General features: G+C 33.4%; 6 protein-coding genes and 1 pseudogene across 6 annotated transcripts; 4 read left to right on the top strand and 3 right to left on the bottom strand.

The window, feature by feature from the left end:
* Positions 1 to 1,046: 1,046 nt before the first annotated feature.
* LOC150037166 (uncharacterized) lies at positions 1,047 to 4,684 on the top strand (annotated as a pseudogene).
* Positions 4,685 to 8,155: 3,471 nt separating this feature from the next.
* On the bottom strand, positions 8,156 to 10,488 carry LOC120072722 (Cupredoxin superfamily protein). The gene is made up of 4 exons (XM_039025192.2): positions 10,084 to 10,488; positions 9,898 to 9,990; positions 9,407 to 9,808; positions 8,156 to 9,323 (listed from the first exon to the last, which is right to left on the bottom strand). The coding sequence occupies exons 1-4, from the start codon at positions 10,414 to 10,416 to the stop codon at positions 8,367 to 8,369; spliced, it is 1,785 nt and encodes a 594-aa protein (XP_038881120.1). The 5' UTR covers positions 10,417 to 10,488; the 3' UTR covers positions 8,156 to 8,366.
* Positions 10,489 to 12,185: 1,697 nt separating this feature from the next.
* On the bottom strand, positions 12,186 to 13,057 carry LOC120072723 (uncharacterized protein At1g05835-like). Its single transcript, XM_039025193.2, has 2 exons — positions 12,926 to 13,057; positions 12,186 to 12,560 (listed from the first exon to the last, which is right to left on the bottom strand). Exons 1-2 carry the CDS (start codon positions 12,981 to 12,983, stop codon positions 12,250 to 12,252), a joined length of 369 nt encoding a protein of 122 aa, XP_038881121.1. The 5' UTR covers positions 12,984 to 13,057; the 3' UTR covers positions 12,186 to 12,249.
* Positions 13,058 to 20,558: 7,501 nt separating this feature from the next.
* LOC120074062 (Tetratricopeptide repeat (TPR)-like superfamily protein) lies at positions 20,559 to 22,165 on the top strand. Its single transcript, XM_039027049.2, has one exon. It carries the CDS (start codon positions 20,663 to 20,665, stop codon positions 21,818 to 21,820), a length of 1,158 nt encoding a protein of 385 aa, XP_038882977.1. The 5' UTR covers positions 20,559 to 20,662; the 3' UTR covers positions 21,821 to 22,165.
* Positions 22,166 to 22,744: 579 nt separating this feature from the next.
* Positions 22,745 to 25,049, top strand: LOC120074063 (Polynucleotidyl transferase, ribonuclease H-like superfamily protein). Its single transcript, XM_039027050.2, has 5 exons — positions 22,745 to 24,028; positions 24,123 to 24,169; positions 24,249 to 24,312; positions 24,391 to 24,573; positions 24,654 to 25,049. The coding sequence occupies exons 1-5, from the start codon at positions 23,564 to 23,566 to the stop codon at positions 24,744 to 24,746; spliced, it is 852 nt and encodes a 283-aa protein (XP_038882978.1). The 5' UTR covers positions 22,745 to 23,563; the 3' UTR covers positions 24,747 to 25,049.
* Positions 25,050 to 33,280: 8,231 nt separating this feature from the next.
* On the top strand, positions 33,281 to 36,093 carry LOC120074561 (inositol-3-phosphate synthase). Its single transcript, XM_039027719.2, has 10 exons — positions 33,281 to 33,583; positions 33,676 to 33,744; positions 33,910 to 34,045; positions 34,136 to 34,383; positions 34,479 to 34,705; positions 34,807 to 34,922; positions 35,004 to 35,180; positions 35,268 to 35,456; positions 35,542 to 35,604; positions 35,697 to 36,093. Exons 1-10 carry the CDS (start codon positions 33,396 to 33,398, stop codon positions 35,814 to 35,816), a joined length of 1,533 nt encoding a protein of 510 aa, XP_038883647.1. The 5' UTR covers positions 33,281 to 33,395; the 3' UTR covers positions 35,817 to 36,093.
* A 23,011-nt stretch (positions 36,094 to 59,104) lies between these two features.
* On the bottom strand, positions 59,105 to 60,213 carry LOC120072555 (FCS-Like Zinc finger 5). The gene is made up of 2 exons (XM_039024943.2): positions 59,804 to 60,213; positions 59,105 to 59,677 (listed from the first exon to the last, which is right to left on the bottom strand). Exons 1-2 carry the CDS (start codon positions 60,103 to 60,105, stop codon positions 59,506 to 59,508), a joined length of 474 nt encoding a protein of 157 aa, XP_038880871.1. The 5' UTR covers positions 60,106 to 60,213; the 3' UTR covers positions 59,105 to 59,505.
* Between the last annotated feature and the right edge of the window lie 11,876 nt (positions 60,214 to 72,089).

Genomic DNA, 72,089 nt, shown 5'->3' with positions numbered 1-72,089 from the left:
GTTTTATTTTTTAGCCTAAGTTTAGTTACTCTAGTCTTAGTTTGTGAGAGTTAATCATTTTGAATTGGTTTTCTTAATCAAAATTTTAGTGAGATTGCACCAAAAATATAAGCCAACCCTTACATCTTTGACCTAGTACCAAAAGCCTACCCTTGAGTGATAAACACGAGTGTCCTTGAGTGAAATTGGTGAGAAGTGTGGTGAGGTCCTTTTATTACTAACTTTAAAAGGTCACAGGGTGAATGAGTACCACAAGTACAAGATACTAATTATGGCTATTCTTCATGCCATTCAAGGCATGATAGAAATGATGAGGGAAGATAGGCAAGAAAGAAGGGCACAACAACAAAGTCTTACAAGAAGATGAGGGAGTAATTGACTTAGTTGGACAAGAAAGACAAATTGGAGGAAGGGGAAACATGAGAGGAAGAGGAAGAAATAATATGCACCCTAGACAAGGAGAAAGAATCCATGAAGATAGAGATAGTGGAGTCAAGCTCAAAATTCCACCATTTTGTGGAACGTCGGATGCGGAGGCATACTTGGAATGGGAAAGGAAGATAGAACATGTGTTTGATTGCAACACATTTAGTGAGAATAAGAAGATGAGACTTGTCATTGCTGAATTCACTAACCATGCGGGAAATTGGTATCAACATCTCAAATCCGAGAGAAGGAGGAAAGAGGCAGATCTCATTGAAACTTGGGAAGAACTTAAAGAAGCCATGAGAAAGAGGTATGTTCCAAAACATTATGAAAGAGATTTGAGAACTAAATTGCAAGTTTTGAGGCAGGAAACAAAAAGTGTAACTGAATATTATCAAGAGATGGAAACTTTGATGGAAAGAGCAATATTCGAGAAGAAGACACCATGCCTAGATTCGTTGGAGGTTTAAATCGAGAAATTGCTCATCTTGTTGATAGAAATCCACAACTATACTTGGAAAATATTTATCATTATGCAATCAAAATTGAAGAACAATTGAGAGAAGAAAAGGAACATTCCAAGAGGTATAATTCTAAAGCTAATACCTTTTCAAATTCTAATGTGGAACAATGATGGTTTTGTGAATGGGGGTGAAGCAAAAGGGAAGTTTGTGGCTCCTAAAAGAGTGGAAGACGGGAGCACCTATACTAAAAAGAATGAAGCTTCAAAGGAAGAAAGAGAGAAATCTAGTTCCATTCAATGTTGGAAGTGCAAAGGATTTGGGCACATGAGCAAAGATTGTGTCAATAAAAAAGTCATGGTCATAAGAAATGGAATTATTGATTCAGAAGATGAATGTGATGAACAAGGGGGCAGCTTTGAGGAAGAATCTGAAACCTTTGATGATGAGTACATTGAAGAAGGTAACTCCATATCCTTAGTTGCAAGAAGAGTACTTAATGTGCAAATCAAGGAGGAGAAAGTTGAAGATCAAAGGGAGAACTTATTTCACACAAGGTGCTTGATTGAAGGAACCCCATGTAGCTTGATGATTAATAGTGAAAGTTACACAAATGTAGTAAGTAGTTTTCTTGTAAAAAGACTCCAGCTCACTACTCGTCCACATCCAAAACCATATAAACTTCAATGGTTAACAAAAAAAGGAGAATTAAAAGTAAATTCCCAAGTTCTTATTTCTTTTACTTTGGGAAGATATAAGGATAAGGTTTTCTGCGATGTAATACCTATGCATGCGGGTGATATGTTATTAGGCCGACCTTGGCAATATGATAGAGAAGTCACATATCATGGTTTGTTTAATAAGTACACATTTACTTTGAATGGGAAGAAGTTTACTTTGCTTCCATTATCTCCATATGAAGTACAATGCGATCAAGTGAAATTAGAAAAGAAAAGAAAAGAATTTGAGGATCAAGAGAGGAGAGAAGAAAGTAAGTTAAAGGAGAAAAGTGGGGGGCAAAAGGTGAGTGAAAACCAAGAGAGAAAAAATAGTGATTTTGAGGAAAAAAGAAAGAGTGTGAGTTTGATTATGAGAAAAGGGGAAGAAAAGAATATGTTTTCATTCGAAACACCAAACTTTATACTTATGTGCAAAGAAATGTGTTTAGTAACTGAACCTAAATCTAATGATGGTTTTCCTAGTGCTTTTAAATCTCTTTTGTAGGAATTTAATGACATGTTTCCACATGAAGATGCACTTACGGGTCTACATCCTTTAAGAGGAATTGAGCATAAAATTGACTTCATACCCGGGGCAACGCTTCCAAATATGGCGGCCTATAGGACTAATCCAATCGAGGCCAAGAAAATTCAAAGGCAAGTGGAAGAACTCATGGATAATGGTTATGTTCGAGAAAGCACGAGTCCTTGTTCGGTTCCAGTCATTTTAGTGCCCAAGAAAGATGGAGGATGTGTATTGATTGTCGAGCCACCAACAAAATAACGGTAAAGTATCGACATCCTATTCCTAGATTGGATGACATGCTAGATGAATTACATAGTACAAACTTGTTTTCAAAAATTGATCTTAAAAGTGATTACCATCAAATTCGAATGCATGTGGGAGATGAGTGGAAAACGACTTTCAAAACAAAATTTGGTCTTTATGAGTGGCTTGTTATGCCATTTGGCCTTACCAATGCACCAAGTACTTTTATAAGGCTAATGAATCATGTTTTGAGAGAATACATTGGAAAATTTGTTGTGGTATACTTTGATGATATTCTTATTTACTCTAAAAATTTGAATGAACATATGTTGCATGTCAAGACAATTTTGCTTAAACTTATAGAAGAAAAGCTTTATACCAATTTCAAAAAGTGTAGTTTTTGTCTAGTCCAAGACAATTTCTTAGGATTCATTGTTGGAAATGATGAGGTGAAAGTTGATGAAGAAAAGGTCAAGGCTATTCGAGAGTGGCCAACACCCACCAATGCAACCGAGGTGAGATCTTTTCATGGTTTGGCTAGTTTTTATAGAAGGTTTATTAAGAATTTCAGTAGCATGGTCTCACCATTGAATGAACTTATTAAAAAGAATGTGAAATTTGAATGGAAAGAAAAGCAAGAAAATGCATTCAATGAATTGAAAGATAAATTGACTAATGCACCTTGTCTTGCATTACATAACTTTGACCAATCTTTTGAAGTTGAATATGATGCAAGTGGGATAGGGATTGAAGTTGTTTTGATGCAAGAAAAAAGGCCAATCATGTTCTTTAGTGAGAAGCTAAATGGAGCATAACTTAGCTACTCCACATATGATAAGGAATTACATGCACTTGTAAGGGCTTTGCATGTTTGGTAACATTACTTATGGCCAAAAGATTTTATCATCCACACGGATCATGAAAGCTTGAAGCACCTCAAAAGCTAAACAAAGTTGAACAAGAGGCATGCTAAATAGATAGAGTTCGTTGAGACATTTTCATATGTCATTCATTACGAGAAAGGTAAGGATAATGTGGTGGCTGATGCATTATCAAGAAGGTATGCATTGTTTTCTTCCCTTAGTGCAAAAATCTTTAGTTTTAAGCACATGATTGATTTGTACAAAGTAGAGACATCTGAATTTCATGATGTGTATATTCAATGTTTAGAAAGGAAAAATGTGCATGATTATATTGTGTTTGATGAAATGCATTTTAGGAAAGAAAAACTTTGTATTCCTAAGTGTTCCATTCGAGAGTTGCTTGTGAAGGAAGCTCGTGGGGGAGGATTAATGGGGCATTTTGGGGAATTTAAAACATATAACATGTTGGCTGAATATTTTTATTGGTTGAAAATGAGAAAGGTTGTGAATAAAGTGTGCAAACAATGTTTCAAATATAAGGTGGCTAAGTCTAAGACACAACCACATGGTCTTTACACACCTTTAGATGTTTCTAGTGAACCTTGGGTTGACATTAGCATGGATTTTGTTTTAGGACTACCAAAGACTAGGAGACATTATGATAGCATTTTTGTGGTAGTTGATAGGTTTAGTAAAATGGCACATTTCATACCATGTAATAAAACAGATGATGCTACTAACATAGCTAATTTTTTCTTTAGGGAAGTGGTTAGATTGCATGGAATTCCTAAGACCATTGTTAGTGATAGAGATACAAAATTTTTAAGTCATTTTTGGAAACTTTTGTGGGGTAAATTAGGAACTAAGCTTTTGTTTTCAACAACTTGTCACCCATAAACCGATGGACAAACTGAGGTGGTTAATAGAACATTGGGAACTTTGCTTAGGTCATTAATGTCTAAAAATCTTAAGTCTTGAGAGGATCCTCTACCTTTTGTAGAGTTTGCTTACAATAGAGCAATACATAGCACCACTCATTATTCACCTTTTGAGGTTGTGTACGGCTTTAATCCATTAACTTGCTACCTAATATGTTTACTAGTGATGCAGCTATTTCAAGAGCAGAATACATCAAAAATTTTCATAAAGAAGTCAAAGAAATGATTGAAAAGAAGAATCAAAAGCTTGTCAATAGAAAGAGCCAAGGGAGAAAGAAAATAATTTTTAAACCCGATGATTAGGTTTGGGTTCATCTACAAAAGGAAAGGTTTCCATATCAAATGATGTCTAAACGTCAACCAAGAGGAGATGGTTCATTTCAAGTGATAGGGCAGATCAATAATAATGCCTACAAATTAGATCTTCGAGGTGAGTACAACGTAGGTTCTACTTTCAATGTGGCTGATTTGACTCCTTTTGATGTAGGGAATGAAGACCCTGATTTGAGGACAAATCCTTTTAAAGAAAGGGGGGATGATGTGAATTCAACCATAGAACCATTGCATGTACCTAAAGGACCAATTACAAAAAGCAAGGCAAAGAAGATTCAAGAGGCATTCACACTATATCTTCAAAAACTAGCAAATTCACAAGAACCTACAAATAATTTTGAGACCAAAGTTTTATATAATGTTAGTTCAATGAGTCAAGAAGAGAATGACATGTAGATGGCATGGGAAAAGTTCTATAATTTGGAAGATGGCACGTGGTCAAAAAAAGTGTGCAAATTTTGTGAAGAAAATGATGTCAAGTGTGCAATGCATGAGGAAATGTGTTGTCAAACCTTGTCAAACGTGCATAACTACTTTGCCGCCTTCTAGAGAAGATATTTAAGCCAATTTGAAGACTTTCTACATTCCTAGTTTTGCATTTTGACTTATAATTTAGTATGTAATTAAGTTTCAAGTTTCTAGGTGTTATTTTCTATAATTTGTAATTAATTGTATTTGAATGACTTTTGAATTTCTTGGTCTATCCACAACCATTTGCCCTATAAAATGACTTGTAATGTTCTTCAAAACGCAGATTATCGATAGTAAAAAGCTTGTGCTTATTCAACCCTTTGTTGTTGTCTTTTTCTTTCAAATCTTGCTTTAGATTTGATATTTAAATCAATTCATTGGATTAGTCTTGATCAAGCTAATTCTAGAGTGAGTTGTCTTAGAATCTAAGAGTGACTATCATAGATTCTAAGTTCTATCTAAGTAGCTTTCTTTGTGAGTGTTTGCAAGGATCCTAGAAGGACCTTTAGCTTTGCATCCAACAAGCATCGAGGCGCTTATCAGGTTGGTTCATAAGTTTCCCAAATATAACACAAACCAACTCGGACTTATTATTAACTTTAATATATATTTTTTTTATTACTTATAATACAATTATAGATACATATATTGTTTTAGTTTTATTTAATTTCATTATCTTCCTAATAATCTATTATCCACCAACTCTTAAAAATAATTTATTAACACTTTAAAAAGAAAATTTGCATTATATAAATTGAAATTGAGTTGTTAATCTTAATTCAATATGTAAAAATAATTAAACCATATTTTTACGTTTTTACATTTTACTTCTTTTACAAAATTATAAATAAATGACCCGAGTAACCCAAACCAACCCAATCCAAATATTTCATGGTTGGGTTGGGTTGGGTTCATTTTTTAATAAAGGGTATTTAGGTTGAAGAAATTTACAATTGAACAATTGGGTTAGGCTTAAAAAGTCTTTCAGCCTAACTCAACCCAACCCACGAACACCCCTTATTAACGTATTTTATACGTGATGTGGATGATTTTTCTCTCTGAAACACTCTCAAATCTCTAATCAAGAAGGAAAAAGAAAATTTCTCTCTCAATTTTTAATACTAACAAAAGAGAAAAGTGTTTTCTCCGTTTTTGCTCTTCCCTTACTTGTTCCAAAAAAGGGTTATCACACAACCCAATCCTTGCCGGCGAATGATGGGGAAGTCCCTATGTTAGTGTTCAGTTTGAGATTAAAGAGGAAATTGTTGAGACCGTGATCACATCATAGATTAGGAAAAGTTTGAAGAATTATCTTCAAAGGTAACTATCTTCTCCTTGAAATTTCTATGTAAAATGCATGATGTAAATTGTTGTTTATTCTTGTTTTCTTTGTATTTCTGTATTTTCCAAACTAAATTACAATAACATCGGCGTTCACACGCTTCTGCATTGAGATTCGATTCGTTCAGATAGATGGTATTGCACCGCAATAAACCTATATATTTGAAACTGAAAACAAAATGTACAAATACACCCAAATCTGTCGTTCATCCATTTGCAACCTCAGATCAAGATTCGACGATGAAGATAGTGAGGAAGAAGATGAATAGTGAGGGTTTGCTATGTGTCACAATCGCACTTTCAAAAGCTTCACTTAGCGATTGTGCGGCAGTTGTTCTCGCTCGTGAACAAGTCAACCAATTCGAATACGGAATGTCGATGGCACACCGGGTGCCTTTCTTAACCTCCACCCTCGTTTTAGAGAAAATGGTTTTAGAAAACAGGTTTGAAGAAAAAGATTTTCGCAAACGTTTTGGATATATGAATAGAGAATAGTAGGCTAGCAAGCAATAAGCAACACCAACGGCTTTATAGCATACCACTCGGGTATGGGAAAGTGATATTTAGTCTTTTCCCTATATAGTATGTTATGAACAAAAACCCATCCGTCACCTTTGCATATGGAAATGGGCGAGCGGTCACTCACTAAGAAAAGTACATATAAAAGCAAAAGGAAATACATAGAAGCATACTAAAAAGAGGTGGAGACGGACATGCAGTCATGGACAACACGCCCAGGACAAACACGCTTGTGACACTATGCACGCAAAATGAGACTACTTTTTAATAATATTTCTTTTGTTTTTATCCTCTTTCCAAACCCCTAAATATATAAATATATTTAAATACATTTGCCTTTTCTTATATATATAGATTTTACCTTTTCCTCCGTCACATCAACTCAAATCTCTCACATCACTTAAATTAATTTAATTATCTCCCAACAACTAATTCCACCAACTTAAAATTCAATTCCACGGTAACTTATCAAGATTCAAAATTTTAAATCTCATTTGGAATTTAAAATTTTAATATCTTTTTAAAATAAATCAATTAATTTCTTAAAATTCAAAACATAACCAAATAACTCAAGATAATTAAAAAAAATAATAATAATTTGAGATGTTACAAGTAAGAGACCACTATTTATAGAGGTTCTCGTGTCTTACATGGGTTTGGGCCATTTGCTTTTGGGCCCAAATATTGGACTTGAGTCTAGTCCTTAAGTTGACCCAAAATTTTACCATGGGCTTGAATTGGATTCGGCTGATTGATTTTAATTGCTCGACTCGATTCAATTTATAATTTTCAAATTCGGATTTTCATTGTTATGACATAACAACTTGTGTTTAGCCAAAATTTCTCATTCAACCATTAAATTCTAGGCTAAGTTTTTCACCCCCAAAGGAAAAGTAAAGAAAAAATGGCTGATGATTAAATTGATACTTGAAAAATAGTGAAATGATCTCAAGTTTATAAATATTTCTACAAAGGTTAGATATCCTGTAATTGTCACCATGGTCAAAATCCACCAATTTCCAACTTTTGAAAGCAAAAAAGTTTCTAAACTACATTTTGCAAATTGAACTTTAAGATGAAAGTGGACATAAATTAAAAAAAAAAAAAAAAAAATCCAATTATTGCCTTTCAGTGAGTTTTTTTCCCCTTTTGGATTAGAGTGATTTTTAATTTTCGTTTTTTGTTGAATTGAATTGGATGAAAGATTTGAAGTTCTAATGTCATGATGGAAGACATTTTTATTCATGTAGAGCTACCGTTTGATGAGTGGTTGACAACTTGACATTTACAGAACATATATATATACCAATCGTAGTTTAAATAAACAACATACCAATTGTATTCTTATTTCAATTATTTCAAATTCCTGGGTAGGGAATAAGGGATTAAGGATTACAATTACTATAACAAAGAAAAGAATATTGACATACATTCACATTTGAGGATGACTCTATGATTATAACGAATATGGCTAAACATAAAGAATAGACTTAATGCTTGTAAAGAATAATGGGGATGGAAATGAATTAAGGCCTTAAGAACCTCTTGCTCTCGCCGCATCCCATAATGGAAGTAGGCAATTTCTGAACCCTGTCAATCCCTTCTGCAAAAACAACTCCCATTCCCATAAAGAAATGGGCGTCGATGTGGCAGTGGAAGGCCCAAACCCCAGGGTTATCCGCCACAAATCTCAAAGCCGTCCATCCATATGGGTGCAACGGCACCGTGTTCTTCATGATCGGATTCTCTAAATTGAACTTGCTTGGATCTTTGTAGATATCGAATTTCCCTTCCCCGTACCCCAGCACCCAGAAATCATGGCCGTGCAAATGCCAAGGATGCGTTTCACTGTTGTTTGGGCTCATCATATTCGCGTTCTGCAAAATGATGTCCACCGTCGAATTGAAATCCAGCCGGAATATAGCGTCGCTCACCGTCGCTTCAGGGTTGGGCGCCGGATTGAAAATGTCGTAGTTCTTGAAATCGTATCCGGTGGGTGGTTTATCCTGGCTGAACGCATGGAGAAGATTGTGCTTCAGGGCAATAAGGTAAGGGGTGTGAGGCATGTTGAAGGAAACGTTATTTAACGACCATCGGCGGCGTCCATTCACGGTGTTTTGGGTGTTGAGAAGCACGATCACTTTGTCGGCGGCTTTGGGCGGCGCGTGGATAAAACCTTGTCGGGCTTTGATGGCGTGGCTTTGAGCCAATCGAGGTGCAACATCGTTCCAAGCAGGTGGTGCCGGAGGAGTTGTCGGAGGAAGTTTACGCTGGTGATTTGGGTAATAATTGAAAATGGCCAAACCAGGGGGGGTGGTCCTTGATCGGCTCACCACATTGGTTGTGATCCAGTAGTTTCTAGAAGGGTCTTGATCGGCTTTTATCAACACAGAATATGTTTCTCCCGAGTATATGAACAAGTTGTTTACTTGAAATGGCTCGACGTAATGCCCATCTGCTTCAACCACAGTCATGGTGTGACCCTGTTTCCAAAACAGAGAGTTTAAGCCATTTCAGAAGAATTTCAAGGAGGGAAATGAAATTAAGTAGATGATTTTGTAATTACCTCAATTTGGAAACTGAGAGCTGAAAGAGAAGTAAGACTAGAGACTCTCAATCGGTAAGTTTTTCCTGGTACGACTGTTATTGGATAAAGAATACATTCTGGGTTGGATGAATTGCAGGTAGCAGAGGTTGAAGATCCCAAAACAGAGCAATTGAATCTCCCTCTTCCTTGTATCAAAAGTGAATCAGGCTCCCCCACCCAAGTGAAGCCAGAGCCGGGGGTAGCCAATCCGGCGGCGTGTTCATGGCTGGTTTTATGATACCAATCTGTGAGGATGAGATTACGATCGTAATCGTAGGAAAAAGGCTCTGTTTGTCCTTCTGGAAGCCAAACCACAATGGATCCATAGAGACCATCTTCTCTTTGCATACCGTAATGGGCATGGTATAGGTAAGTTCCTGGCTGCATATTTCAAAATTCACAAAGGTCAAAACCCAAAATAATGGAGTTTTTGAGAGGCACAAGATAAAACCAGTGGGTCCAGCTCTTACTCTGTCTACAACGAACTGATATTTGAAGGTTTCACCAGGCAAAATAGGACATTGGGTGACACCTTCTGTTCCATCGCTCCAAGGTGTTCCAATCTTCAATTATATTACACAAAATACAAACACGTTAGGAAAGAAAATAGAAAAATCATCAAATAAGTATATGGAGAGAGATGAAATCTGGGGTACCTGTCGGATTCCATGCCAGTGGATTGCGACATTTTCGGTACTGAAGCTGTTCTTGAGCTCAACGATGACGGTGTCACCTTGGTGGGCGTAGATAGTGGGACCTGGAGATCTGCCATTAATGGTCATGGTAAGTTTTTTAAAGCAGTCGGGGGACTTCAATTCGGACTTCACTTCCCATTTATAGTTCAGAGTTCTTGATTCTGCAATTGGAGATTGTATTAAGAACAACAAGAAGCAGAGGAGAATCAAGAGATATTGTCTACTCTGTAACAACGAAGCCATTTGTTGAATCGTTTTGGTGCTTCTTCCGAAACCCAAAAGGCTAAAACTCATTGAGATTGATGTTTTGCAGAAGAACTTGGGTCTATATAAATATCCTACATGAGTTTGACCCAATCAAATCCTGGTCCAAGTAAACGGCTGCAACATTTTCTTCCTACTTACCTTTTTTTTTTTTGTTAGGCTTAGGATGGAAGAATCAATAAAGAATATATTTTATAGTACAAGTTGAATAATTAATATATTGTAATATTATATAAATTATAAAATGATGGTGTATTCCGATAGAAACTTATAGTGATTAAAAAATCTTTGCTTATTCTATTATACTAAAATAAAATTAACATAGGTATCTGATTTTTCAAAAGAAAGAAAAGGTATTACTGAATCTAACAAATAAGATGGCTTAATAAAATATGTTAGGTAGAGCTCTTTAAACAATAAATTAACATTTTAATCACATGTTCGAACATATAAAATTGATAAAATATGTATGAATTTTCTAACCTTAGTCATGTCATGAGGTGGTTTTAATTTGACTATTGTCATTTCAAATTACGAGGTTTTAATTGCAAATATAGTTTAAAATTCTCATGTAATCTTGTTTTTCCAATAACGACATGATTTTCCTCGACGATATCTATAATAACTTACAATACGTTTGGAGTAAAAATTTGGTTATTATAGTCCTATGCTATTTTAGTTTGGATTATAATAGTATGTGTTTGAGGTGTAAATTATTTTAGTTTGAAAAGGAAATAGTAAACACTATGGTAAAGAATAAAAAGTGATGAATCTAAAATAGTAAAAATGGTAGTTAATTGGGGATTACAAAATAGTATTTACTATACTAAAACGTGGTTATTATAGGATAATTAAATACTCCTTAATCTTCACTTTGACGAGGCCACGGAGCTCTTAATAAATTCTTTTTTCATAATAATAAGAAAAAGAAAATTTTTATTCTTAAAAATATGAAACTATTATGAATAATTGTTTTAAATGATAAAATTATTAAAAATATTTTTAAATATAATAAAATATCATTATTTATCGATAATCGACTATGACATATTGTGATAGACATTACCACTAATAGTGAAAAATATTTATCACGGTCTATCGCTCAAGATATTCATTTATTAAAACATCCCAACTATTATTAAAGAAAATTGTAATTAGTCAAATCATTTTTTTATACCATAAATATATGTGTTGTCATGAGAAGTAGTACACGAAAGCTGATTCTTTTTTGTTTTTTTATTTTCCCGAAGAACACAAAAGCTGATCTATTTTCACTTTAGGTATAATTAACCAAATTAATTAAAGGTTAACAAACTTAATAATTAAATAGTAATGAAAAGCGAATACCGTTTTTTATCAATATATATTTCGTATTTTATTTTAAAAAAGATTTTGTCTGTTTCTTGTAGGTAACCCCTTTTTTCTCGCATCCGTGTAAATGAATTAGATAATATCAAAGTTTAATATAACAGTCAATTAACTTACAAAATTAATGAAATTTTCAAGTCTTCTATACTTTTTTGTTTAATTCATGGAGTTATTCAACCGCTATTTCTAGGAAAATGTCCAATCATTGAAATTATCATATTTTACTTTATTTTGACAAAAACAAGTTGGAAAATTTTATGCATTTAGATCATTCTTTTCCTTGTGTGTTCATATGTGTTTTGCAAGTCATAGTCTAATATAACGTAATTCAAGCTATGTCATATGCGCAAATTGCGATATGAAATAATTGTAATGAATCACTTGAAGACAAAAAAAATCAAATATAAATATATATTTTATTTAGTGTTTATAATAAAAGCCTAGACATCAAAATTTAATCTAGGTCAAATGAGAAGGTTTGAAAATATAAGGAATTTAAGAACAGGAAATTTGGGAGGAGATTGGCTTGAAATTGAATTGAGGGTCTTGTGCATAAGAGAAAGTAATGGGGTTGGAATTGAAAATAGGAAGGCCATTGTTGACCAAACACTCAGTATCAAAAACGGCTAAGATGGAAGGATCGATGCTTTCAGTAGTTTGAAATCCTTTGCAATCAATTTTCACTTCTGATTGAGAACAAGGGCAGTTGTTGCTTATTGTCACTTTCCATTCTGTCATTCCATGGATCTGAAATCCAGTCATCCTTTGGCTGATTGTTATGTTGTTCAATATACACTGACAATTTCCTGAAACAATAAGGTTTCAATATCAATTTGGCCCAACAAAAATCAATTATTTTTAAAGTTTAATCCATCAGAATTTATTAAATTATTGATATAACTAAATTTACCGATAGTAGACATCAGCTTAGGTTAATCGGTGAATTAAGATGATAATAAGATTAAGCAAAGTGCAGGGAGGGGAAGTGTTATATTTAAGATATGAAAACCAAAAGGAATGAAGATAAAAAGAGAGAAGACTATTCAAATAAGGGCATTCACACCTACCAATAAAAACACTTTTATAGAAACAAAACAACGACTTGGAAAAGAAAAATGTTAGGATAAGGAAGAAAGGGACAAAATGGGCTTAAAATTTTATATATTTATACCTGTGGAAACGAGAGAGAGGACGAGAAGAGCAGTGACGAGCTTGACAAAGATGGCCATATTAGGGGCTTGTGTTGTGGAGATTACTACCTTTTTTTTTTGTTCAAAGGCTTTGTGTTGGTGAGAAAAATGAATTTGGGGACTGTCCAATTTAAAGGGGTTCTTGTAAATTGCAAAAATGGAAAATTGTAATAAATGCATTATTTCATTAAATGAAAATCTGATTTATTTCCGTTTCAATGTTAGCGGATTTTTTTCATTTTGATTCTTACGAAATAATTAAGATTTTAATAAAGTAACGGCAGATATCATAAACATTTTACAATCGGACGTTCAGCATTTATTAAAGGCCATTTTATGAAATTTTGATTTACGTCAACCCAAGCCATTTCTTTCTCACTAATATAAATGCCTTTTCTTTCTTTCTTGACCTGTGGACAGTTTCACCCCTTACCCTTTTGTTTAATTCCTATAGTTGACCTTGAATTGTCAGATTATAACCTTTTTTTTTTTTTCCTTATTAATTTAAATTACTTAAAATTATCTACAACATATGACTAATAATTAAAATCTATACAATTCCAAGGTTAAAAATCAAATATCTATGATATTTATTACAAATTTTAAACAAATACAAACATCATAACAATTTTAAAAGAAAAATATTAAAAATTCATAAATTCACAAGGTAGTCCGACTTATATATATATATATTTATGAATATATATGTAATTCGAGTTGAGTTGGGTCGATCTAAATTTTTACTTAGCCGACTTGAGATCCAACCTAACCCAACAATAATAGAAAATGTTCAACTAATCTAACCCAAGAATAAAACTAACTCAACTCAATCCCTCCTATAGTTTGGGTTGGATAATCCAGGTTGAGTTTTTTTAATATCCATAATTTTTAACTTAAACTTTCAATTTTATCAAACTAGATTTTTAAATTTAGTTAGATGTTGCAATTTATACTATCTATTCAATTTTCACTAATTCCCCAACTAGTTTTAGGACATGTTTGGATTGATTAGAGAAAAAAATGTTTTTCAAAAAAATATTTTTATTTAAATTTTTTTAAAAAAATTGCTTAAAATAAACTTTGAAAGTGTATACAAAAATTATTTTAAACAGATCAACTTTTTCTAAAATAATTTGTTTTCCAAATTAAATACCTGAAAAGTTAAACTAAACATCCCTTAATAGTCTACAACATTAAAACCTACTTAAATTCACTAATTTCAATAATATAAAGTTGTTGACATATCGATCCTTCCATAATCTCGGGGGAAAAAAAAAAAAACATTGCCTAAAAGTCACCAAAACAAGCCTAAAAAAGGAAGAAAAAAGAAATCCATGGTTGATTGATCATTGATGCTCTAACCAATTCACATTTTTCATAAATAAAAGACACTCACGTTTTTTTGTAAAAAAAAAAAAAAAGAAGAAAAAAAAAACTACTCGAACTTAAAATATTTCAAAATGTAGAGATGAAAACGTTATTTTCATCTATAATTTATTAAATTCTATTTCTATTTTTTCTATAACACCTATCATATTAATATTATAAATATTATAATATAAAATAGATGTCCATTGCTTAGTGTCCTAAAGGTCATGTTTGGTGTCTATGTATTGGTTATTCATGTTTAGTGTCTATGTATTGGTTATTCATATTTGGTGTCTATGTAAATCCACATCCTACTTGTCATTTTGCTATAAATAGTGGCATTTGGTGGATCTTAAAAACACATATACATTGGTGAGAATTCCACTTGCACTAATTTTCATATTATCCAATTTCATGATTTTGGTTATTTTATAATTTTAGTTTTTATTTATTTATTATTATTATATAAAAATATTATTATATTATATTTTCATCCGTATTCCTATTGTGCTCCTCAATTTCATAACAGCACGAGCTCCTGTCGTCTTCCCCGCTAAAGGTAGGTCCTAAATGTATGTTGATTTTTCCTTCTTCGTTATAATTAATAAATTTAATGTTATTTTGCATATTCAATATCTATTAAATTTCTAACGTAAGTACAATATTTTATGATAGTGTTGTCATGACAAATCTCACAAAATTAGAATTTGTCGCCCTTGATATTAACAACAATAATTATTTGTCACGGGTACTTAATGCTGAAATCCGCCTGAATGTTATGAATCTTTTGGAGACCATTAAAGAATGAAATATGACATCCAGTCGGAACAAAGTAAAAGATATGATTTTTTTTCGTCGTCGTATCCACAAGGGATTGAAAATTGAGTATCTTACAATAAAAGATCCCTGTATCTTGTGATAAAAAAATTGAAAGAGAGGTATGATCATAAAAAACAGTTATTCTACTTAAAGCTCGTTATAAGTGGATGTATTTGAGATTACAAGATTTCAAATCAGTAAGTGATTACAACTCCACATTATTTAAAAATCAGTTCAAAATTATTGTTATGCAGAGAGAAAATTATTGATGTTGCTATGTTACAGAATACATTTTCTATATTTCATGTCTCAAATATGCTCCTGTAGCAACAATATCGAGAGAAGGGCTTTAAACAGTATTCTGAATTAATTTCATGTCTTTTCGTGACTGAACAAAATAACGAGTTATTGATGAAAAATCATAAATCTCAACCAACTGGAACAACACCATTTCCTGAAGTGAATGCTGTGAATTGTAATAATAATCGTGGTCGAGGTTGTGACCGTGACAGAAGAAGAAATAATTATTGTTTTCATGGTGGTCGTTCTAATCATTTAAATTTCAAAAAAACCACACAAAATGATGATCACAACGGAAAAGCTTCACAAGATAAAAGTTCAAAAAGTGTCGAAAATAAATGTTTCTGATGCGGAATGACTGGCCATTGGTCACATACCTATCGTACGGTCAAAATACTCAGTTGACCTCTATCAAGCCTCCCCGGAGGAAAATGAGAAAAATGTGGAAACAAGTTTTGCGTAACAAGATAATAACATATTTGACCCATCCCATATGACAAATTTGGATGTGGTGGACTTCTTTGAATCTCCTGAAGAGAAGATTGGCACAGTTGGTGGCACATCAAGTGTTTCTTTTAACTTTAAGAATATATAGACTAAATGTTGTTGTTTTCTTTTATCTATCTTCATGTTTTTTTTAGTAACTTTTATATATTTGAAGTGTTGTTTTTCTTATTATAATTATTTTATTTTAATGAAGAAACATGAATCATTTTCATATGTTGGGTGATTAAAAAATGAGCAAGGAATATATATGTCCGGTAGACAGTGCAACTACACATACAATACTTACAAATAAAAAATATTTTTCCAAATTGACAATGCTGAAAGCAAAAGTAAATATAATATCAGGTTCTGCAAACTTGATCAAAGGTCTTGGAAAAGCATAAAAAATATTTTTCCAAATTGACAATGTTGAAAGCAAAAGTAAATACAATATCGAGTTCTACAAACTTGATTAAAGATCTTGGAAAAGCATAAAAAATATTTTTCCAAATTGACAATGCTGAAAGCAAAAGTAAATACAATATCAAATTCTGCAAACTTGATCAAAGGTTTTGGAAAAGCAAATATTATTTTGCCTAGAGGAACAAAGTTTGTGCATTCTTCTCTAGTCAATCAAAGAGATCTCTTCTAAGTTTTAAAGATATACGTTATAATGATTATCATATTGAGACTGATAGTAAGAATAATATGGAATATCTATATATCATATCCACTATCTCAAATGAAAAACGTATATTGGAAAAGTTGTCTGCTTTATCTTCTAGATTGTATTATACTCATATACGAGTAATTGAAACATATGCAACAATGAACCTGAAGTTCATGAATCCAAACATATTTACAAATTGGCATGACTGATTGGGTCATCCAAGATCTACAATGGTAAGGATAATTATTGAAAATTCAAATGGACACCCATTGAGGAACCAGAAGATTCTTCAATCTAATGAATTATCATGTGATGTTTGCTCTCAAGAAAAATTGATAATTAGACCATCACTAACTAAAGTGTGGACTAAATCACTTGCATATGTATAACGAATTCATGATGATATATGTGGACCATTAACGCACCAAGTGGACTATTTAGATATTTTATGGTATTAATAGATGCATCAAGCAGATGGTCACATGTGTGCTTATTATCAAGTCAAAATCTTGTATTTGCAAGATTACTTGCTCAAATAATTAAGTTAAGAGCACGATTTCCTGATTATACAATTAAGAGCATTCGTCTTGATAATGCTAGTGAATTTATATCCCAAGCTTTTGATAATATTGTATGTCAATTGGGATAAGTGTTGAACATCCTATAGCTCATGTTCATACACAACATGGTTTAGCATAATCATTTATAAAACATTTGCAATTAATTGCAAGATCATTACTTATGAGAGCTAAGCTTCCTTCATTTGTATAGGGACAATGTTATTTTGCATGCAACGTTACTTGTACGCATTAGGCCAGTAGCTTATCATAAGTACTCGATATTACAATTAGCTTATGGTCATGAGCTAAATATTTCCCATCTGAGGATTTTTGGATGTGCAGTATATGTTCCTATTGCTCCACCACAACGCACTAAGATGGGTCCTCAAATGAGTTTAGGAATATATGTTGGATATGATTTCCCATCAATTATTAAATATCTTGAGCCCTTAACCGGTGATGTATCTATTGCACGATTTGCTGATTGTCATTTTAATGAGACAAAATTTTGAACATTAGGGGAGGAATTAAGAAGTTTGAAAAAGAAATTACATGGAATGCATCGTTATTGTCTCAATTGGATTCTCGTACAGATCAATGTGAACTTGAAGTTCATAAAATAATTCATTTGCTTAATATAGCAAATTAATTACTAGATGCATTTATGGATGCAAATAAAGTAACTAAGTCACATATACCAGCTGCAAATGTTCCATTAAAATTTGATATCCCAACACAACAAGTTGTCACTAATGAGTCTGGAATACGTCAGAAGCGTGGTAGATCAGTGAGTTCCAAAGATAAAAATCCTCGAAAACAAAAAAAAGAATTTTGTGAAAAAAACTTGGTTAAGGATGTAAATACTCATAAAGATATCATCGACATGACTAGTGAGAAAGGTAAAATACCTAAATATAATAATGAGATTTCAATAAACTATGTCATGATAGGAAAAAAATGGAATCAAACTAATGTAATTATTGAAATTTTTTTTGCATATAATGTTGTTCTTGATATTATATCTGAAAATGAGAATCCTGAAATAAAATCTATTGAAGAATATTGACATATAAAAGATTGGTTTAAGTAGAAAGAAGTAATTGATGCATAATTAAACTAACTTTCAAAACTTAAGATTTTTGGACCTGTAGTCCGAACAGTTAAACCTATGGGATACAAATGAGTATTTGTGAGGAAAAGAAATGAAAATAATGAGATCATAAGATATAAAACAAGACTAGTTGCACAAGGTTTTTCACAAATATCTGGTATTGATTTTGAGGAGACGTATTCTCTGGTGGTAGATGTAATTACATTAAGATATTTAATTGGTTTGCCTGTGTATAAAAGTCTGAATATGCATCTTATGGATGCAGTCACAGTATATTTATATGGATCTCTTGATAATGATATTTATATGAGAATCCTAGAAGGATTTAAGTTACCTGAAACATATACATCAAATTCCCGGGAATGGTATTCAATAAAGTTACAGAGATCACTATATGGATTGAAACAAGATGTGGTACAATCGCCTGAGTGGATATTTATTGAAAGAAGGATATCAAAATAATCCAATATGTTTGTGTATTTCTAAAAGGAAATCACGATCAAGATTTGCTATTATAATTGTATATGTTGATGACTTGAATATAATTGAAACTCCTGAAGAGCTTTCAAAGGTAATAGAATATCTTAAGAAAAAATTTGAGATGAAAGATCTCGAAATAAAATTTTGCCTTAGTTTACAAAATGAGCATTTAGCAGATGGAATATTTATTTATCAGTCAACTTATATAGGAAAAAATTTGAAAAGATTTTATATGGACAAAGCACATCCATTAAATATTCCAATGAAATTCTCCATATAAAATTTGAAAAGATTTTATATGGACAAAGCACATCCATTAAAGATTTTATATGGACAAAGCACATCCACTAAAAAATTTGAAAACATTCATTGCACTATATCTTGACCTCGAGAAGATAATGGAGAATTTCTTAGTCCTGAAGTACCATATCTTAGTGCAATTGGTGCATTTATATATCTTGCTAATAATACAAGACCTGATATTGCATTTTTCAGTAAATTTATTAGCTAGATATAGTTCTTCTCCTACAAAAAGACATTGAAACGAAATTAAGCATATACTTCGTTATCTCCAAGGAACATTCGATATGAGTTTGTTTTATTCAAATAAATCAAATTTTGATCTAGTTAGTTATGTAGATTCTGAATATTTATCTAATCCACACAAAGCTAGACCATAAACAATCTACACATATACAGAGGAATTGCTATATCATGGCGATCGGTGAAACCGACTATAACAATCACTTCCTCAAATCATGCTGAAATTCTTGCAATTCATGAGGCTAGTCGAGAATATGTATAGGTAAGATCAATGACTCAACACATTCGCGAAATGCATGGCTTGTCTTCTAATAAAAACCTTCCAACAATATTATTCGAAGACAATGCAGCTTACATAACCAAAATCAAAAGAGGATATTTTAAAGGAGATAAAACAAAACATATTTCACTGAAGCTTTTCTATACTCATGATCTTGAAGAAAATCGCGGCATCACTGTACTACAAATTAGTTCGAATGTTAACCTGACATACTTATTTACAAAGGCATTACCGCTCTCAACTTTTAAAAAATTGATGCACAACATTGGAATGCGACGACTCAAAGATCTTTAGTGATGTTTTCATGAGGGAGAGTAAATATATTGTATTTTTTTTAGGAGTATGTATTATATAAAATATGTACTATATAAAATATGTACTATTTTTCCTTCAATAGGGTTTTTCCCATTGATTTTTTCCTAGTAAGGTTTTAACGAGACATATTTCATATATATATATATATGTCTGGGCATCTAAGGGGAGTATTATGAATATTATAATAGAAAATAGATGGTTATTGCTTAGTGTCCTAAAGGTCATGTGTCACTATTCATGTTGTTCATGTGTCTTGTAGTTATTCATGCTTGGTGTCCATATAAGTCCACATCCTACTTGCCACTTTGCCTATAAATAGTGAAATTTGGTGGATCTTAAAAACACACACGCATTGGTGAGAATTTCACTTGCACTAATTTTCATATTATCCAATTTCATGATTTTGGTTATTTTATGTTTTTAGTTATCTTATTTTGTAATTTTAGTTTTTATTTATTTATTATTATTATATTATATTTTTCATATTCATATTTCCATTGTGTTCCTCAATTTCATAACTTATTTGAATATTATTTTCTTGTTTTTTTCTCTTTTACCACAATGGCCCTTTAATTTGGGCTGATTTCCCTAAAAAATTCCTGAAGCGGGCCGTGGCGTATAGACGAGGCCCAATAGATGGTTTTGGGCTAGGTGAGCCTGGATCCTTTTGGTCCAACGTAAACCACAGTTGATCGAGGGGATATCGAAAAGAAAGAAGAAAAAAGAAGAAGAAGAAGAAGATAGGAAATTGGATCCTTTCGGTTCAACGACTCACCATCTCTCGAGATGGAAACTGAGCCACCGTCACCAGAATCTCATTCTCACAGAACTTCCGATTCCGAAACCCTAACATCAGGAATCGAGGAATTGACAATTTCCTCGGACCCATTAACCAGTCAGTTCGGATCCCTCAACGATCTTGCCCACGAGCTTTCCTCTCTTCAAGATCTCGCCGCTCGCGGCTCATGGCGTTCAATTTTAGATAAGGTTGCAAGGGCACGATCTCTTTCCCTCCTCCAGAAACCCCATGACCACCTCATTTACCTCTCCTACAATGTTCTTGCCCTCGTCAAACTCCGCCGTTTCGCCGAAGCTTTGGCGGAACTCGATTCTCTCGAAGATCTCGATAGCTCTCAATACAGGTACGAATCTTATCCAAGCGTCTACCCTAATCGGACCGGTTCGATGGTCCCCTTTTCACTTCGGTGGCTGCACGCCCTAATCCCTATCAAAATGGGTGAGCGTCAAGATGGGTTGGACCGGTTCTACGAACTTCTTGATTTTGTACAGTCAAAAGTCAAGGATAAAGAGGAGAAAAATCTCGATGTCTCTGTGAACTTGTGGAAGAAAAGGGTAGTGTTTGTGATTAATTGTATTATTGGTCATCATTTAAGTAACAAGGAGTTTGGGGTTTGTTTAACTCTGATGAATAATTTGCTTAGTGAGGATTTCTCAGACCCTGCTTTGATTTCGAAACTTGGGTATATACAAATGCATGTTGGTGATATTGAAGGTGCAAAGCGTTCGTTTAATCAGATTGAGGAGATGGTTAAGGAGGGGAAGAGTAGTGGGTCATTGAGCGAGGTAGAGATTAAGAACCTTGTGAATAGGAACAAGGCGTTGGTGTTTTTGGTGGGTAAGGACTATCTTTCAGCAGTGAGGGAATATGAGGAGTGTATCGAGAGGGACGATTCGGACGTGGTTGCCATTAACAATAAGGCGCTTTGCTTGATGTACTTGCGGGATTTAGCAGATTCGATTAAGGTGCTTGAAAATGCACTGGAAAGAGTTCCTACTGTGGCTCTCAATGAAACAGTGATCGTGAATCTCTGTAGTATGTATGAATTGGCTTACGTTAATCACTCTGAGATTAAGAGAACGCTCAATAACTGGATTGCCCGTGTTGCTCCTGATGATTTTGATTCTTCGAGTACTCGGATTTAAGGTAGTGTGTATGATTTTGGTGTTACAATACCTTATGCTTCTGTTCCCCCACATTTTTAACCCGTGTGGGTTTTAAGTTTTATCCCTTGTATGAAAATCTATTCCTCTCTTTTTTGGGTGTCACCTAAAATTCATCATTATACAGGTGGTTTGTTCACTTGCCTCGTTATTGTACTGTGTTATATAAGTTGTAGCTTATGAGTTGCCTTTTAGAATGACCTGTTAATTTTAGTGCCATGAAAATGGTATATTGATTTGTTGGAATAACGCAGAACTTTGCATCATTCTCTTTAGTAAATTGTGGGGTGCATCAAAAACAAAAACTGGTTCAACCCCTTTGATGTTTCTCATTTCCTTCCAGAATTTGCTTCTATGGGCCATTCTTGAACTCTTATTTCGCAACTAGGGCGGGCGAGTCTTAAACTTTATCCGTTGGGGCGTAGAAGGTTATTTATTTACTCCGCTGATGTATTGTTACATTTTTTGTCAGATTAAAAATCACTCTAAAATACGCATTCAATCACAAAAATTCAATGCAATGTATAATTTACCATTCCATATAGATTTTTCATACTATTAATCAAAACTGACAAAAGTTATCAGTAATATCTCTCCCATAAAGTCAAATAAAAAGTGAGTTTGTTCCCTTTAGATATATTTTTTTAAAAATAAATTTGTTATGTAATCCTTTTTTGATACTTTTTTTTGAGCAAATATCCATTGGTTTGATTAATAGAAAATTTCAAATTGAGATTATGGAAATATGATTTGTCGTTCTTTTTACTATTTATTTATTTGTTGTTCTTTACTATTTATTTACTATAGTACTTGTATCCGCAATATTTCTCACCCACAAAAAGTCAAAAACTATCTTTCATCCCATATTAATTATGCGTATTTTCTTAATAAAAGTGAGTTTGTTCCCTTTCTCAAAAAAAAAAAAAAAAAATGTTCCTTTCATAGTTTTTTTGAAAAAATAAAATTTTCGTGTAGCCCTTTTTTATGGGTTTTTTTGTTTTGTTTTGTTTTTTTGGAGAAATAGCGGATTGGTTTGATTAATAGAAATTTTCAAACGGGGATGGTAGAAATATGATTTGTTTTTCATTACAATTTACGTATGTTATTATCTCTTTATTTATTTATTTTTTAAAGTATTATGATAGTGGGTCGATTGGATCAAAGATTATAGTAATGAGTTTCTGTTAATTCAATTTTCAAAATTGATAGTGTATGCGTTTTTGCTCAAAGGGCAGGGGAACTATTCACGTTATTCTGTTTCCCTATTAAACAGAAATTGAGGAAATGATTCTCATCAGTTGGATAGAAAACTTCGATTTTATCTTAGATTGAATAATTAAGAGGAGAGTAATAAAATATGAAAGGAAATTCAAGAGGGAACAGAATAATTTTTGATTAGGAAGACCTGGCTTCAAAGGTTCCATCAATATTCCAAAACGATGCTGCATGAACGGTATTTGATGGCAAAAAGCAAAGTCATTCTTAACGTTTCTTTATGACCAATTTTCCGTTCAATTGGAGCTGGTTTTGCAAAGGACAGCCCCCGGAAGCTAAGCACTTCTTCATCCAAGGACCAATCTCTTAACTTTAACTTCAAGACAATCAAACCCTCAACACCAAGAATCCTCTCTTTCCTTCACCCATTTATAACCAACCACTCCATTATCCCATCTCATTGAAGATTAAGAAAACAAACAAAACTTGAGCTTGCAACTATTTGCCACAATGCCAATGGACATGGAGGCTTCAACTTCATTCGAGGAAGAAGGTGCAGCTGAGATTGTCTTCTTCGACTTGGAAACTACGGTGCCGAAAAGAGTCGGGCAACGGTTTCGAGTATTGGAATTTGGTGCTATTGTCGTCTGTCCTCTGAAACTTGTGGAGCTCGAGAGCTTTACTACCCTCATCAGGCCAACGGATCTATCAGCTGTTGCATTGAGGTCTAGCCGACCCGACGGAATAACAAGAGAAACCGTTGCAACTGCGCCATTGTTCGAGGAAGTCGCAGACAAGATATTCAGCATCTTGAATGGAAGGATATGGGCAGGCCATAACATTCGAAGGTTCGACTGTGTTCGTATTAAGGAGGCATTTGCGGAGATTGATAGGCCTGCTCCTACCCCAGTTGGGATGGTTGATTCTTTAGGAGTATTAACTAACAAGTTTGGAAAGAGAGCTAGAAACATGAAGGTGAGAGATAACAAACTTCAGAAACTTGAAAACCATAACATAACATACAACATTTGGCAAAATAGTTCTCATAGTTTGAACTGTTTCTGTTTAGATGGCATCATTGGCTTCTTACTTTCAGCTGGGACAGCAAAAGCACAGGTATCAATACAATTGATCAACTCCCTTCCTCCTCTATGTGTTTTACATCACTTTGGTTCACAAAAGTGCTTTTGTGCAGGAGCCTTGATGATGTTCGTATGAACTTGGAGGTCCTCAAACATTGTGCTACTGTTCTATTTCTGGTACGCATACAATTTTCAACCATTTTTGCATCTGATATTCTTGCACAAATGAGTTATCTAAAACAATTTCTCTACCAGGAATCGACCCTCCCAAGCATATTGCAAGAGAAGTGGAAGACTTCATCCACCATAACAACCCGAAACAGAGCCAACGCAAAGCTGCATTGCAGAGAGGAAAGTAGTCGAAAATCTCCTCCATCATCGCCGGGATACCAACTGAGATCAGTTCCTTATGCAAGAGAAAGATTGGGAATTGGAAAGGTTTAGTTATAGGTCTTTCTGTATATTTCAATCAAACGTTTTCGCCAACCCATTTATGAAAATATGCTGAATTGAAACAGATGACAGCTAAGGTAAAGAATGTACTCTGCATAGCTCAAGAAAAACAGCATCTCGACGTCTTACTTAAACATTCTCGATCGCTATTACGATGACTCAAAACCAAATGGTTGTCCTTTCCACTCCAAATTGTCATTATTTTATAAGAAGCTGGAAGTTATCCATAGCAGTGAAGAGCATAAACAAACATTTGTGGTAGGAAAATGATTATTTGAATGAAAGATAACATATTTTCTCTGAAGGACAACAACTGTGGATGTAAAAGAGTGGTATGTCATCTTCTTGATGAAGTTCCTTGTCTTTTGGAGAGTGATTCTTGTTTCTTCTTGGAAGAGCTTCTTTGATGTACAGATATGAAAATATAAGCAGTAATCAAGCAGTTCATTCTTTTATTACTTCATCCTATTTTATTTTTAAGTTATGGGTACATTATCTAATTTTATGCATAGGAATAGTTACAATAATAATAAATGAAAAGTGAGGCTGTGGAGAGGAGATTGCAGCCATATCACAAGTAATGAAGGGTTCTTGACTAGGAAAGCAACATGGAGATAGATCAACTTTACAAGTAAAATTATGTCCTTACAAATGAAATAATGAGAATCCAAATTATAAAGAACATGTCCATTTCTAATAGTCTTTTCTTTTCAAATGATCTTTAATCACTCTTTCAAAACAAACTGAAATTCCTAACACATGGATGAAATCATTTTATCACCAACCATTTGAATTTTGAACAATGCATTAAAAAGAGGAAGCACCTTGAAGGATGTCACAGTCATAATACATACAAATATATGCATACAGCTTAAAACCTCAATTTTATGGCCCTCCCATATGAACTTTCAAAATTAATTTGTTTTGAAGGAAAGGGAAATTTGAATCTTCGAATAGAAACATACTTAGGGGCTATTTGGGGGCCCAACATGAGATGATATGACATGGGTTGATATATCATCTCAGTGTTTGGGGGTTTATTATCCCATCTCAACGACTTAAACTGTTTGGAGACCATTTTTCTTCACGCGTTTCGTATCTCACCGTTTCATTTTCCTCATGCATATCGATAGTCATCGTTTCATTTTCTTTCTTTGTTCATGCGTATTGTATGTCATTGTTTCATTTTCCTTTGACTTCACGCATATTGTACAGTCCTCTCTCTCACGTCTCTTTCAACTGTCCTTCTGGAACCCTAGCTCATTCCTCTCAGGTCCTAAGATCTCTTCTCTCTCAACGAATCTCAGTATGGATTTTCATCTTCGTTCTTCAAATTTGTTATTTTCTTCACAAATCTGTTGTTTTCTCACAGATAGATATGGTGTTTTTCCTTTCCCATCGTCACCTCAATCTTGTCCTCAACCATATCCTTATCGTTTTGACGGTCCTCCGTTCACCCCCGTTGTACGGTTTGTTTTTGGTCCTTGGTGTTGCTTTGATCGTTGATCGTTGAATGCATGGTAAGGACTGGTTGAAGAAATTGCAGCTTGATAAGGAGAACATTGTCCACTTCAGATTCGTTTTCTAAACCCTAGATCGACCAATGATGAGTCTTTCTCTTGAAATCTTTAATTTTATGTCTTGTTTTGATTTTTCATACTATGATTAATTTTTTTAAACATGCAACCTATTGATTCTCTATTCTGTGTCTTGTTTTGATTTTCAATTTGTGTCTTGTTCTGTGTCTTTCTCTTAAAAATTTCAATTTCATGCCTTGCTTTGATTTTCCATCCATGTTTAATTTTTCTAAACATGCAACCTATTGATTCTTTGTTCTGTGTCTTGTTTTGATTTTCGATCTGTGTCTTGCTCTGTGTCTTTCTCACGAAATTTTCATTTTCATGCCTTGTTTTGATTTTCGATCTTATTCTCAACCTATTGTTCTATGTTGTTCTAATTCTAATGCCTTGATGAATTTCAATTGTGTTAATCCTATTAAATATTTTTTTTTGCACGTTTTCAATGTTTTGCATTATTAATTATTTCATTTATCAGACTGTTCACCAACTTTATTAATGACTGTTCTGATTGTTTATCGATTTTATTTCATTTGTATATTTCCACTTTCCATTCAACTACTTCATTAATGACTCAATCAATTTATTAATTGGAATTGAGTTCATTTACCCATGATATAAATTTAATATTCTGGTTACACTCTGTTTTATGTATTCTGATTTTTTGGGCTGTTATTAATGTTCAACAACCACCTTTCACCCTTCACTTTTCCTATATTGGTCTACTATCCATTTGTTGAGAGTCCCCATTATTGAAGAATTATTTTGTTAATCTGGTAAATGGTTTAACTTTGGTTTCTCCTTCTCTCATTTCTAACTTTTGGTTATGTTATTTTCATATTATGAAATTTCTAACTTTTGGTTGTTTGATAGGTGGTAGGGTACCTCATTGTATTTTGATCCGGCAATCCGTGGACTCTCCATCCATATCGTGCTTCATAGAAGTAACATAGGTACTTCTCTCTTCGAACAAGTTCTTTTCCTACATTTTAATTATTTCTAGATTTTTTTTAACTTCTTTTTATTGTTTTGTTATGCAGCCCAAATTAATACGAAATATTCAATTAGTTTGAGGTTGGTGTATTACTTTTTTTGTATTTTCCTATATTCTATTTCAGTTGTATTTTTTTTTTGTGTTTCCTCATTCTACAATGGATATATTGTACATATGTTTTTTGCAATGTCCGGTTACTGTATATTTTCCTTTTTTTTCTAACTTCTTTTTATTTATTTTTTAAATGTTTACATGCTTCTTAATATTGAAGACCTTGCAAAAGTGTGAGATTTTTATTTTTGGAAGATGATGGTTAATAATGGTTATTTATTTATTTATTTGCTTCTTAATAATGGTTAATTATCAATATTCTAATTAATTAATTTATTAATTTAATCATTTTTATTAATTAATATAATCATGTTTACTTAAAAAATTATTTATTTATTTTATCAATTAAATAATTAATTAACATAAAAATAAATTAATTAGTGTTAAGTTTAATTGATCTCTTACATTTAATTAAGTAACTATTTATTTTAGTTTATATATACAAATTATTGATTTAAACACATTAAAGTTTAATTTTCCTTCCGAGTAAAGTTTTGAAACTTTCACAGACTTTTGATCAACTTTGGCTAATGCAACAACTTTCACAAACCATTAGGATAAATGAATGTTTTAGTACAGATGGGATAAATGAGGTTTTTTAAAACCAATCTACTAGTTAAACTCTCGAATAAAAAAAACTACAAAACTTTTTTGATCATTAATTCTATTATAAGTAATGTATTTCAATTGAGGTTCAATCCCTAATAAAACTATTTTCCCTTTTGTATCCTAGGTTAAAGGTTTCTATCCCAAAATATGGAAAATGAAGAAGTCTTTACTATCCTTTCAATATCATCACGTTCCAATGACAACTATTCCTAATATTGTCCCTATTATTAGATGACCATCGTAGAATAGAGGACTAACCCTCCCACATTAGAGATCGGATTAGACAACTAAACTTCTTTCAGTTTATTTATAAGAATGACTCTACTGTTGCGAGAGCACGTGAATGGATAGACGGATTTTCTCCATCCTCTGTAACATGCTTAGGACGATCGGTTGGTTGACACCTACTCAATACGTTAAGTCCAAGAGATGGTGGTAATTTTCCTCCACATTTTGGCGCATGGTGTTAAGAACCGAGTAGTTGGATGACAGTTCGCACGATCTGGTGAAACTGTTTTGAGGCATTTTAGGTCAGTTCTAAATGCAATACTACAATTTCATGAGCTAGTGCTGAAAAAATCAAAGCCTATCACGAACGAATGCACTGATAGTAGGAGGAAGTGGTTTGAGGTATTACAACAATTTGGATTCCACTCCTAGATAAATATTAGGTTCTAGATTTTTATAAAACTAGGAAATGTTTATCCATTTTTTAATGTATGATCCCATACAAAATTGTCTAGGTGCATTGGATAACACATACATCAAGTAACGCTATGAGAGGAACAAAACGCAAAAGGACTCCCTTCCAATATGAAATGTTTGACATTGTACGCACAACAATGGACGTGCAAAAAAGTAAAATGGAGAAACTTGTCCAATGGCATAAAGAGAAATATGAATTGGAATTTAAGAGGCATCAAGAGGTCATCGAACAGATCTACCAAGTTGATGGTTTAGAGGAGAACGATCAATTGACCTTCATAGATTTGTTGGTGAATGATATTCAACAAACAGGCGGTTTTCTAGCCATTCCACCACCATTAAGGAGAAGATAATGCATGTGTTTGTTGGACAAGACTAGTAATTACATTATCGGTGTTTGCAAGTTGGTTTGTTATTATTTTTTGTAACTTCCCTAGTCTCTTATTCCATAGGTATCATATATTTGTTAATTTTTTGTGACATGTACAAATGACACGTAGCATATGACCCTTAGATATGGATGCAAATTTTTCTAAGCAAGTTATAAAATGGTATGTATAAGGCTATCAAATTATGTAAAATCTTTTGAGGGGAATGAATTTAATGAACTTCATATCCGGTCTAATTTTTTTTTATCAGTGGAATGAATTTAATGAATTTCATATCTGGTCTAAATTAACACAATTTTATAAAATCATTTGACTTTCTTTAATGAGAAGTTTGGAATGAATAATATAAAATTGAACTGTATACCATATCTTGAGATTAGAAAGAATAAAAAAAATGCAATCAATGTTTTATTCCAAATAGGATGGATACAATAATTGGATTATAAGATTTTTTTTTAAAAGAATAGTAGTACAAAAACTGAACCAGATAGCATTGACCTATAAACTTACACATCATATGAATTCAGACATAACAACTCTGTACACCCAAACACAAACATCAAAACTCCCAAGACATCTGAATTCCAACATTCTATATCATTTCAGCGTCCTAAACAGCCCTTATGGTGTGTTTGGTTTAATATTTGAAGTGTTTAATTTTGAAAAGTAAATTTTGAATATTTGGCAACCAATCAAAATAGTTTTTGATTATTTTTAACCATTGTTATAAAAAAAAGTTTAAATAAGACTGATTTTTTTCAAAATATAAATTATAAAAAATATGACCCAAAATGTAAATTATAAAAATATAAATTATTTACATCAAAATATAATTTTTAATTAAAAAAAATGTATTTTCTTATTTGAATATTTTTAAATGGTGTATTTGACAAACCCATTCAAAAAATTATTGGGTTGCATGGTTTTTTTTTTTTGACAACCCATTATTGTTATTATTATTTATGTATTTTGAAACATGGAAAATGTCTTTAAAATAAAATAATATTTGGATAGGATGTACCTAACTTTGTGCATCCCACATGATGATGATGATAATAATAAAATATCAAAAGAAAAAAAGTAAGGATAATTTGTCACGTACCACGTTATGATTAGAGAATTTCTGGAAGAAACACAAAGATAAGTGCCTAGATGCACTTAGATATTTTTTTTAAAGATAATATAGGAAGAAAAAATTTAAAATTGGTTTAACTTTTTCCCTAGACATGGATGGAGAGTTGAGTGACGTCCAGAGAAACATACTTGATCAATCCTTCAATGTTAGATGCTATACAATTTTTTTCCCCATTTCTAAAGATTTTTGGTCAAGTATGAAAATAGGGTCTAATAGTGTCTATTTGATTTTTAAAATTTTTGAAACTTTATGAGTTTAGGATTCAATATTACTTTGCATCCTATAACCTATCTACACCATCTTAATTGTCTTAGGCTATTGGTTTGAGTGAATATTATCCCAAAATTCAACACAACTATTTTCCAACATGTCTTATTTCAATGAAGATTTGTAAGACGTGACCTAACATTTTTACGTTTCACTAAATTATTTTCCAAATTATATGTCAAATCAAATCCCGAAGCTCTCCAATTCGATTCCAACTAAAGTTTGATAGGAAAAATCCAAAAGGAAGAGGGGATCTTTCACAGCAGCCCCACTTCAATTAATTTACAACCTCAATATTTTCGTGCCTCTTTTCTCTCTTCTCATATATTGTAATAATTGAACACCCTTTTATAACTATTAACTTCTTTTTATTTATTTATTTATTTAATTTATATTATCATTTATTGCAGAAGAAATCTACCAGACCCTAAAATATTACCATGACATGGACAAGGGCCTTCAATGGTGTATAAAGAGCAACTTTTTTTAGCCAAAAACGTAAATCAAAATTCACGAGATCTCCTCTTTATCACATTCACAACTACCAGACTCTTTGGAAAAGTGGGATAAAAAGAGAAAACAGGCCTTTTGGTAAAAATAAAAATAAAAAATGGTAAAGAAAAAGGCAAGAAGATGAACAAAAGCAAACCAATGAAAAATATATATATGGGCCACACCAATTTAGCCCAAACAAAAAGTGTATGAAATTTCAGAAATGCATTGGTTTGGGACTGGTTTGGGGTCAGTTGGAATTTACAAAGAATTGAATTGACAAGTTTTTTCAACCAATTTTATACTATATATTATAGAATTCCTCTGTTTCATGGCTCTGTTTCTTTTTTACCATTTCTGTTTGTAGTTAAACAAGCCCATGTGGCTCCTTTCTTTTCCTTTCCTTTTGGCCTTTATGCCACATACCCTTTTTTAGTTTACTTACCACCTTACCATATCTTTGATCAAAATATTAGAGATTCGAATCTTTTCATCTATATTTTATTATATTAAATTAAATAAATAAAAATAAAATATTTTTTCAAGTTTATAGATAATGCTATATTACTTGTCCTAGGTTAGTTTCTCAATTACTTTGATACATTTTAAGATGCAAATAAAATGTTTGTTCTCATACGATTGCCTACCTAGAAATTAATCGATGAAAACGATGAACAATAAAAATAAAAAGAATACATCATGTGAATAAGGGGCGGATGGGGCCTGTATCCCCAACTATTGGATGAAAAGAAACATTCTGGATTACCCTTTAGAATTTCATTTACTAAAACATTCTTGTATCCAACCACTAATCTAGGTTTTCATCAAATTGTTTCAATTTGTTTGTTAATATATATTTTTTTCTCTTCAATTTAAAATTTATAACCATATTTCTGTTTTTTGTCATGTGTTTTGTTTTCTATTACAATAAGGGGATGGAGAATCGAAGTACTTTTATATTTTGCTGTATTCTTATTTCTCAATTCTCATACTGAAGTTTTTTTTAATGTAATTATTAAAAAAATATGATTAAAGGGCTATTGAATAAGATATTAAAAGCATATAAGTATATAAACGAGATACAATTTTTTCATAAAGAATGTGTTTGGTGTAAGGACTACTTTAATACTATTTTGTATTTTTCAATTAGCTCAACGCTATTTTAAAATCCCCATTTGGTACGGTGTTTATTATTTGTTACAGTTTTTACTATTTTACCTTCACCATTTTTATTCTTTATTATGGTGTTTACTATTTTCCTCTTAAACTAAAATAATTTACACTTCAAACACATACTATTATGACCCAAACTAAAATAATCTACGCCCAAACACAAATTATTATAACTCAACTATAATAATTTAGGACTATAATAACTAACTCTTTATCCCAAATATCTCTTAAGTAGAGACGTTTTAGATGAATCTAAAAGTAAAAACCACAAAGTATTATACTCAAAGTAGTTAATATTATACCATTATGAAAAATTAGAAGATTTGTCACATCGTGAGAGTAATTTATGATATATTGTATTTATTGTAGATTTTCTTTAATTTAAATAATTTAAACTCAATTTAAGGTTACTTAGAAAGCATATATATAATTCTAAAATCAATTTATGAACACCTAGTTTATCAAAATAAGTATTTCAAATTATAAAATGTGCAATACCAAACATTAAAATGAGTATATAGGCTTTTGCTAATGCAAGGTCACAAGGGTTAGAAACAATACTTAGAAACATTAAAATGAGAATATAAGCATTTGAAATTAATATGTAATTTGCATTAATAATGAAGAAGGGGAAGGCGGCCTAAGAGCCACAAACCTAATGAAAGGTCACAAGGTTTTTGCTTTATCGTGATTTGTGCCCTCAACCATGAACACGTCCATCACCATCAACAAAACAACCAAAAATAATAATGGTAGAGGACACTGGACATACATATATATCTCATTATTTTAAGGTCACATCTACCTTTAATTTACTGGGACATATACCATAATTTCACCACGTGTCCCAATATTATCCCCTCCTCTTTCATCAAATTCACACATTTTCATATCAAATCAATTTTTCGCCCATTTTTTTTTTTTTTTTTTTAATAAATGACCGCATGGTCTTCTCTCAAACAATTCTCCTCTTCAGCACAACATCTCACTTATCTAGTAGAGTTTTAAACTTATCGTAGAGTTCGACCATAGATAACACCATCATCTATTCATTGCTTTTGATTTCATCTCATACTAATAAATTTAGTTGTCTTTATTAATAAATTCGTGAATTTTGATTGCATTCCAACATTTTTTATATGAAGCGTAAACTTTAGTGGGCCATACATCCCATACATGTCATGCCACGTGTAAACTCTATTTGTGCATTTTCGTCTATAAATGAAACCATCAGCACAAGGCTATGAATCACATACATTACACCAAGCATCCTGAGATAGAGAGAGATCCTTGCTTGGTTGAGTGGGAAATTTCCAGTACATTTTTTTTCTAGCATTTCTGAGAGAGAAAAAAGAATGTTCATTGAGAGTTTTAAGGTTGAGAGTCCCAATGTGAAGTACACAGCGAATGAGATTCATTCTGCGTATTACTATGAAACAACAGAACTTGTTCATGAGCATAAGAATGGTAGCTATCAATGGACGGCGAAGCCCAAGACTATCAAATACGAATTCAAAACTCAAACCCATGTCCCAAAACTAGGGTTTGTGTTTATGATTGTTTTAGAATTTGTTACTTTGATCATTTTCTTTACGAGAAGAAAATTTGTTTATGTATTTGTGTTGTATTGTGCAGGGTTATGCTTGTTGGATGGGGTGGAAATAATGGTTCTACTCTTACTGGGGGAGTTATTGCCAATCGAGAGTAAGATTTCTTAGAAATGTAATTTTGTGGTCAAATTTTGAGATGGGTGTTGCTGGGCACCCACTATTTTTGTTTGCATGTATTTGAGTTTCTTCTGAATGTAATTTTTTTTTTTTTTTAAAAAACTTTTTTGTTTTGGACGTGGATTTATTAAAATATTTTCAGTGGAATCTCTTGGGCAACTAAGGATAAAGTTCAACAAGCCAATTATTTTGGGTCATTGACTCAGGCTTCTTCCATCCGGGTGGGTTCTTACAATGGAGAGGAGATCTATGCCCCATTTAAAAGCCTGCTCCCTATGGTAGTGACCTTTTAGTTTAAATGGGGAGGAGGGTTCTATTAATTACATCTCTGTTTTGTTAATTCTCATCAATTATTGTTTAATCCACAGGTTAATCCAGATGACATTGTGTTTGGAGGGTGGGACATTAGTGACATGAACTTGGCAGATGCCATGGCAAGGGCCAAGGTGTTTGATATAGACCTGCAAAAGCAGTTGAGGCCCTACATGGAATCCATGGTTCCACTCCCTGGAATCTACGACCCTGATTTCATTGCTGCTAATCAAGGTTCCCGAGCTAACAATGTGATTAAAGGAACCAAGAGAGAACAAGTACAACAAATCATAAATGATATCAAGTAACCTATTACTCTAGTTCTGTTAAAGTAATTGCAATTGTTTAGAAACCCATGTCTCTTTTCTTGTAATTAAATCCTCCTAATGTGCTGATTAGGGAATTTAAGGAGAAGAATAAAGTGGATAAAGTTGTTGTGCTTTGGACTGCCAATACAGAGAGATACAGTAATGTAGTTGTGGGGCTGAATGACACGATGGAGAGCCTCTTAGCTTCACTGGACAAGAATGAGGCTGAAATATCTCCTTCTACCTTGTATGCAATAGCCTGTGTTCTTGAGAATGTCCCTTTTATCAACGGAAGCCCACAAAACACCTTCGTCCCAGGTATGATCTAAGCTCAATTTTTTCAGCTCTTTTACTTGTATGATCATAGGCATCAAACATTCTGATCACTTGTTCTTTGGGTTATAATCTTCCAATTTCAGGGTTGATTGATTTGGCTATCAGGAGGAACAGTTTGATAGGAGGAGATGACTTTAAGAGTGGTCAAACCAAGATGAAATCTGTCCTAGTAGATTTTCTAGTTGGTGCTGGTATTAAGGTAAAATTTTGGCAAAAGAATTGTTTGGTATTCATCTAATTAAACTCAGGAAACTGGTTAAATCATCGTCTCTGATTACAGCCAACTTCAATTGTGAGCTACAACCATCTTGGAAACAATGATGGAATGAATCTCTCTGCCCCACAAACCTTCCGCTCCAAGGAAATATCAAAGAGCAATGTGGTGGACGACATGGTCTCGAGCAATGGCATTTTGTACGAAGCTGGGGAGCATCCAGACCATGTTGTAGTGATCAAGGTGCTTCTTTTGCCTCTGATTTTGTGTTGAAGTCTTTCCTGTTTTGTTTATTCTTTTGCTTGATTTAAAAGTGTTTGGCTCTTTTAGTATGTGCCATACGTTGGAGACAGCAAGAGAGCCATGGATGAGTACACATCAGAGATATTCATGGGTGGAAAGAGCACCATAGTACTGCACAACACATGCGAGGACTCCCTCTTGGCTGCTCCCATTATCCTTGATTTGGTTCTGCTTGCTGAGCTAAGTACTCGCATCCAGCTCAAGGCAGAAGGAGAGGTGGGTTTAAGTTTAAGAATTGGTTGCATCTTTTCAAACTTATAAAAGATAAAGATTGAAGATCAGTTGGTTGTTTCCTTTGCAGGGGAAGTTTCATTCTTTCCATCCAGTGGCTACAATACTGAGCTACCTCACCAAGGCACCTCTTGTAAGTAAAAAATTGATCTTCTTTAGTTTGTGAACTCTGATTTAAACCTGCAATGAAACTCATAATAAATTTGAGAGATTGTGGAAAAACAGGTTCCTCCAGGCACACCAGTTGTGAATGCACTATCAAAGCAAAGGGCAATGTTAGAGAACATTCTGAGGGCTTGTGTTGGGCTTGCTCCTGAGAATAATATGATATTGGAATACAAGTGATTGAAGGAGGAAGACTCCTGAGAGATTCTGCCTTTTTCTGTTTTCCAAGTTTGAGTTTGATGTAATTGTTCTTTGAAGAAGCTCTCAGCTTTGTGCATTTTTTTTCTGTTTATTTATTTTTTCTTTTCTTTTGAGTGTTTTTCTAGGGAAGGAAGCCTCTGTGAAGGCTGTTGTGTGTTCGCTGATTCAACAGCATCCCTTAATGGGAGTAGATAATCAGTGGGGTTAAGCTACTGTTCAGTTTGCAAAGTAATGGTACATATATTTTCAATCTGAACTTCTGAACATTTAAATACAACATAGAACACATTGTAGTTGTAAGTTGAAGGCTTTCTGGTATACTTTGACATAAACCATGATCTTTGATAAACAGTATATACCAGTATGCTGTGTTATATTTAGCCTAAAAACCAAAAAATGCGCTTATTAAAAGCTTGTTTGGTAACCATTTGATTTTTTATTTTTATTTTAGAAAATTAAGTCTATTTAATCTACGTTTTTTACAATGAATTGCATCTTTCTTAAGTACAATGATTGAATTATTAGTCAAATTTAAAAAACGAAAACAACTTTTTGAAAGCTATTTTTTTTTTTAGTTCTCAAAATTTGGCTTGGTTTTTTAAAACTTGGTAAAATGTAGATAATAACGGAAGAAATTTGAAAGTGGAAGTAGTGTCTAAAGACTTAATTTAAAAAAAAATAATAAAAAAACAAAACGGTTACCGAACGGGGCCTTAGCTTTTAATTTGATAAATCCTAAATGAATGATTGAAGTTATGCAACATGATCGGCCATTTTGCACCACATTAAATAACTGTTCAATAATCTTTTTTTATGTGTGATACAAGGGGAAGAAGTACATATGAATTCTTGTGAGTTGTATTCATGTTGGCAACTATTCGATGATAGAAAAATTGTATTGAAAATAATAGAATAAAAGTTTGATTATTGAACTTTAGCTAACAAATATAAAGGCGTATAACACATATAAATGAGAATATATGGAAATAATTATGCATATAAATAGCATAAATAGACTAAACTTGAGCATTGCTTAAAAGTAATTGACATGTACGCTTTTTTTGAGGTCGGGTTCAAATATTCATATTCACCTTTGTTGTATTTTAACTTTTTATTTCTTTGAATGATTTCCCTTATACAATAGGAGTTAGAGCACCAGTAATGTCGAGACTTTTATCGAGCAAATTATTGAAGTTGGTCTTGAGATGGTTGCAAATGATTTGGCTTTCAAAATTAAGATCTACTCTCACATTTTTTTTTCAGACTACATCAATAATGTAGGGAAAACGACATATAAAAAAATTGAATAATACTAACAAACTAATTACAATTCAACTAGAAGCAAATAATTACAGTGTAAACGTGTAGACACTATACAACAATTTTCAAAAGCAGACAAGATGGATAACAAATGTTATAAGCTGAAATAATCACAAACTTATAAAAACTTCAAGATCTTATGAGAAGATCAACAGGTAATCAAAGCACATTTTTTATAAGTACTGTCTCAAAGACAATTATTCATTCCACACAGATTACAAACAGACTACATCGATTGTCTCAACATGATACAACGATTAATTTCGATAATCACTTTTTTTTCAAGTGCCCTGCCAGACTGGTTTTTGCTAAAGTCAGGCCAGCTCTAGCGGAAGGGCTTGGAGACGTTTGCCATTATGTGCCTTGTCTTAGACAGCATGGGCTCATGGGCCTATTTGGGCTATATTTATGTCGAAGCTTTCAAGAATTTGCAATTACATGACGAATAAAATAGGTAAATAACAATATATAGAATCAGATTATGCAGATCATATAGAATTATTCTTATTTGATGAATTGGTCGATGATATATGCTTAAACAAGTTGAGCGCCATGCTTACGTTAGCTTGATTCTGGCAGTTCTGTATACATACAAATATAAATTAAAAAATTGGCTTTGGTTTTGATTTTTTTTCATCTAGAAAAAGTTATAATTATTTAAAAATAGGTTGAACTGGGATCCTAAGAGTTTTATGAGCTAGAGAGGCGCATTTGAAGTTGAATCGGTCCCTTGGCAAGGGCTTCCCCAGGGGCCTGGTCAGTCAAGCTCGAGATCAAGTGAGTACGATTCTACTTTCACTTCCAAATTCTCTCTCTTGACATTCATATATTTTGTCAAATCTAATTTTTCTTCTTAAATCACCGACCCAAAAACTTAAACAAATAGTTGAAGGTAAACTTAATTATAATATCTAACATTCCCCTTACTTGTGGATTTAAAATATGAAAAAGATTCGATACATGAAAACTAAGATTAATTGGGGAGAAAATAATATTGCAGGGGCTTGAATACAGAATCTACAATACCTACTTTGATATCATCTTAAATCACTATTTGATCCAAAAGCTTAAGCTAATGGGTGAAGGTAAATTTAACCATTAACAAAAGTTTTTGAGTCAATTGGTGATTTAAGATGATATCAGGGCAAATTAGTTCAGGATTTCATGTGTTTAGACCCTTGCAATGTTGTTTCCTTCACAGTTTATATTCATTTCCACTTGTTTGGCTCTTTGTAAGAGGCCTAGTTAGAGATATAATAGAGTTATTAGTAGAATATTATTATGGTTAATAGAATGGAAAATTAGTATATAGTTAATAGGTTGGTTAGGTCTTTTGGTTATAAATCGAGGAAGTGGGGTGGGAATAAGAGTATGGAGAATTTTATGTGAAGATTTCCTAATTGGGAATTTGAGAGAGTCTAGCCCTCTCGAAAAGGCTAGGGTTTATCTTGTTACTTTGCTTATGAGTTATACCATAATTCAGTACATTTTCCTATATTTCTATAATTGAATTGTCCTTGAGTTTATTCTGTATTCTTGAGTATTGTTCTTATTAGGAAAGGGTCCTAACAAATTGGTATCAGAGCCTATTCATTCCGGGCATATCGTTATAGATTCAGATACAATGTATGATAGGCTACAGGAGGTGTTCGAGATCTTAGAATCAATGCAACAAACATTGAAGGATTACCTGCAAGGATGTGAAGATAGAGAAAGAGAAAGAAGACTAGCAACCATGAAAGAAGAGAAGGAAAATCTTATTCGAAAACTATCCAGACAAGTTCGAAAAGTGGCTGGAAGACGAAGATCCTACCCTAGGGCACGGATCGATCAGGCCAGAAGAAAAGGAAGGAGAAGCCTTCGATGAAAACTGGGGTAGAACAAGAATGGTGTGAAAAGAAGAACATCACAACAAACCTGTGTTCGAAGAGGCGAAGGAGTGTGCAGAAGAAGAAACGTGAGAAAAGGAGATATCCGGCGAGCAAATGGCCGAAAAATCAAGGACGTAGGCAGAAGAAAAAGCGGTAACGGCCGAAGGGATTGCTAACGATTGCACAAGTCGAAGATAGTGGGGGAACAACGAGATTAGAGGCGTTGAACGTCGAAGACAAGGTCAAGCTATGGTGGTCGGATAAGGAGACATATAATAGGGGAGGCCGATGGCAAGAGGAAAAGGTTAGGATGCTGTGCGATGGAGTTGAATGACCATCTAAACTACCAGACATCGACGATTATCAGCGTATGATAGAGTGGTTGACGACGACGTTGCTTGAGACAACAGAAGGAGGCGTGTAGTTAGAGATGAAAAAGACGGCCACGATGGAGGAAGGTAGGGATAAAATTTGTGAAAAAAAAAAAAGACAATGACATGGCAGAAGATGGTAGGAAAGTGAGAATTTGAGGAAAAATTAACTAACCTTATTACGTGGATGTGGGCTGCAATTTTTCGAATGGGCTTGAGTTTATTTCAAATAGAGGAAGTATAATTTAAATTGAGGAACCGGGAAAGAAGAGAATCGTGTAGGGAACCATTGAAGGGACATATTGATAGCAGGATTCTAGGCTTCATAATGGGCCGGTTTGGCTTAGGCTATTTATTTGTTTACTATGACCACGTATATTGTGAGAAAAAGAAAGGTGAATCGAACATAGAGGAATCATAGGAGAATATTCATGAAGAAGATGGAGAGAAGCGGTACCTGATTGTTGATGTCCATAACCAGCATCAAAAGGAGAGATGGTCAGAGACAAGGACTTGGTGGAATTCGAAACACCGATCTAAGTGTCGTGTGCTGGTAAGTTTTAAGTCCTTAAACCACAAAAGAAAATGTATAGACAGAGGAGTCGAAGAACAAGAAGGTCGGCCAAAGGTAAGAAAAAGAAGGCGACGGTGGCAGAAATGACACCGACGGTGGAAATTTCACAAGGAAGAAGAAGAAGAAGTTGAAGGGAAAAAGGAAAAAAAAACGACGCTCAACGAAAAGCTTAGCCGGCGACAAAGAATCATATGGCCTGGGACAATGAAGAATTTGTTGAAAGAATCTACAGAGGACGACGGATGGAGGTGTGGAGGAAGACACCGGCGATTACTTGGTCGTCGCGACGTGGCCGACAGTAGAGGAAACGTCAAGAGGAAGAAAAAGAAACGAGGGAGCAAAGAAAGTATACAAGCAACTTTGTTGTGGGAAAATCGAAATGGAGGCGAAGGCAGAAATAAGTCACAGTGGTGAAAAGAGACAGATTCAGTCATCGGCAACCAGAGGAAGATGAAGATTTTGCATACCTTGTTAATGGTAGGGGACAGTGGACGACAATGGAGGGAGATGATAACTTCGAAAAGTTGCAATTTTCATGAAGAGGAAGGAAAATTATTCTCTACCCAAGTGAAGTGCCAGGTGGTGGGACCAGGAATTAGAAAAAGTTATTATGGTAATTCTGAGTTATTTAATGGGTTGTATTTGCATAAGAAGACCCAAATTGTCTTAAAGGAACTTGGTTCATATGGAGAAGTTGGGGCTCAGATTTTGTGGGAAGGTTGGGGTTGCATTAAATGGCTGGAAAAACAAATTGAGACCCATTTGTTAAAGTGGCAGAAAAGGGACTTGAATATGGGCTGGAACTGTCTGAAGCGCATTGGGATTTTAGAGGAAGATGATGTATGGGCGAAGAAGCTGGAATGGAGTTTGGAGCAGCAAGTGGATTATGGGCCTAGCCCATTTGGGAAGATCTTCAAATTGAAACACATCTACAAATGGTGTGGAGATGGGCACGTAGAAAAAGATAGCCATGAACCGGCTATTGGAAAAATGGCTGCAGAAGCAAATTGGATTAGTTTATGGGCAAAATCTAAGTGAAATTATTGAAGCCCAATTTCTGCCCAAAAAAACAAAAAAAAATGAAAAAAAAAGGTGGGGTAACAAGGCGGAAGGCAGAATGCGAGTAGTGTCGAAGACACGAACAAGGCGGGAAGTATTACAAAGACGGGATAACAAAAAAAAAATTGCCTAATCCCAAGTGAAGTGCCTATAGGTGAGGTCAGCCGTTGAAGGATGTGCACCAAACAGATTGAGATGATAGTTTGGCTGGAGTTGCATGCAGAAGCCCAATTTTCTTATTTCTACAAATCTGCAAGGGATTTTGGAGTAAACTTTTGTGTAGTCTGTTTTTGGCATGAGGTGATGGATAATTTTTTGGTACAAGGTTTGTAATGGGATTATCCAACCCACACCTTGAGGACAAGGTGTGTTTTTAAGGGGCGAGTAGTGTAAGAGACCTAGTTAGAGATATAATAGAGTTATTAGTAGAATATTAGTATGGTTAATAGAATGGCAAATTAGTAAATAGTTAATAGGTTGGTTAGGCCTTTTGGTTATAAATAGAGGAAGTGGGGGTGGGAATAAGGGTATGGAGAATTTTATGTGAAGATTTCCTAATTGGGAATTTGGGAGAGTCTAGCCCTCTCGAAAAGGCTAAGGTTTATCTTGTTACTTTGCTTATGAGTTATAGCATAATTCAATACATTTTCCTATATTTCTATAATTGAATTGTCCTTGAGTTTATTCTGTATTCTTGAGTATTGTTCTTGTTAGGAGAGGGTCTTAACACTCTTCTACATACTTCAAGTCCACAAGTAGGGGTGTTAAAATGATCTGACAACCTGAACAACCGTACTACCTAACCCAAATTGTAAGGGTTAATACTCTTCTACATACTTCAAGTCCACATTTTCCTATATTTCTATAATTGAATTTTTTTTTTTCGGATTTGGTTGGGTTCAGGTCGCACTTTTAAAAATTCGTGTTGACCCAACCCAACCTGAATTTCTATTAATATTAAAACATATATAATATTATAACTCATATATATTTTTATGATGTTAGTATGAAGTTTGTAATAGATATATTGGATGTTAATATTTAACATTTGAGTTTTATGAAATTTTAATTATTAGTATGTATGTGTTGTATACAAATTTAAGTATTTTAAATTAATAAAAAAATGTAATAAAAAAGAAAAAAATAAATAACCCGACAATTCAACCCAACCCAACCCAAATTTTAAGGATTGGGTTGGATTAGATTGGAGACCTTATTCGGGTCATTTAGGTTGCCAACTCGACCAATTCGAATTTTTGGGTTGGTCCAAAGAATTCCTCCAAACCCAACACATGTACACCCCTATCCACAAGTGAGGGGGAATGTTAGAAGATCTAAGATTAAATTGATTTTCACCCATTAACTTAAGCTTTTGAGTCAATTAGTGATTTAAGATTTCTCATGACACAATATATATCATATGTGTTGGGGTTAATGCCCTAAATCTCGTGGGTCTTGTAGTTTGTAATTGTAATGTATAAACAATTTATTTATTTAATAAAATATGAAATGTTTTATTTATCATTTAGTAGCATAAGCCCACAAAACCAATAAACTAACATCCAAGATTATCATCTGTAGCTTCAACATGTATTTAGAGACATACAAGTGGATCATGTTTAAGTGATAACCTAAATGATCTGTAGTAGATGGATAAAATTGGATACATTATCCTGGTGACACTACAAATACGCCCCTCTTTGGAGATGTTACAATTGTTGTAAAGTGCAACAAATGATATGATTCTGATCATTCATGCAGAGACATGTGAGCGGGAGTGTTCTATACAAAGAAGTTTGTATAGATTAGGCTACGAAATGATTAGTCTCATTATATAACACCGTTCATAATAGAGACTTACATTTCACCAGGATGACTATAGGTGACATGACTTCAATCTTGAGTGAGTTGTGAACTCCTGTCTATGAAGGTAGTCCTTTGATTTGTTTAGGTGAGAGTGGTCAGATCGTCGAGTCAATAAGCCTACCATTTTGGGGGTTCGTCTGATTGGTAAGCTAGGAATACAGCTACACAAGACGAAATTTACTTCTTCCCTGATGTCGGGGTAAATAGATTAATTGCACTCTTAAGGGATGATTTTGGGGCTTGAACAATGTGACACCACACCCTCTTCTACGTCCCGAAAAGGGTTTGGTCATAGTTGGATTATGACTTATTTTTCATTAGAGGGATTAGTGGTACTTAAGGAGTTAGATGTAACTATAGGGGGGAAAATGTAATTTTGGCCCAACTATACTTACGAGCAATTTGTGAAGGGTCATTGCATTATTGGCTGGTTATATCCAACGGACACAGAAATATATCTGTAGTGCGAAGAGTGTTGTTGTCGGTCTTTAACAGAATGGTCGACAGTTAATGGATGTTGAATAATCTAATTAAAGAAGTTTAATTAATTATTCAAGTACCATTGGAGCTTCAATCTATAGATCCATAAGATCCCTCTATAGCTAGACAGGATTATTGGGAATTGATTTTGGATTAATTTGAATTGTTCAAATTAGTTGAGGGAAATTAATTATATTGATACAATTAATTTAACTTAATTATATATGATATAATTACTATAATATATTTGATACATTATAATATAAAGTTTATTTGAGACGAAATAAATATTTGAATATGATTCAACTATTAATTATGTGAATTGGATTCGTGTAATTAAATTTAATATAAATGGGATTTATATTAAATTCCATACATTAATGAGAGAATTAAAACTATAGGCTATATTATATTTGATACAATATAAAACTATAGGTTTTGTGTTATATATGATATAACATTATATATATATATATATATTTAAATTTATTTTTAATTTAATTTTAATTTTAAAATTAAAGGGAGGGTAATAACTTCCCTCCCTTTAATTCTCTCTTGGTTGATCGTGAAAAGTGAGAAAGTTTTTTTGATATAGACATTCTGTGAATTCTACGATCTCTCTATAATTTCCCAAAGACTTTTTTTTCTCAAAAAAAAAAAAATCTCCCTCTCTCTTTCAAAATCTTAGAGCCTACACCTCTTGAGAAATTCTCATCCCAAGAGAATACAAAGGTAACTATTTGTAGTGGTGTTCTCACTGATGTTGCTCTATTCGTGATTGATCGTGATCGTCAGTGAAAGGAGGATTTACAAGAACCCTATTTTTTCTCCTTCTTAAGCATGCTGTAAAATTAATTTATTAATTGTATAATTCTGTTATGTAATTTTCATTCTGTATAAAAATTAAAAATTGGGCGGATCCCGCTTCCACAATGGAACTTCACCGTTCCTTCGATTGAAATCAGAGCGGAGGTTTTGATCCCAAATTTTCTTTTTTCCAGAATTGAATTACAGTGAATTGATGAAATTTTCATTCTGTTTTTAATTCATATTGATGAATGTATGGAATGTATGATGGTTTGCAATTTTTGGATGTTTACAGGATTGGACCCTAGATTTATTGTTTTTCTTTACAAATTGGTTTGTAATTGGCCTTTGTTTCTGGGCATATATTGCGATAGAGTTTGTAATTTGAAAGTCTTGAATCGTTCATGATCATTCCGATATTTTTCTGGGAGGCCCAATTTGGAGAAGATTCGACAGAATTCGCAATTGTTTAATGGCTATTGTATAGTAGTGTTGCAATGTTGTGAAAGGCAAACAGGAAAAACTTTTTGTAGTGTTGCAATGCTCCAAGACGATTTATTATTATTATTATTATTATTTTATTTTTGTGGTTCGCGTGCGGCTCATGGTTCTTCCAGCTCAAGGTTCATCCAGTTCGCTTGGTTCGGCTGGTTCACGGCCCGTTCATATGCTGGGCAGTCCAATTTGTGCGGTTCAAAATAGATGAACTAGGTATTGAACCGGCTGGCTATTAATTATGTAATGGTTTGTTGTTTTTAATTAATTAAATTAATATAAGTGTTATATTAATTTAATTAATTGCCTTAGGAGTCTAATCCTGGTCCAATAATTGTTGTTTAGATTACGCATTTGATGTATGGTCTATTATTATTTATATATGTCATAATATATGCCATATAGTAAAATCCTACCATAGGTTATGCATTATTCATGTATCACTTATATTATAAATGTTATAATATATAGTTACATGATTTAATTTTACAGCATGCTCATACATCATATAATATAAGTGTTATAATATATATTTGCATCCATTAACAACATAGTCATGCATCATTTATATTATAAGAGTTATAATATATAGTTTGAATATATGGATGGATGTATGTTATTAATTATTTCATTACTTTATTATATAAGTGTTATGTATGTTAAATAATGAAATGGAATTGCATGAAGCATGTCACTACTTTAGGTTATTTTATAATTGTTATAATTTACCTAAATATGCTTTCATATGTAATGATTAGTTTAAATTTATTTCATTTCTTATATAATGGTTATAATTAAATGAAATTAGAAATTAAAATCATTAATTCAGAATTGCATGTAAAGTTTAGGTTAAAATCATTTTTTAAAATAGTTTTAAAATATGATTCACATAGACCTAAGTTCACATTTTTAATGAGATTAGAAATACGTTTAATCTTTTAATCATTTTAATAAGATTAAATTGGTTTTAATTAAAAGATTAAATTTGTAACAAATGTATTTATAGGGGACATTTTTTCTGAGTCTAATTCTATCTAGGCTGGGGTATTTAAGCTAACGGAAACGGAACAACCCTCTCTGGAAACTGACCTAGAAAGGTGAATTAGATAGATTTGTTATAAGCATGCAATCATTGATTAAAAAGTTTATTGAAGTGTTTAATGAACATTAATCAAAGTTGTTTAACTATCCAAAAGTGTTACTTTTGGGAAAATTTAAACAATCACTTAGTAAAAAAAATAATTGTATTTTTCTAAGTTAAATTAACCTTAGGTAAGATACTTAGTGGAAAGAAAATGGGGTATATGATACTTCATTTTTCCTTTTCACATTTTTTCCTATAAGTTCACACCATGAGATCTATACTCAATCTCGAGGCATCTTTGCTTGTGTCCTTCTACAGTTGGTGTTTGTATAGGTTAATACCAAGGTGAATGTAGAGAGTGTTTATAATAAGTGAGAGCAAGATGTGTGTCAATACATCCCACGGTCTCTCTGAAGGAAATTGGACACGAGGATTTCCATGAGCAGCAGAAGGATTTTTCCAAATTTCAATCATATATGAACATACACTATTATAGTCATAAACGGAAACAATACGATTATGCGCAAAACAGAAATTACAGCATGCTTCTCTAAAGATCAAGGGAAGAATTCACATACCTTTGAAGACTCATCTTCAAGACTCTTGATCACGAACACTCGAACAATCAGCAACACTGTAACACTCGAACGCCCGTACAGCACGACCGCTACACTGCACGATCACAAGAACTTGAACAAAGCGATCACCAAGGTCACGAACACTCCGAATACCACGAACGGCCTCCACAGAACCTCGACTATGTCGAGTTGAGTATGGCACCACCAAAGAGGTTACTTTGGTATTCTCGGTGTGAAAATCCAGAGTGTGGGCTCTATGTGGACTTGGTTAAAGGATGAGACCGGTGGAGAACAATCGTGTAAACGATTAAGCAAGTGGGAAAAGATAAAGCCTATCGGATAGTTCAATTCCCAATCGTTTATCAAAAGTTATCTGATCGTCTAGCAAAAGCTATGTGATTGTTTATCTAATCGTCCAACTGAGTGTCTATTGTGTAGGAACACTCCACGATCGTCTAGTCTCTCTAAGCTGTCGTTTAGTAAATCTGATTTACTTGACAACTATTCCGTGAGTAATTTCCAAGTTTGGAAATCTCAAATTAACATTCTTACCTAAATTTAGGAAAACATTTTTCCTTTTATCTCACGGTTACCATGAAACCACCAATAACCTCCCCATCAATTGGTTATTAGAGAAAAAGATAAAATTATCCAATAATTAATATTATTATAAATATAAATGATAACCAACTTACCATAATATATTTATAACCTATAGTTTTAATATTTCATTTCATGAAACATATAAACCATAGCTCTTTTTTTATTCAATGACACTTAATGTAAATCTCATTTATGTTAATCCTCCACTTGATGTATCTCATACACCATACCGATCATATCATATATAATCGAAATACCTCTTGTGAATTTGAACATTTCAAATCAACAGCAAGAACTAAGCCTCAACTTGAATCCATTGAGCTACCAAGGGGACCTTATGGACCTGTAGCTCAAATTTCCAACGATACGTGAATAACTTACTAAACTTTTTAGTGACGGGATCCACCATCCGTTAACTGCCAGACACTCTACTAAAGACCAACAACTGAACGCTCCTTACTACATATATATTCTGTGTATCTTAACCAATCAACAGTGCGACAACTTCTCTAATGAACATAAGTCATAGTCCTACTATGACCGAGTCCTCTCTTTTAGAGAGAAGTTGTGGCCAGTATGTTCAAGTCCCGGAATCAACCCTTAAGGGAGCAATCTATCTACTTACCCCTGCTTCGGATAAGGAGTGAATTCCATCTTGTGTAATTGAGTTCCCAACTCCCAGATCAAACAAGTCTCCAAAAAGGTAGTCATGTTGAGTTGGCAATCTAGCCACTCTCACCCATACTAATCAAAGGACCAACCTCAAAGGCAGGAGTTCTCAAAACACTCAAGATTGAGATCATGTCAGTTATGGTCATTTAGGTGAGATGTAAATCTCCAGTATTAACGGCGTCATATACAGAGTCTATTCATCCCGTGGTTCGGTCTTATACAAACTCTTTGTATAGGACACCCCCGCTCGCATGTCTTCACATGAATGGTCAGGATCTACCATCTGTAGTAGTTTATAACACTTACAAATACCTACAAAGCGGGTCGTATCCATAGTGTCACCAGAATCAGGTATCCCACCTTAATCCTTATACTACAGACCTATTTAGGTTATCACTTATGGCATGATCCACTTGTATATCTCATATACATGCTTAAGTTTACATAAGATAACCATGAAACTTTGTTTATTGGATATGAGTAAATGGCAGAATGAAATAACACTTATTTTATTCATAAACAATATGTATAATTTTAAAACAATGAAACTCCGAGAGAATTAGGACACCAATCCCAATACTCTCTCATTATCTTGTAGTAAATTTTCATGCTCGATCTCGATGCACCTTTGTTTGTGTCCCCCTACGAATGACATTTGAATGACTTCTTACTCAAACTCTAGAAATGGATAGGATTGCTTTAGTTTTTCCCCAATCAATTTTTTCCTACGGTTGGCTCATTGGGGCGGAACTTTAGAATATAAAATGAGGAGTTACACTTACAAAAAAATGTTAAGCAAGTTAACAGTTTCTGGACTGAACAATGGTGACTAATATTTGTAGTACAAGGAGTTGTTCTGTATATTGGTTGAGATGATTTCATTTCAGTAAAGGGATACCTGATCATCCTACGGTGGTTTTATCTCATCTCACTGAAACATCCTTGCAAAATAGATGTCACATAGGGTGCATTAAATTATTTTGCTAAATTTGATTGGTTTTTCCAAATGGGCAATGCTTGAATACTAATTTAAATAAATTGTATGTTTCAACAATTTTTCATTATGACTTCCGCGACGCTAAATTTACTTGCCGCCGATAAACATACTATCGAAAATTACACTACATGGAAAAACACAATCAACACAATATTGATCATTGATGACTTGAGATTTGTCCTAATGGAGGATTGTCCTCTTATTCCTGCTCAAAATGCTCCTCGAAATGTTTGGGAGGCATACGAGTGTTGGATATGGGCAAATGAAAAGGCCCAAACGTATATCTTGGCAAGCCTTTTTGAAGTCTTGGCCAAGAAGCATGAGCCCATGATCACTGCCCGTGAGATCATGGAGTCCACGTAGGAGATGTTCGGACAACCTTCCACACGATTTAGGCATGACAGTATGAAAAACATCTTCAATGTCCGTATGCAAAATAGGACATCTATTAGAGAACATGTTCTCAACATGATGGTCCACTTCAACATGGCGGAGTGAATAGGTCTATCATCGATGAAGTCAATCAGGTTTTCTTCATATTGAAATCTTTACCTGAAAGTTTCGTGCAATTCCGTAGCAAAAAGTTTTCCTAAGTTTCTTATGTAATAAATAAATAGGACATGTTTATTTTAAATTTTAATTACTTCACCATTTAAAAGTTAGATAATACAACAATTTTAATTGCTTCTGAATAGATCATTAATATTGTGGTAATGAGATTTAGTATTTTGTGGATTCTTTGCATGATTTACATTGTAGGGAGACAATCCAATATTTTTTCTTTGTTAATCACAATTGCAATTCTATTACGCACGAACTTGCTACACATGCTCTCAGACATTGATTGATATCAATTTATCTTGAAGATCACCCATCACAGGTGGAATCTCCTTTTAAAAGTTCATAATTGTTTTTCCTAATTTATTGTTTCTTGTTTGTTTTTGTCAATAATAATAATCATAACAATATAAGAATTTTTAATTTTATGTTTTCACATTATCATTACTTCCGTAAAAATTATTTTACATAGTATTAAAATAAAATTTTTACTCATAATTAATTTAATATGTTAACATTTTGATATTTTAATATACATAATGCAACAATTTTTATTTTAATATTATCACATATTTGTCGTTATAGTCACTCTCATACACAAAAGAAATTTGTATCATCATATATGTCTGTGTGCATGCACATACATTTAAATTGTTAAAAAAATCATCCATAACTCTTTTTTTCTATAGATTATGAAATGCTAATTTTAGAATTTATATTTTTTACTTAAAATAAAAAAGTTTTCATTATTATTTCCATAAAATAAGTTTGGCTTCTTTAAACCTTTTCAAAATGTCCAGTTAATAATATTTTTTTTTTGGAAAAAAGATAGTCTTGTTTATTTGTATTATTAAATGTAAGAATATAATTGAGGTAGTTAATTTTTTATTTCAAAGATTTTTTTGGTTTTATAAATTATGAAAAAAAATCATTTTTAAAAAAAGGAACACAATCATCTTATTATTACAAAAAAAATTGCAACTATCTTTTATACTTAAAATATAAAAATAGATACATCATTTATAATTTCTAAATAAAATATTAAACAACATTTTTGCCACGAATATCAAAATTTTAATTTTAGTATTTATGTCAATATTTTATAATTTGAAAAAAAAAATATTTATCGATTTTATTAAATTTAAAAATAATTGGGGTAGTTAATATTTGTTATTTCAAATATTTTGTTTATTCTATAAAATTATACCAAATATATATATATATATATATATATATATATATATTTCGTAAGGAACAATTTTTTTTATTATTATTTATTTATTTATTTATTTATTATTATTATTATTATTATATACACCAATAATTTCAATTTTGTGTTATATTTAAATTAATAAAATAAATACTTCATTTATAAGTAAAACATTAAACATTTTTATTGTTTGGTTATGAAAAAGCCTACATGTTATCATTATTGTTTTTAAATTAATCTTCTTATTTTCAAGACATAATAGTTTATCCTATTATGATGACTTATATTTTTTTTCTTGATAATGCTTTTCTCGGGGATAATGGAAAAAAAATGTAGGACAGAAAACACATAAAATAATATACCAAAAAAAGTACAAAATAAAAAAAAATAAAAAAAAAGAAGAAGATAAACAAAGTGTCCATAAACAAATATAAATCAAAATAAAAGAAATCCAAATTTTCTAAAAAATAAATGCATAATGTTTTGCATAAGTGGTGAATTAAAGTAAACATATGAGGATTTACATTGTTTTTTTTGTTTGATAATGCTTCTGATGATGCTGAGAAAAAATGTAGGGAAGAAAACACATAGAATAGTACACACAAAAAACTACGAAAAGAAAACGAAAGAAGAAGATGAACAAAGTGTTCACAAACAAATATAAATCAAAATAAAAGAAATTCAAAATTTCCTAAAAAACAAATGTAAAATGTTTTGCAGAAATGGTGAATTGAAGTAGACACGTGAGGACTTGCATTTTTCTTGTTTGATAATGTTTTTTTTCCAAGGATGCTAAGGAAAAGTTTAGGGAAGAAAACGCATACAATCATACACACAAAAACCTACGAAATAGATAATGAAAGAAGAAGAAGATGAACAAAGTGTTAAATGTAGTAAAAACAAATGTAGGATGGTAGTTACCTTTTTTGAAGTGGTGAATTGCATAGAAGAAAAAGACTAATGTTTCCTTTATATAGAAAGATGTTTGATAATTGTCTCTTTTGGAGAGAGGTGTTTTAAAGAAAGGGAATCATTCGTAAAAAGAAAAGATATTATAACTTACTATTAGTGAAGGTAATAATGGGAATATGTTTAAAAATCAAGGGTAAAATAGGAAGGTGAAACTTCTCCTACTTTACCTCTTTTAATTTAGTATAGATTAGGGATAATTATGGATGGATGTTCTAATAGTTGAATCTTAATATTTACAAACAATGAGAATTTAGCATTTTAATTATACCTTTTCAAATTGCTTATGTATTATTGTTTTTAATAGAAAAAATGAAAATATTTCATGAAATGAAAATACACATTGAAAATGTTTCAATCAAAATTGCATAGGAAAAAATATATTTGATTAAAATAAAAAATTGAAAAAAAAGTGGGGAATTTTTTTCCTGCAAGGAATCTCTGCCCCATTCCTAACAGGGAAATTTGCAGGGATGGGGATGGTTCTCCCTTGCCCCATGGATATATCTAGGCTCAACACATGTCCTCGAGCTTTTCCACTTGGACCTTATAGGTCTTATGCAATCAAAAAGTCTGGGAGGTAAATGATATGTTTTAGTTGTTGTTGATGACTTCTCCAGATACACCTGGGTACATTTGCTTTGTGAAAAAACAGATGCATTTACTACTTTTCAAGCTCTTTGTTATCAATTACAATGAGAGAAAGATTTCTACATGATAAGAATCAAGAGTGATCATGGTAAGAATTTTGAAAACTCTCAATATGTAGCCTTCTGTAATTCTGTTGGGATACATCATGAATTTTCTGCTCCAATCACTCCCCAACAAAACAAGGTAGGAAAAATCAGACACTTCAGGAGGCACAGGCTATGTTACATGCAAAACACCCGCCCTTTCATTTTTGTGCAGAGGCTCTAAATACAACATGTCATATTCACAACAAAGTTGTTTGACGTCTCGGGTCCTCAAGCACAAATTTATAAAATAATGAGAGGGAGAAAATCGAATGTGAAATACTTCCATATCTTTGGCAGCACTTGTTACATCCTAATGAATAGAGAGGTTAGATGGAAATGGGATTCGAAATCAGATGAAGGCATATTTCTGCTCTAATCACTATTAGCAAAATGGGGTTGTGGAAAGGAAAAATCGGACATTTTAGGAGACTACACGAGTTATGTTACATGCAAAACATCTGCCCTTTCATTTTTGGGCAAAGCCTCGCATGTCATATTCATAGTTGTTTTACTCGCATGTCATATTCATAGTTGTTTTACGCCTCGGGTCCTCGAGCACAATTTATTAAATATAGAGAGGGAGAAAACCAAATATGAAATACTTCCATATGTTTGGCAGCATTTGTTACATTCTAGTGAATAGAGAAGCTACATGGAAATGAGATTCTAAATTGGATGAAGGCATATTTCTTGGATATTCCAAAAATAGTCGAGCTTACTATATCTACAATAAACGAACTCGTTGTGTAATGAAGTCTATTAACATTGTGATTGATGATGTTGTAGATTCATCAAGCTCCACAATCAAGCTCCATTACTGTGGAAGAATTCCAATGCACTACCACTTGTCAATACAGATGTCCCTATGATAACTGGCAGAAATGCCAGTTATTATAAGCCTTTTATTTAAAATTATGAGGGCTAACAGGTAGAAAACGCAGTGATAATGCTTAGAATTTGTGAAAAATTGAGTTTTGCATCGATAACCATCTAAAACCTACTGACCAAATATCATGCGTTATTCTGTGCCAAAGTTTCTATTTTTATAGCTATCCCAGGAATCAAACGCATGCATTTATAATAAGCAATCATAGACAAACGTATGCGCCAAAGCCGGGCGACTGCAAAAGACGAACGCAGACGACAACCCCATGCGTCCAACGCATGGAAGTTGTAGTAATTGCATGCGCCCAACACATGGAGAACACGGTGAACAAATAGAGATTGCGGCGACGGAGTGACAGCCATAATAGAAGATCGCAAGATGGGTAGAACTCGTTGATAACTTCAGCTAAATTCAGCTCGGACGCATACCTTGGGAGTATCAACAATGTGACAACGCCCATACCACGACAAAAGCAGCATTGAGCCATACCTCCATCATTACAACTGTCGGCGTCCAAGTTCTATAAATAGCCCTTGAGACCTTCATTTTGAGACATCCGAGCTTCTGCCTCAAGGAAGAATTTTGTGATCACAGATGAGAGCTTGAAAGAGATTTCTAGTGAGAATTCTTCATCTCCACAGCCCAGACCGGGTGACGATCGGAGCATTCGCCGGAGATAGAGCTCGAAAGACACATCTCCACCATTCAACCATGGCACCACCAGCAACCTTGACGTAGAGTCCTTCATCTCCCTTTTAATCTCTGTATTGTATTACATTTTAGCTTGAGATATTAAGATATTTTGTGATCAATGCAAATCTTACTCCTTCATTACTATCCTCTTCATCCTCTTCATTTCTATCATAATTTTTTTCAGCGTATATTTATCAAAGTCAATCGAATGCTTAATCGTGTTGCCTAGAGATAGGACACATGTAGCAACCCATCGAGAGGTGTGCGTTGTGCGAGTATAGTGAGTTAATCCTCTTTGCTCGGTGAAAGGCTGTAGCAACGCCTGTCTATGGGATGTTGCATTACTTGTCTATAAGTTAAATTACCGCGTCTAACTACCTGAGAAGGTAAGGGATGGAACGCACTAAGCAAGGTTCGTATTGTTCCTAGAGATAGGCACAATCTTATGCTCGACGGAATCATGCACTATAGAGATATAGTCATGCGGCTGACCACCTAGAGGTGTGATGCGTTAGTGCAACGAGCTGGGATTACTCGAGCAATTTAAAATAGTAAACGTTACTAAGCATTAATAGTTGTTGTGTATCTACCTATTCTCATTGCAATTCTTCTATTGCTTAATCTGTTTAGTTAGGAGTATGATTAGTGTGTAAAACATTTAAACCTTCTTCGCTTTATTTTTATTCTTATTCATCGCCTCAAATGCATCACTTCACAAATATTATTGAGTGACAAGTCCCCGTGTTCGACCTCGGATTATCCGAGAAACTTGCGTTTGTGTTATACTTGGCACAAGCGTAAGAAAACTTGTGATAGGAACGTGCGATTATTGCATGCTAAGATTAACGCATCATCATTTCGGCGCATGACCTTAGACGCATGAGAGCAAGCGCATAAGCCATGTCTAATGCATGATTTAATGTACAACCCCATTCATCCTTAAAAATAAAACAAAACAAAACACATCTATAAATTAATCCCAACACCCTAACATCTCCCCAAACATGTGTTTGACATGAATTCTAAAACTCTAGTGAAGAACAACCAATCAGTTGCTGAGCAGGCTGAAGTTAGTAACAAGCACATTCTAGTAACATAATTGGTGATCTTGAAGAAGAGGTGACACCCAAAAAGAAAGATAAAGTTAACTAACTGGAGATGATCAATAATATTTTCTTCACATTCTTTGTTGAACCAATAAATATCAAAGAAGCTATTGAAGATGAATGTTGGGTCAATACTATGCAAGAAGAGCCTGGGCACTTTGTGTGAAATAATGTTTTGACTTTTGTTCCCATGCCAGAATCTGTTAATGTGATTGGCACAAAGTGGATATTAAAAAACAAGTCTGATGAGTATGGCCATGTCACTAGAAATAAAGCCAGATTAATGGCTTAAGGGTATACCCGATAGAAAAATGGTGAGATATAAAGAAAATGCTAAAAAGAAGATGCATGTTGAAGAATATGTTCCTCCGACTATAACAAACAAATATGGAATCCGTGTGCGTGGTCTTCTTGCCACAAAGAAAGAAATTGGAGTTCCTCATTTTTCGACAAAAAGAAGACGTTATGGAGCCAGTCAGTTTGTTGAAATGAAAGGAAAAGAAAAAGTGCGCACTTCATATCTCACATTGACTGGTATTATTGGTTCAGGAGTTGAAATTTTTCTGGAAAAAGAAAAATCCACCTTTAATGATTCTTCGAGTCACTGCATGAGTTTATTACTTTACTTATAAACCCTAAAGATAATAACAAACAATATTTCTTTTTGTCTAAGGGTTTCATAGTGAGTGATGATAATCTTACATCTGTTTCTAGCAATATGGAGTTTGCTTTACCTTATTCTAGTACGATTAATGAAGAGAATGTTATTGTTCCTGGTTCTTCTGTGTTAGAAAAGGGGAGTTTGCTTGTAACTGAAGAGAATGTTGTTGTTCCTGTTTCTTCTGAGTTGGAAAAGGGGAGTTTGCTTGTAGCTGATGAGAATGTTGTATATGATTTCGTTGACAAAGTAGATTTTGAAACAATTGCTTCTTTATCCATACTGCCTGTAATTAGTCCTTCTAAAAATACTGCTGAGAATGTTAATCTTAATGTTTCTCCTAAAACCGTGCAACCTGGTGAAGAGATTGCCAATGCTTCTCTTGAAATAAACACCATGACTGACCAAGAAAACATAAATAATGAGGTTGTATATGACCCCTTAGCTACAAAAAACTATGAGAATTTATAGGATGTCATATTTTCTGATGTTGACCTTGGTCCGAGTGAACGGACACTTGAAATTTCCCCTGCCCATGCTTCTAATGAAGACATCAATGTTGATACTCCTCTTGCTGAGCTACATTTAAAAAGAACTGATGATGTTGGTGCTGGTGTGACTACTGGTGTTGTTGCTGATGATGAAGCTGTTGCTGGATCAGATATTGATGTTTTACATGAGTATTCGGAAAATGATTATGAAAAGTCACCTTCTGAGGAAGATTCTAATTGGGGTTTATGGAGTAGCTTTGACAATGAGGACTCTGGTAATGTCCATGTCACTTATGCAACAACTAAAGGCAAGGGAAAACAGGCTACTGGGTATAATATACCTCATGTTCCCTTAGATAGAGTATTATTTCATATCGAGGAGAATGCTAGTTTGTGAAAATATGTTATGAAAAGAAACATTGTCGATGAAAAAGAGTTGTATAAGCACCTTCAGAAATGTTTAGACCTTATGGAATCGTTACTTGATGTTGGACTAGAAAGAACTGTGTAGAGTTTTGAACTCTATTACCCTCAACTGGTTCGAGAATTTGTTGTGAACTTGACCTTTAATTTTGTTAATCCAACCAGCTTTGATTTTCAGAAAGTCAATATCAAACATCATTCTTTTGTTATATCTCTTACATTATCAATCGGTTTCCTCACAGAAATGTGCCAAAGAATGTTATTGAAGAACACCCATTTTAAGGGACCTTATGTTTGAATTAATAGAGGGTGCTCAGTCTTCATGGGCAAAAAAGAGACAGCTTCCCACACTAGTGTTCAGTGTCAAATATGCCCTCCTTCACAAGATAGGCATATTGAATTGGTGTTCTTCTTCGCACAAGTTTGGCCTCTCAGCCTCTCTTGCTACATTGATCTATCAGATTAGAACTAAGTCTCAATTCAACTATGGTGCATTTGTATTGAATTAAATTTAGCGGCATATTAGGTCTAAAGCCCTTTGTTTGCCCATTTGTTACCAGAGGTTAATTTGTGGGATTCTCCTTTCTCAGAAACCTAATCTGGTCGCACCTATTGAACCCACTTGCTCACCACCTAGTCATTTTATCATACATCCCAAGCTCCTGCAAGGACATTATGTTCCTAATATAGATACTACCACCACGGCCTCTCATGTTGATGGCCTCAGTTGAGCTTTCATTGAATCTTCTTTTGGTAGTAGTGTTCTACAAGTGTTATATAATGAGTCTCGCGGCATTGAGACCTTGATGTAGAGTTTAAAGTTGATGGGATGTTGCAGGTCATGGGGGTTGTATTGTCTAGGTCTGGAGGGACTTCTTATTCATAGAGGCGTGCTTTTTTTTTTTTTTTTTCAGCCAAAAAGGGGGAGACTTGGTGTTATATTGGCGGTGTATTGATTTGATTTGAAGGGAGCTTGTTGAGTCTACTCTTAGTTTTGTTGGTTTTGGTGATTGTTTTGGTTGATTGGGTATTTGTTGTTGTTTGGTTTTGTGATTGGTTGACAAATTGACTTTGTTTATTTGTTTTCTGTTGTAAAGTCTTCTACTCTTCCAGTTGTTATTAATGATGTTTCAACTCTATTTGGTGACATTTATTTTTTTTGTTGGTTGGTTGTTAAATATTATGTCTTAAAAACTTAGCCAAAGAGGGAGCTTGTTGAAGATTTGCTGATTATCTTTATATTATTCCTAAGGTAGTTTCTGGGGATTTTCACAGTTGTCTCAAATAAAGTCTTAACATCTGCTCTAGACAAGTCGTATTTCCTGCAGAATATTTTCTTTCCTAATCTAGAATTTATATACAAAATATTTTAATTTCCTGATATAGGAAATCTCAGCAGAAGTATATTGATCGATATTTTTATTTTCTATGGTGGATCTTATTTTGACAAAAATGAAAAGAAAAAAAATCTGAAAATTCTTGCCTTATTTGGCATCGCTTTTAAAAATAGAATTCTAAGCCTCATCTAGGGTTGTCGCCTTCGTTATATTAGAAAGACGTTTTCTGTTCTGTAGCTGAACTGTGCAACATTGTGTTTTTTCTATTTGTTCACTATATTCCACTGTGCAAGTTTTTCATCCGTTGAGTGCAACACATTGAAGATAATCATGGTCTTAGGGGGAGCTTGAGTCATCACTATCGAGAAGAGATTTTCACGGTTTTAGGGGGAGCCTAAGTAATTGCTACGAAGGAGTTCTCGATCTTAGAGGGATCCTAAAATTCATTAGTGAAGAGAGTTCGCTGACTTGAAGAAAAGATAACAACGTTGAGAGGAGTCTCACACACCGTCGAAAGCCAAAATATTCAACATTAATATTATCAAACTTAGGGAGAGTCTAACTGCATTTGAGAGGGAGTCTCACATCTAGAGGAAGCCTAAGTGATCAGGGAGTTGAGCTTTATGTGAATCATTTTAGTAGTTGTGCATTACATATAAGTACTATGTTGTAAATTGTTTAACTCATTAATATTAGTAGATTATCTTTTTTCGGACACATTGCCTCCAAAACATAGGTGGGTTTTACTTATCTAGGTTACTAACTCTTGTGTGTCTTTATCTGCTTACTTGTAATTCGAGTGACGAGTTAACCTAATGTTTTTTCAATGTTTTAAGGTTACATAAATTCACATTAATAATTAAAAACGTAGGAAAGTTGAAAACACGTTCCACGTGACCAAAAATAGGCATTATTTTCCCAACTATACATACGAACAAAACAATCATATTTCTTTCAAAATTATATTTCTTTCCAATGACATGCTACTTTATTTAATAACTACTTAATTTCTTATTTTTAGCTTTTAAAAATCAAACTTCTAAGTCAAGTCTTGAAAAAGTAAAAGAAAACAATTTAAAAAAAAAAATCGACTAAAATTTGGAACGTTTGTAAAATTTAAAATTAAAATATTTAAAACGAAATTATTGTCAAACATACAGAAATAGTTTATATATATATACGGGCAGAGACGTCACATGCATTTATCTTTTTAATTTTCGTTTAAAATAAAGCCAGGACTATGCATCACTAATTCACTAGTGTGGCCTATGTTATGTAAGAGGGTTAGAAAATAATGATAAGATTAACTCGTTTTACGAATATTCATCTTTTTATAACCAATAATAAAGAAAAAACAATCTTATTTTCATTTTGTTTTTGTTTTTTTTAGGTCCTGTAGCTATTTAGAACATAGAACTCCACTTGTTCAAATCATGAAATTACAATATCTCTAATTTAAAAGTCTACATCAAATAATACTTCCGCCCACAGCATGTTTCCATTTTTCCTTTTCCTTTTTCTTTTTCTTTCTTTCTTTTTTTTTTTTTTGGATTTTCTAAATATTCCATTTGTACAAGATACCAAAATATGCCCATCATATAGTAATCTCAACTCCAACAACCAGACAACTGGCAAGTGAACAATCCCGCCCCAGGCGGAATCGGAGTCGGTGTTGGAGGTGGTGGAGGAATTATATTAATATTATCTATATTAATATATCTATAAACCTCCTAGTTCTACTACAAATATATATATATATATATATATATATATATATAACTTGTAATTGATTTCCAACTGTTTCTCCACTCTAATAATTAAAATTAGCGTCCTCCGCCGTCTGGTTCCTTCTTCCTCGACCCCCTTCCTCCCACCGTCGTCGATGCCATCGCCGCCGCTTGCCGTTCCTCTTTCTTCTTCCCTCCGTACTCTTTTCGCTCATCTTCTTTTATTTGCTTCTCTCTACACTCCGAACTGCAAAACGCCGTGTCCCCTCTGCACGTACACGTCACATCCCCAAATAAGATATATATATTACAAATTCTGATTTTCTTAAAATATAGAGACTAAATTTGCAATTTATCAAAAAAAAAAAGAAAAGAAAAAGAAATCGAGGAGTACCTGTACATGTAGATGTCACGGCCAGCAGCGAGGCGACGTTTGCAGAGACCGCACGTACGGAGGAAGTGATCGGTAGGTGGCTGAGCGAGGTCACGTGCGGGCTGATTTCTTAAATTTCTAGGAGAAACCAAGGCAGAGTAATTAATGGTGGTGGTATTATGAGGAACCGCCATCGGGTGGTGCAGATCGTGGGGGTTCTGATCGGACAGTTCTTCAAATTCCACGTCGGGAATATCCCCCCTGATTCCGGTCATACTGGTGGTTCTTTTGATCGGAAGGCGAGGGCGCTTCCCAAGCAGCATCTTCACCGGAAATTTGAAGGGGGAAGAAGATGAGGGGTGGGGGGAGAGAGTGGGAAGTTGGACTACTCTGAGAGACTACGCAATTGGGCAAATATATTGAAGTATTTGAGTGGAGAGAGAAAGAGAGAATCATGATCATAAATGTTGATTACTGAGAGCGAATCTTGGCCGTTGCTTGCGGGCACCACGTACAAAGAGATCCCACGTCACGCTTTTTTAGTTCTTCTTTTTCTCCAATAACTGTAAAGTAAAATTGTTGTTATATTTCAATTATTTGACGTTTACGGAAAAGGATGTAAAGTGGGTTTTGTGGTCTAATTCATTTTCATTACACCCATGCTTAATTAATGAGACATCCATACACAGACTGCTTTATGTTAATTAATGTTATTAATATTAATCAGGTGCAAATCTTGTGCCATTTATCGTCATTCATTTCCCACATCAATCCCCCCCATCCTTAAATTTTCTTCTCATTCATTTGCGTGCCTATTTTAGATATTTATTTATGTATGGAATCTTGATTTGTTTATATAATGCTAAAAATGGTACAAACAAATCATTAAAAAAGCATGAGATGTAAATAAATATCCTTTATTCTTGAGAAGCAAGAAATGGTACGTGAAAGTAAAATTGTATTAGATATTCTATGATTCTCTCCATAGACCGCATGTGCTAGGATTAATGAAATTTTAGAAAATCTAGAGTTGGATTTTATAAGGTGTATATGAAATTAAAAAGAAAAAAGAAAAAAAAAAGATGGGATTTGTTTTGTATTATATTAGATTAAAAGAGAAATAATGAATGGGGTAGTGGAAGAAGGATTAGGCAATGAGAGGGAAACATCATAATGAGAGAAATGAAATGGAAAATAAAAATAAAATAAAATAATATATATATATAAAGGGATAGACAAAAACGTCATATTCCCACTTACTAATACTAAAGAGACAATGGGACAGCAATGGCACATCCCCATCTTTTCCTTCGCCCTCTTTTAGCCATTGCTTGCCTTTCCATTCCTTCATTCATCCCATTCTTTTTCCTTTCTTCTATCACATCTACCCCTTCTCACTAAACCCACTTTCCCAACACATTTTATTATTATTATTATTATCATTTATTTGGAAAAAGGAAAAAAGAAAAAAGAAAAAAGAAATTCCTTTTACTGCACAAGGCCATGCACTGGAAATATTTCTTAAATTCTCCACTTTGAATGGAAGGAAATAAGGACACAGCAACCTTACCTTTTCTAGTCTCGTATTTTTCTACGCTTTTGTTGCCTAAAAACACACTACAAAACATATATCCATCTTAACTAAATCTCCTATTTACAAACAACACTCCTTTTTTTAAAATTTTTCCTTACTTTATTTTCTTTAATCATGCAAATTCAAATGCGTTCATTATTTCCCACCGCTCCTTTTTCTTCAAAAACATAAACCAATTCTGGGCATATTATGCCATTTAAACAAGGACCACAACTTGTCGTTTTGATTTGAAACGACAATTCCATGACTCATCATCTAAATTCCATATACGCTACCCAAGAGAGATTTATACGGTCAATAGTGCCAACGGAGATTAATTACCAATTACATCAATCTTATATTATAATTCCTAAAAGTGGAAACGAAAGGAATGACGACGACATAAAATAGACGAATCAAGGTTTTGAAATTTTATTTTATTTTTTAATGAATTTAATTTGGACCCATGACACACATCGACACATCACCCTTACTAAAATATCAAGAAGATTTCCACGTGCCAATTGTTGATTCCGCCGAAGATAAGATTTTCCTTTTCATTACAAACTTTATAAGACGATAGATTTTCATAGAGGATTGCATCACAATCACCGATGATATCAGTTATCACTAACCTATTCTTTTAATCTCCTGTTGGACAATGCACACCACCGAAGTTGCAATTACTTTACTCTTCCGTTCAAATAATTTAATGCTCTGCCATTAATTATTTAAGTTTAACCTAACACCATCCACAATCCATCAATACTTTCGATTTTACTTCATTGTAAAAATATTTCATATTTTATTCATATAGTTAATATTCTCGAACTCCATAATTTTATTGTAATAATAAAAATCAATGTGTAATTAGCTCAAAAGTTAGCACAAAATATATACAAGTGGATTGTAATATAAAAGTGGTACAAGAGAAAATGATATTATAACAATTGCTTTGTTCTCCTATGTCCAGGTACCTGTCCCGTGTCCCCATTCCAAGCCTCGGACTAGACATCGGTGGTTTTTTATTTTTATTATTATTTTTTTTTTTTTAATTAACCTCGTTCAAAATTGATCTCTAAACTGGTATATTTTTAAACACAAATTTTAAAGTTTAGAAATTAGTCTTCTAATTTATTTTGTAATTATTTAATTTTATAAAAAGTAATAAAAATAGTAATAAATAATAATGGCCCTCATGTTTTTCATACCAACTCAAAAGTAGAGGAAGGGAGAGTGACGATAGCAGAAAAAAAGTTCAAGAAATAGTTACTTTTAAGGAAAAATTACATTTTTTTAATTGTTGTGGTTAGTCTTTAAGTTTTCAAATTATATATATTTAGTTCCCAAATTTTTAAAAGTAGATTTAAAATTGGTACTAAGTATTTTCTTTATTATTTTAAATAATTATATGACATTTTAAATTAAAAAAGTAAAATTATTCCTATTAGATATAAAACTGATTAGTTAGATATCAGTTATACCATTATGTTATTGAAGTTTCTATTATGCCCTTTATGATCCTTTTACATTATTATATGATGTATAAATATATCTTCATCGAGGAATTAAAAGCATCGAGTTCAATTCTACTATAATCGAGTATGAACAAATATGATCAAGTATGATCAAGCATGATTGAGTATAAACGATCAAGTATGTTCAAGCGTGATCGAGTATGATCGAGTAATTCTTTTTTCAAGATTTTATCTTCTACAATTTTAATATGGTATCAGAAGTTTTTTAAAATCTCACTTCTTCATCTTCTTCCCTCACGCGCCAAAATAATGAATCCTAATCCTATATTCAACGATCCTCCTCCACTGCCACCACCACCATTGACTGATATTTCGATCAACTTTCAGCCTAATATTCCAACCTATTCTACTTAATCAACTGATTCTTCAAACTCTCACCAAGACCCATATACAACTTCTCACAACAATCCCTATATTCTTCATCACAATGACACTTCAAACCTTGTTCTTGTAATTGAACCTCTCACAGACAGCAACTATGGAACCTGGAGCCGCTCGATGATTCTTCACTATCAATTCGCAACAAACTAGGATTTATTGACGGATCAATTTCTCAACCTACAGGTGATTTACTTCCTCTATGGATTCAAAACAACAATGTTGTAATCGCAATTGATTTTAAATTCTGTATCAAAAGGAATCTCATCAAGTATTCTCTTCACCAACTCTGTTCAAGAAATATGGCTTGATCTTTAAGATCGGTTTCGGAAAAGAAATGGACCCCATCTTTTTCAATTGAAACATGGATTATCTACTCTAAAACAAGATAAGAATCAGTCACAATGTATTTTTCCAAGATTAAAAGTCTACAGGATGAATACATATCATATCGTCCAGGATGCACATGTGGAAAATGTACCCGTGGTGGTATTAGATCAATCAAAGAATTCATTCAGTTTGAATACCTTTTGTGTTTTCTGATGGGGTTAAATGATAATTACAGTCATGCTCGGTCTCAAATCCTTCTCATGGATCCTCCTCCAACAATCAATAAAACCTAACCATCCATCTTTTGCTCTTACATTAGTTGTTCAAAAGCATGATAACAATTCACATTCACAGTCACATCCAAATCACACCGAAAATTCTTCATTTAAATAGAACAAGAACAAACCTATGTGTACCTATTGCCATATCTTAGGACACGCAATTGATAAATGTATTAACTCCATGGTTATCCCCCTGATTATAAACAAAGAAGTAGAACAAATATTCAAGTTCACAAAGTTCCTAATACTATTCCACCTGCTACAAATCATGCCACTAAAACCATTCCAGCATCATCTGGATCTAACACCAGCCTCAATAATGAAACACTTACTCAATGTCACGACATACTTAAAATGTTTCAATCGAAATTAGTTGTTGTTAAGGTTGACAATGATGCTATTACTCATGTAGTAGGTACATGTTCTTCCAATATTTCTTTTGGTGAATGGATTATTGACTCAGGTGCACATATGTTTTCAAAAACATGTATTTGCTAAATTGATGTCATTTGTGAAGGATCTCATATCTAAAAGTCCCATGAGTGTGTTCGGATCGCTCCGATCTCACTGTGACCGAAATACAACAATATACATTCAACACATACAGTTATGCAAATAAATCTAATTAACAGCATGCTACGAACAACAAATTAACGAAAGAACAGAGTTTCATACCAGTTGAAGACAATCTTCACACTTCGGAACGTAGCGAAAATCCTCCACGAGATCTACCAAAGCCCAGCGAAAACGTGGACTGTAGCAGTACGAACAACACGAACTCACGACCGCAACGGGGACGACACTACCACTAAAGAGCCTCGGGTATTCTCGGAGTGAAAACCCAAAGGGTGGGCTTTGGTGAATTTGGTAGAGGAAAGAGGAAACACAAATCGTGTAGGTGATTAGCAAGTGGGAGGGAAAACAACGCTATCGCATAGCAGAAGTGCTTATCGTTTAGGAAAAGGTATACGATTGTTTAGTTAAATCGGCATACTATCCAATCGTTTAGAGAAGCTATCTGATCGTGTAGGCGTGAGTGTGTGATCGTTTAGATGCATGAAGGACGATCGTTTAGGCAGAGAAGAGCTATCGTATAGTCTCTCGAACGATTGTTTTCTTTCACCAACGCGCGCTTCCGAAAACTTTTTGGGCGAATGATGGACAATGCAAAAATGAAAACTATTTTCATTTTAACTCGTCAGTTATAATAACCGATGCTATCCACTAACCCACGTCTGAACGTGAAATTTGGCATAATTATCTTATAATTAACCAATTAATTAATTAATATATATAATCATATTATATTTTTATCCTATAGTTTGATATCACATATCTATTATAGTATTTTCTCCTCTGCTTGATATAAATAATATTTATATCTAATTTCCTTATCTCATACATTTAGCCAATTATATCATATATAATTAACTAGTCAAATTATATCATATATAATCGAACTTCCTCTTGTCAATTTGAACATTTCAAATTAACCCAAATACTAGTTCTCGACTTTATCCAAGCTACCCAATGGACCTAATGGACCTGTGGCTCAAAGCTCCAACAGTACGTGAATAGCTGACTAAACTTTTTAGCCACGAGATCCACCATCCGTTAACTGTCAAGTATTCCACTAAAGACCAACAGTTGAACTCTTCTTACCACAGATATATTTCAGTGTCCATTGGATATAACCAATCATGAGTACGACGACCCTTCACAGATGCTCGTAAGTACAGTTGGGCCAAATTACCGTTATGCCCTTATAGTTACATCTCACTTTTTAAGTACCACTGATTCCTCTAATGAACAATACAACATAGTTCTACTATGTGTGAACACCTCTCGGGCCAAGAGAAGGTGTGTGGCGCCACATCGTTCAAGCCCCGAAATCAGCCCTTAAGGGAACTATCTATCTACTTACCTTTGCTTCGGGGAAGGAGTGAATTCCATCTTGTGTAGCTGAGTTCCCAGCTCCAAAATCAGACGAATCCCCAAAGTGGAAGATTTGAGTTGGCAACCTGGCCACTCACACCCATGCAAATCAAATGACCACCCTCAATGGCAGGAGTTCCCAACTCACTCAGGATTGAGGTCATGTTATCTATGGTCATCCTAGTAAAGTGAAGTGTCTATCATGAATGGTGTTATATAACGAGACGTTAACACTTTATGGTCAGGTCTTATACAAACTCTTTGTATAAGACGCCCCCGCTTGCATGTCCCCAACACGAATGATCAGGATCAGACCATCTGTGACAAGTCACAACACTTGTGACTATTCTATAAAGCGGGCCGCATCTGTAGCGCTACCAGGATAAGGTTCCCTCTTATATCCATATACTACAGACCATTTTGGTTATCTCTAAAGACATGATCCACTTGTATGTCACCACATACATGTTTGAGTCATATACAGATAACCAAGGATTTTATGTTTATTGGTTTGTGGTAAAGTAAATAAAACAAGTAACTGGGGAAAAATACAAGATGTGAAGTAAATATCATATATTAACAACACAAACGTTCGAACAAACTGTTTACAAACTACAGGACACAAGACTTTAAGGCATCAACCCCAACAATTTGCTAGTTCTGTTCTTTTACCTAACAATACACAAATTCTGGTTCATCATGCTGGTTCAGTTGTCCTCTTTGGATCAATTACTCTCCATCATGTGCTCTTTGTACTAGAATTTCAGTATAATGTACTATCTATTGGTGCTCTTATGTCTGATAATACCATATCTATACAATTCTTAAATGAGTGTTGTGATATTTAGGCAAGATCCACTTTGAGGACGATTGGCAGGGGTAGATTACGTGATGGATTGTACCTCCTAAAGAAGCCATATGAAGCTGTTGATCCTGCGCAGGCATTTTCTGTTATGAATGTTGTCTCACATACTTCAACAGAAATATGGCATTCTAGGCTTGGACATCCTTCTATCACTCGTTTATCAGCTTTAAGAACATACTATCACTTGATTCTTCTTCATTGCATAAGTCACATCCATGTGAAATATGTCCTTTAGCCAAACAAAATAGATTATTATTTGAATCTAATAATCACAAAGCATCTACTATTTTTTATACTATACATGTTGATATTTGGGGCCCTGTTGCCACATATTCATATTCAGGTTATAAATACTTTCTTACTTTGGTTGATGACCATAATAAATATATTTGGGTATTTTTTATGAAGAATAAATTTGGTGTAATTCGTATCATTCCAAAATTTTGTGCATATATAGAAACTCAATACAACAAGAAAATCAAAGTTTTTCGTTCTGATAATGCCCCAAAATTGTCCTTTACTGAATTTTTCTTCAAAAAAGTGTTATACACCAATTTTCCTATGTGGGAAGGCCAGAACAAAACTCTGTTGTTGAAAGAAAAACACCAACATATCATGAATGTTGCTAGAGCTCTATTTTTTCAATCTCGAGGCCCTATAAAATTTTGGAGGGAATGCATTTTAACATCTATATTTCTCATCAATCAAACACCTTCACCTCTACTAAATTGGAAAACTCCATATGAGATTTTATATGGCAAAGTAGCAGACTATTCTCTTCTCAAAACATTTGGATGGGTCTATGGGACATGCCATGTCTAGACTAGGACAAGTGATAGATTTGTACTGGGCGAGTGTTATATCCTAGTTTATTATTTGTGTACTTTGTATTTTGACTATATTGTACTAGCTTAGATCAAGTGAGAGATTGTTGGGGTTGATGCCCTAAATCTCGTTGGGTCTTATAGTTTATAAATGTATTGAACGAACCCATTGTCTATTTAATAAAGTATATGATATTTTATTTCATATTTTTTGTTACATTAACCACAAACCAATAAACAAACATCCAAGGCAAGATCCACCCGTATGTTTCTACATACATGTTTAAGTGATAACCTAAATGGTTTGTAGTAGATGGATAAGGTTGGATACCTTATCCTGGTGATACTACGAGTATGACCCGCTTTATAGGTGTTACAATTGTTGTAAAGTGCCATAAATGATCTGATCCTGATCATTCATGTATAGACATGTGAGCGGGGATATTCTATACAAAGGAGTTTGTATAAGACTGGACCATGAAATGTTTAGTCTCATTATATAACATCGTTCATAATATAACATGATCTGAATCCTTAGTGAGTTGTGAACTCGGTTGTCCTTTGATTTGTATGGGTGAGAGTAGCCAGATCACTGACTCAACAAGCCTACCATTTTGGGGATTCGTCTGATTGAGGAGCTGGGAACACAACTACACAAGAAGGAATTCACTCTTTCCCCGAGGTCGGAGTAGATAAATTGCTCCCTTAAGGGTTGATTCCAAGACTTGAACAATGTGGTGTCATACCCTCTCTTGGCCCGAGAGGGGTTTAGTCATAGTTGGACTATGATCTATTGTTCATTAGAGGGATTAGTGATACTTAAGGAGTTAGATGTAACTTCAAGGGCAAAACATTAATTTTGGCCTAGCTGTACTTACGAACAATTTGTGAAGGGTCATCATATTGTTGATTGATTATATCCAATGGACACAAAAATATATTTGTAGTGCGAAGAGTGTAGCTGTCAATCTTTCGTGAAATGGCCGACAGTTAACGGATGGTGAATAATTTAATAAAAGAGTTTGATTAATTATTATGTATAGTTGGAGCTTCAAACTACAGGTCCATGAGGTCCCCTTGATAGCTCAAAATGATTAAATGAGAATAAATTTTTGGATTAATTTGAATTGTTCAAATTAATAGAGAGATTTAATTATATATGATATAATTAAGTTATTTTAATTATATGTGATATAATTATTATAATGTATTTGATACATAATAGATTAACTGAGAGTAAATAAATATTTGAATAAGATTCAAATATTATTAATATTAGTTGGATTCATAATTGTTAATTTTAATATAAATGTGATTTTTATTAAATGTCATATAAGAGAGAAAAGAAACTATAGGTTATATTGTATGTGATACAATATTAAATCTATAGGTTATATCTTATATTTGATATAACATATATTTTAATATATATATATATTAAATATCATTTTTATTTTAAAATGACTCCCTCTCCTTCTTTTCTCCCCACCCACGTAAGTGGGTGGTTGTGGTATTTGGTTTTTGAAAGATAGGAGAGTGAGTCTTCTACTTCCAAAATCTTATCATCGAATAGGATACATTGGAAAACATCAAAAGAGTTCCATGTGCGAGTTTGAGTTGTTGATGAATAATTTTGAACCTTCCTCCTTACTATTAAAATTCTCTCATTCCAAAATAGCCAGAGCCCACCACTCTTGGGTTCTCTACTTGAGAATACCAAGGAAGCTTTTGTGGTAGTGTTCGTGCTCTTAATTGAAGTTTTCTTGAAGAGAGTCTTCAAGACGTTCGTGTGCTGTTCGAAGGATTTCTTGAAGAAAAGTCTTCAAATGTAAGGTTTCTAAAACTTTTTTAATAGCATGCTGTAATTTGTATAAATGCATATTTAGTTCTTTATTTACTGTAAAATTTACATTCAATGAGAAATGGATTTGGGAGGATCTATCTTCCGCTCACGGTTCCCTTCAATTTGGGATCTTTCATGTCTGGTATGAAGGCTTACAAATTGTTTGATATTGAAAACAATAAATTTTTTACATCTCGAGATGTAGTCTTCTATGAGTCAGTTTTCCCTTTTCATAAAGTCATTCCTATAGATGAACAACCCTCTTTTCTTCAGAGTATTGTACTTCCCAAGTCAGTAGACATCGACATCTCAACCCAACCTATACATCATCCACCACTCAAATAACCAAACCTATCCTTTATCCAACATACCTAGTGATGTTTATTTACCCAATATCAGTCCAATAAATCAACCTATTGATAACCCTCTTCCCTCACCATCTTCACCTAATCCTGAAGCCTATTCTCCTACAAAAGACACACCATCAGGACCTCTGCCAAACACACATATCGATATTTCTCAACCCATTCCATTTATTCCCATACTTGAACCAAGAATCAAATCGAATATCAAAACCTCCTTCATATCTTCAAGATTACTATTGTAGCCTTGCTCAATCACAACCTTTACCTTCATCTTCTACTCGCTATCCCATATCCTTTTCCTTATCATATGAAAAGCTTTCCCCAAAATTTTGAGCCTTTTCTCTAGCTGTATCCTCTCACTATGAACCTTAATTCTATCACTAGGCCATCCTTTTTTAACATTGGATGGAAACTATGTGAGTTTAAATCCAAGCCATGGAAGACAACCATATTTGGGATGTTATACCGTTGCCTCCTACCAAACACACAATTGGCTGCAAATGGATTTATAAGATCAAACATAAAACTGATGGAACAATTGAGAGATACAAGGCAAGACTTGTTGCAAAGGGATACACTCAGCAAGAAGGATTGGACTTCATTTAAACTTTTTCGCCTGTTGCAAAGTTAATCACTATTTGAGTGCTACTCACACTGGCTGTCTCACACAATTGGAATCCTACCCAATTATATGTTAATAATGCATTCCTCCATGGAAATCTTTTTGAAGAAGTTTACATAGATCTACCTCTTAGTTACAAACCTCAAGGACATTCTTCCCAAAATGGGAAACTTTTATGCAAACTAAAGAAGTCGATTTATGGGTTGAAACAAGCCTTACGTCAATGGTTTGCAAAGTTCTCAGATGTTTTGGTTGAACTAGGCTTCACTCAGTCAAAGGAAAATTATTCTCTGTTTGTTCATGGAAAAGGTGAAACCTTCATTGCTCTTCTTGTCTATGTTGATGATATAATCATCACAAGAGAAAATACACAACAAATCACTCAACTCATGACCATGTTACATGATCGTTTCAAACTAAAATATCTTGGATCTCTCAAATATTTTTTAGGTCTTGAACTTGCACGATCACATAAAGGCTTATCCATCTCTTAGAGACATTTATTTATACTTCAAATATTAGAAGAAACTGGCCTTTTTAGTACTAAACCAGTATTTGTCATATGGATCCCAATATTAAGTTGAGAAATTTAGATGTTGATTTGTTGGAAGACCTATCTCCTTATAGAAGATTAATTGGCAAGCTACTTTACTTAACCATCACAAGACCATATATAGTCTTTGCTGTCAATAAGCTTAGCCAATTTGTTGCTCACCCGTGCAAATCACATCTTGTAGCAGCCCTTCATTTGTAAAGATACTTGAAATCTTCACCAGGCAGGGCATTACCATATCACCAACAAAGACTTTCCAATTGAAAGCTTTTGCAGATTCTGACTGGGCATCTTGTGATGATACCAAAAAATCCACATCTGGTTTTTGCATATTTTTAAGGGACACCCTTGTATCGTGGAAACCTAAAAAGCAAAGTGTTGTTTCTTATTCCTCAGTTGAAGCAAAATACAGAGCTCTTGCTTCAACAGCTTGTGAACTCATCTGATTGACATCACTACTCAAAGACTTATGTGTTCCTGTTATTCAACCTTCCATTAATTTTTGTGACAATCAAGCAGCTGTCTATCTTGCTACTAATCCGATTTTCCATTAGAGAACTAAACATATAGAACTTGATTGCCATTTTGTTAGAGACAAAATTGCTGATGGATCTCTCAAGCTTCTACCTATCATATCCAAAAGTCAATTGGCTGATGTTTTTACAAAAGCACTGCCTGCTCCAACTTATTTCTCCATTCTATCCAAGTTGAGCATCATCAATTTGTACTGTCCAACTTGAGGGGGGATATTAGTTATAAAACTGATTAGTTAGATATTAGTTATACCATTCTGTTATTGAAGTTTCTGTTATGCCCTTTATGGTCTTTTTACATTATTATATGATGTATAAATATATCTTCATTGATGAATAAAAAGCATTGAGTTCAATTATGCTATGATCGAGTATGAACGATCGAGTAATTCTTTCTTCAAGATTTCTTCTACCATTCTAATAATTCCTTCTCTCTTCTCATTTTCTCACTTCTCTCTACCTTCGTTCCTCTTTTCTTCCTTGATCTTTTAATTATCTAAATGTAAATTGTAATTTACATTTTCTTCCTTATCTTCTTTTGTTGTTAAATAAACTAATTAATGTTTACGGATAATGGTTTGAATCAAATAAATAAACTAAATACATTTACCGATTGAATTTGATAGAAAATGATTTGAATTTAAAGAAAGATGGAAAAAGAATATAA

This window comes from Benincasa hispida, chromosome 3, assembly GCF_027475165.1.
Source record: "Benincasa hispida cultivar pf3 chromosome 3, pf3_genome.v1.1, whole genome shotgun sequence".
NCBI classification, from domain to species: domain Eukaryota; kingdom Viridiplantae; phylum Streptophyta; class Magnoliopsida; order Cucurbitales; family Cucurbitaceae; genus Benincasa; species Benincasa hispida.
Note: the sequence above shows the minus strand (reverse complement) of the source record. Positions and strands in the feature narration are given on the sequence as shown.

What these genes read in the sequence shown, in the direction of transcription:
- LOC120074063 (XM_039027050.2), top strand. Translation starts at nt 23,564, where the DNA reads ATGCCAATGGACATGGAGGCTTCAACTTCATTCGAGGAAGAAGGTGCA. An exon ending in GTGCTACTGTTCTATTTCTG is followed by an intron (nt 24,313 to 24,390) that starts GTACGCATACAA and finishes TTTCTCTACCAG; the next exon opens with GAATCGACCCTCCCAAGCAT. An exon ending in AAAGATTGGGAATTGGAAAG is followed by an intron (nt 24,574 to 24,653) that starts GTTTAGTTATAG and finishes GAATTGAAACAG; the next exon opens with ATGACAGCTAAGGTAAAGAA.
- LOC120072722 (XM_039025192.2), bottom strand. Translation starts at nt 10,416, where the DNA reads ATGAGTTTTAGCCTTTTGGGTTTCGGAAGAAGCACCAAAACGATTCAA. An exon ending in ATCAGTTCGTTGTAGACAGA is followed by an intron (nt 9,809 to 9,897) that starts GTAAGAGCTGGA and finishes TGAAATATGCAG; the next exon opens with CCAGGAACTTACCTATACCA. An exon ending in CTCTCAGTTTCCAAATTGAG is followed by an intron (nt 9,324 to 9,406) that starts GTAATTACAAAA and finishes TTTTGGAAACAG; the next exon opens with GGTCACACCATGACTGTGGT.
- LOC120074561 (XM_039027719.2), top strand. Translation starts at nt 33,396, where the DNA reads ATGTTCATTGAGAGTTTTAAGGTTGAGAGTCCCAATGTGAAGTACACA. An exon ending in CAAATCATAAATGATATCAA is followed by an intron (nt 34,384 to 34,478) that starts GTAACCTATTAC and finishes TGTGCTGATTAG; the next exon opens with GGAATTTAAGGAGAAGAATA. An exon ending in ACCTCACCAAGGCACCTCTT is followed by an intron (nt 35,605 to 35,696) that starts GTAAGTAAAAAA and finishes GTGGAAAAACAG; the next exon opens with GTTCCTCCAGGCACACCAGT.
- LOC120074062 (XM_039027049.2), top strand. Translation starts at nt 20,663, where the DNA reads ATGGAAACTGAGCCACCGTCACCAGAATCTCATTCTCACAGAACTTCC.
- LOC120072723 (XM_039025193.2), bottom strand. Translation starts at nt 12,983, where the DNA reads ATGGCCATCTTTGTCAAGCTCGTCACTGCTCTTCTCGTCCTCTCTCTC. An exon ending in CCTCTCTCTCGTTTCCACAG is followed by an intron (nt 12,561 to 12,925) that starts GTATAAATATAT and finishes TTATTGTTTCAG; the next exon opens with GAAATTGTCAGTGTATATTG.
- LOC120072555 (XM_039024943.2), bottom strand. Translation starts at nt 60,105, where the DNA reads ATGCTGCTTGGGAAGCGCCCTCGCCTTCCGATCAAAAGAACCACCAGT. An exon ending in CGTGACATCTACATGTACAG is followed by an intron (nt 59,678 to 59,803) that starts GTACTCCTCGAT and finishes GTGTACGTGCAG; the next exon opens with AGGGGACACGGCGTTTTGCA.